We start from the raw sequence: 70,064 nt of genomic DNA, 5'->3' as shown, positions 1-70,064 counted from the left end.
GGTGCCCTAGCCTAAGTGTAGGGGTGCCCTAGCCTGAGCCTAGGGGTGACCTAGCCTTAGGCTAGGGGTGCCCTAGCCTAAGCCTAGGGGTGCCTTAGCCTAAGCCTAGGGGTCCCTTAGCCTTAGTCTAAGCCTAGGGGTCCCTTAGCCTTAGTCTAAGCCTAGGGGTGCCCTAGCCTAAGCCTAGGGGTGCCCTAGCCTAAGCCTAGGGGTGCCAAAGCCTAAGCCTAGGGGTGCCCTAGCCTAAGCCTAGGGGTGCCAAGGCCTTAGGCTAGAGGAGCCCTAGCCTTAGCCTAAGCCTATGGCTGCCCTAGCCGAAGCCTAGGGGTGCCCTAGCCTAACCGTAGGGGTGCGCTAGCCTTAGGCTATGGGAGCCCTAGCCTTAGCCTAAGCCTTGGGGCGCCCTAGCCTAAACCTAGGGGTTCCCTAGCCTTAGGTTAGGGGAGCCCTAGCCTTAGCCTAAGCTTAGGGGTGCCCTAGCCGAAGCCTAGGGATGCCCTAGCGTTAGGCTAGAGGAGCCCTAGCCTTAGCTTAAGCCTAGGGGTGTCCTAGCCTAAGCCTAGAGGTGCCCTAGCCTAAGTCTAGGGGTGTCCTAGCCTAAGCCTAGGGGTACCCTAGCCTTAGGCTAGAGGAGCCATAGCCTTAGCCTAAGCCTAGGGGTGCCCTAGCCTAAGCCTAAGGGTGCCCTGGCCTAAGCCTAGGGGTCCCCTAGCCTACGCCTAGGGATGCCCTAGCCTTAGCCTAAACCTAGGGGGCCCTAGCCTAAACCTATGGGGCCCTAGCGTAAGCTTAGGGGTGCCCTAGCCTAAGCCTAGGGGTCCCTAGCCTAAGCCTAGTGGTGCCCTAGTGATAGGCGAGGGGAGCCCTAGCCTTAGCCTAATCCTAGTGGTGCCCTAGCCTAAGCCTAGGAGTGCCCTAGCCTTAGGATAGGGGAGACCTAGACTTAGCCTAAGCCTACGGCTGCCCTAGCTTAAGCATAGGGGTGCCCTAGCCTAAGCCTAGGGTTCCCCTAGCCTTAGGCTAGGGGTGCCCTAGCCTTAGCCTAAGCCTATGGGTGCCCTAGCCTCAGCCTAGGGGTTCCCTAGCCTCAGCCTAGGGGTGCCCTAGCCTAAGCTTAGGAGTGCCCTAGCCTAAGCCTAGGGGTGCCTTAGACTAAGCCTAGGGGTGACCTAGCCTTAACCTAAGCCTAGGGGTGCCCTAGCCAAAGCCTAAGGGTGCCCTAACCTAAGACTAGGGTGCGCTTGCCTAAGCCTAGGGATGCAGTAGCCTAAGCCTAGGGGTCCCCTAGCCTTAGCCTAAGCCTAGGGGTGCCCTAGCCTAAGCCTAGGGGTGCCCTAGCCTAAGCCTAGGGGTGCCCTAGCCTAAGCCTATGGGTGCTCAGGCCTTAGGCTAGAGTAGCCCTAGCTTTAGCTTAAGCTTAGGGGTGCCTTAGTCTAACCCTAGGGGTGCCCTAGCCTTAGGCTAGGGGAGCACTAGCCTTAGCCTAAGCCTACGGGTGCCCTAGCCTAAGCCTAGGGGTGCCCTAGCCTAAGCCTAGGGGTGCCCTTGCCTAAGCCTAGGTATGCCCTAGCCTTAGGCTAGGGGAGCCCTAGCCTTAGCCTAAGCCTAGGGGTGCCCTAGCCTAAGCCTAGGGGTGCCCTAGCCTAAGCCTAAGCCTAGGGGTGCCCTAGCCTAAGCCTAGGGGTTCCCTAGCCTAAGACTATGGGTGCCCTAGCCTTAGGCTAGGGGAGCCCTAGCCTTAGCCTAGGCCTTGGGGCGCCCTAGCCTAAACCTAGGGGTTCCCTAGCCTTAGGCTAGGGAAGCCCTAGCCTTAGCCTAAGCCTAGGGGTGCCCTAGCATAAGCCTAGGGCTGCCCTAGCCTAAGCCTAGGGGTGCCCTAGCTTAAGCCTAGGGGTGCTCTATCCTAAGCCTAGGGGTGCCCTAGCCTAAGCCTAGGGGTGCCCTAGCCTAAGCCTAGGGGTGCCCTAGCCTTAGGCTAGGGGATCCCTAGCCTTAGCGTAAGCCTATGGGTGCCCTAGTCTAAGTGTAGGGGTGCCTTATCCTAAGCCTAGGGGTCCCTTAGCCTTAGTCTAAGCCTAGGAGTGCCCTAGCCTAAGCCTAGGGGTGCCCTAGCCTAAGCCTCGGGGTGCCTTAGCCTAAGCCTAAGGGTCCCCTAGCATTAGCCTAATCCTTGGGGTGCCCTAGCCTAAACCTAGGGGTCTCCTAGCCATACCTTAAGCCTAGGGGTACCCTAGCCTGAGCCTAGAAGTGCCGTAGCCTTAGCCTAGGGGTGCCCTAGCCTAAGCCTAGGGGTGCACTAGCCTAAACTTAGGGGTGTCCTAGCCTAAGCATAGGGGTGTCTTAGCCTAAGCCTAGGGGTCCCCTAGCCTTAGCCTAAACCTAGGGGTGCCCTAGCCTAAGCCTAGGGGTGCCCAGGCCTTAGGCTAGAGTAGCCCTAGCTTTAGCTTAAGCTTAGGGGTGCCTTAGTCTAACCCTAGTGGTGCCCTAGCCTTAGGCTAGGGGAGCACTAGCCTTAGCCTAAGCCTAGGGGTGCCCTAGCCTAAGCATAGGCGTGCCCTAGCCTAAGTCTAGGGGTGCCCTACCCTAAGCCTAGGGGTGCCCTACCCTAAGCCTAGGGGTGCCCTAGCCTAAGCCTCGGCTTGCCCTAGCCTTAGGCTAGTTGAGCCCTAGCCTAAGAGTAAGCCTAGGGGTGCACTAGCCTAAGCCTAGGGGTGCCCTAGCCTAAGCCTAGGGGTGCCCTAGCCTAAGCCTAGGGTTGCCCTAGCCTAAGCCTAGGGGTGCCCTAGCCTAAGCCTAGGGGTGCCCAGGCCTTAGGCTAGAGTAGCCCTAGCCTTAGCCTAAGCCTATGGCTGCCCTAGCCGAAGCCTAGGGGTGCCCTAGCCTAACCGTAGCGGTGCGCTAGCCTTAGGCTAGGGGAGCCCTAGCCTTAGCCTAAGCTTTGGGGCGCCCTAGCCTAAACCTTGGGGTTCCCTAGCCTTAGGCTAGGGGAGCCCTAGCCTTAGCCTAAGCTTAGGGGTGCCCTAGCCGAAGCCTAGGGATGCCCTAGCCTATGTCTAGGGGTGTCCTAGCCTAAGCCTAGGGGTACCCTAGCCTTAGGCTAGAGGAGCCATAGCCTTAGCCTAAGCTTAGGGGTGCCCTAGCCTAAGCCAAAGGGTGCCCTAGCCTAAGCCTAGGGGTCCCCTAGCCTACGCCTAGTGATGCCCTAGCCTTTGCCTAAACCTAGGGGGCCCTAGCCTAAACCTAGGGGGCCCTAGCCTAAGCCTAGGGTTGCCCTAGCCTAAGCCTAGGGGTGCCCTAGCCTAAGCCTACGGTTGCCCTAGCCTAAGCCTAGGGGTGACCTAGCTTAAGGCTAGGGGTGCCCTAGCCTTAGTACAGTGGAGCCCTAGCCTTAGCCTAAGCCTAGGGGTGCCCTAGACTAAGACATGGGATGCCGTAGCCTAAGCCTAAGGGTGCCCTAGCCTAAGCCTAGGGGTGCCCTAGCCTAAGTCTTGGGGTGCCCTAACCTAAGCCTAGGTGTACCCTAGCCTTAGTTTAGGGGAGTCCTCGCCTTAGCTGAAGCCTTTGGGTGCCCTAGACTAAGCCTTTGGGTGCCCTAGCCTAAGCCTAGGGGTGCCCTAGCCTAAGCCTAGGGGTGCCCTATGCTAAGCCTAGGGGTGCCCTAGCCTAAGCCTAGGGGTGCCCTAGCCTAAGGCTAGGGGTGCCCTAGCCTTAGGCTAGGGGAGCCCTAGCCTTAGTCTAAGCCTAGGGGTGCCCTAGCCTAAGCCTAGGGTTGCCCTAGCCTTAGCCTCGGGGTGCCTTAGCCTAAGCCTAGGGGTCCCGTAGCATTAGCCTAAGCCTTGGTGTGCCTTAGCCCAAGCCTAGCGATGCCCTAGCGTTAGGCTAGAGGAGCCCTAGCTTAGCCTAAGCCTAGGGGTGCCCTAGCCTAAGCCTAGGGGTGCCCTAGCCTAAGTCTAGGGGTGCCCTAGCCTAAGCCTAGGTGTACCCTAGCCTTAGGCTAGGGGAGACCTCGCCTCAGCCGAAGGCTTGGGGTGCCCTAGCCTGAGCCTAGGGGTGCCCTAGCCTAAGCCTAGGGGTGCCCTAGCCCAAGCCTAGGGATGACCTAGCGTTAGGCTAGAGGAGCCCTAGACTTAGCCTAAGCCTAGGGGTGCCCCAGCCAAAGCCTAGGGGTGCCCTAGCCTAAGTCTAGGAGTGCCTAGCCTAAGCATAAGGGTTCCCTAACCTAAGCCTAGAGGTTCCCTACCTAAGCCTAGGGGTGCCCTAGCCTAAGCCTACGGGTGCCCTAGCCTAAGCCTAGGGGTGCCCTAGCCTTAGGCTAAGGAAGCCCTAGCCTTAGCCTAAGCCTAGGGGTGCCCTAGCATAAGCCTAGGGCTGCCCTAGCCTAAGCCTAGGGGTGCCCTAGCCTAAGCCTAGGGGTGCTCTATCCTAAGCCTAGGGGTGCCCTAGCCTAAGCTTAGGGGTGCCGTAGCCTAAGGCTAGGGGTGCCCTAGCCTTAGGCTAGGGGAGTCCTAGCCTTAGCCTAAGCCTAGGGGTCCCCTAGCCTAAGATAGGGGTGCCCTAGCCTAAGCCTAGGGGTGCCCTAGCCTAAGCCTAGGGGTGCCCTAGCCTTAGGCTAGGGGATCCCTAGCCTTAGCCTAAGCCTATGGGTGCCCTAGCCTAAGTGTAGTGGTGCCCTAGCCTGAGCCTAGGGGTGCCCTAGCCTTAGGCTAGGGGTGCCCTAGCCTAAGCCTAGGGGTGCCTTAGCCTAAGCCTAGGGGTCCCTTAGCCTTAGTCTAAGCCTAGGGGTGCCCTAGCCTAAGCCTAGGGGTGCCCTAGCCTTAGCCTCGGGGTGCCTTAGCCTAAGCCTAGGGGTCCCGTAGCATTAGCCTAAGCCTTGGGGTGCCCTCGCCTAAACCTAGGGGTCTCCTAGCCATACCTTAAGCCTAGGGGTACCCTAGCCCGAGCCTAGGGGTGCCGTAGCCTTAGCGTAGGGCTGCCCTAGCCTAAGCCTAGGGGAGCCCTAGCTTTAGCCTAAGCCTAGGGGTGCCCTAGCCTAAACTTAGGGGTGCCCTAGCCTAAGCCTAGGGGTGCCTTAGCCTAAGCCTAGGGGTGCCCTAGCCATAGGCTAGGGGAGCCCTAGCCTTAGCCTAAGCTTATGGGTGCCCGAGCCTAAGCCAAGGGTTGCCCTAGCCTAAGCCTAGGGGTGCCCTAGCCTTGGGATAGGGGAGCCCTAGCCTTAGCCTTCGCCTAGGGGTGCCCTATCCTAAGATTAGGGGTGCCCTAGCCTAAGCCTAGGGGTGCCCTAGCCTGAGCCTAGGGGTGCCCTAGCCTGAGCCTAGCGGTGCCGTAGCCTGAGTCAAGGGGTGCCCTAGTCTGAGGTTAGGGGAGCCGTAGCCTTAGTCCAAGCCTAAGGGTGCCCTAGCCTAAGCCTAGGGGTTCCCTAACCTAAGCCTAGGGGTGCCCTAGCCTCAGCCTACGGGTGCACTCGCCTTAGGCTTGGGGAGCCCTAGCCTTAGCCTAAGCCTAGGGGTGCCGTAGCCTAAGCCTAGGGATGCCCTAGCCTGAGCCTTGGGGTGCCCTAGCCTTAGGCTAGGGGAGCCCTAGCCTTAGCCTAAGCCTAGGGGTGCCCTTGCCTAAGCCTACAGGTGCTCTAGCCTAAGCCTAGGGGTGCCCTAGCCTTAGGCTAGGCGAGCCCTAGCTTTAACCTAAGCCTAGGGCTGCCCTAGCCTAAGCCTAGGGGTGCCCTAGGCTAACCCTAGGGGTGCACTAGCATTAGGCTAGGGGAGCACTATCCTTAGCCTAAGCCTATGGGTGCTCTAGCCTAAGCCTATGGGTCCTCTAGCCTAAGCCTAGGGATGCCCTAGCCTAAGGCTAGGGGTGCCCTATCCTAAGCCTAGGGGTGCCCTAGCCTAAGCTTAGGGGTGCCCTAGTCTAAGCCTAAGGGTGCCCTAGCCTAAGCCTAGTGGTGCCCTAGCCTTAGGCTAGGGGAGCGCTACCCTTAGCCTAAGCCTAGGAGTGCCCTAGCCTAAGACTAGGGGTGCCCTAGCCTAAGCTTAGGGGTGCCCTAGCCTAAGCCTAGGGGTCCCTAGCCTAAGCCTAGGGGTGCCCTAGTGTTAGGCGAGGGGAGCCCTAGCCTTAGCCTAATCCTAGGGGTGCCCTAGACTAAGCCTAGGAGTGCCCTAGCCAAAGCTTAGGGGTGCCCTAGCCTTAGGATAGGGGAGACCGAGCCTTAGCCTAATCCTAAGGGTGCCCTAGCCTAAGCCTAGGAGTGCCCTAGCCAAAGCCTAGGGCTGCCCTAGCCTTAGGATAGGGGAGACCTAGCCTTAGCCTAAGCCTACGGCTGCCCTAGCTTAAGCATAGGGGTGCCCTAGCCTAAGCCTAGGGGTGCCCTAGCCTTAGGCTAGGGGAGCCCTAGCCTTAGCCTAAGCCTATGGGTGCCCTAGCCTCAGCCTAGGGGTTCCCTAGCCTCAGCCTAGGGGTGCCCTAACCTAAGCTTAGGAGTGCCCTAGCCTAAGCCTAGGGGTGCCTTACACTAAGCCTAGGGGTGACCTAGCCTTAACCTAAGCCTAGGGGTGCCCTAGTCTAAGCCTAAGGGTGCTCTAACCTAAGACTAGGGTGCCCTTGCCTAAGCCTAGGGATGCCGTAGCCTAAGCCTAGGGGTCCCCTAGCCTTAGCCTAAGCCTAGGGGTGCCCTAGCCTAAGCCTAGGGGTGCCCTAGCCTAAGCCTAGGGGTGCCCAGGCCTTAGGCTAGAGTAGCCCTAGCTTTAGCTTAAGCTTACGGGTGCCTTAGTATAACCCTAGGGGTGCCCTAACCTTAGGCTAGGGGAGCACTAGCCTTAGCCTAAGCCTAGGGGTGCCCTAGCCTAAGCCTAGGCGTGCCCTAGCCTAAGCCTAGGGGTGCCCTACCCTAAGCCTAGGGGTGCCCTAGCCTAAGCCTAGGGGTGCCCTAGCATAAGCCTACGGTTGCCCTAGCCTAAGCATAGGGGTGCCCTAGCGTAAGGCTAGGGGTGCCCTAGCCTTAGTACAGTGGAGCCCTAGCCTTAGCCTAAGCCTAGGGGTGCCGTAGACTAAGACATTGGGTGCCGTAGCCTAAGCCTAGGGGTGCCCTAGCCTAAGCCTAGGGTTGCCCTACCCTAAGCCTAGGGGTGCCCTGGTCTTAGGCTAGGGGAGCCCTAGCCTTAGCCTAAGCCTTGGGGCGCCCTAGCCTAAACCTAGGGGTTCCCTAGCTTTAGGCTAGGGGAGCCCTAGCCTTAGCTTAAGCTTAGGGGTGCCCTAGCCGAAGCCTAGGGATGCCCTAGCGTTAGGCTAGAGGAGCCCTAGCCTTAGCTTAAGCCTAGGGGTGTCCTAGCCTAAGCCTAGAGGTGCCCTAGCCTAAGTCTAGGGGTGTCCTAGCCTAAGCCTATGGGTACTCAAGCCTTAGGCTAGAGGAGCCATAGCCTTAGCCTAAGCCTAGGGGTGCCCTAGCGTAAGCCTAAGGGTGCCCTAGCCTAAGCCTAGGGGTCCCCTAGCCTACGCCTAGGGATGCCCTAGCCTTAGCCTAAACCTAGGGGGCCCTAGCCTAAACCTAGCGGGCCCTAGCCTAAGCCTAGGGGTGCCCTAGCCTAAGCCTAGGGATGCCCTAGCCTAAGCCTACGGTTGCCCTAGCCTAAGCATAGGGGTGCCCTAGCGTAAGGCTAGGGGTACCCTAGCCTTAGTACAGTGGAGCCCTAGCCTTAGCCTAAGCCTAGGGGTGCCCTAGACTAAGACATTGGGTGCCGTAGCCTAAGCCTAGGGGTGCCCTAGCCTAAGCCTAGGGTTGCCCTACCCTAAGCCTCGGGGTGCCCTAGTCTTAGGCTAGGGGAGCCCTAGCCTTAGCCTAAGCCTAGGGATGCCCTAGCCTAAGCCTAGGGGTGCCCTATACTAAGCCTACGGGTTTCCTAGCCTAAGCCTAGGGGTGTCCTACACTAAGCCTAGGGTTCCCCTAGCCTTAGGCTAGGGGAGCCCTAGCCTTAGCCAAAGCCTTGGGCGCCCTAGCCTAAACCTAGGGGTTCCCTAGCCTAATCCTAGGGGTGAGCTAGCCTAAGCCTAGGGGTGCCCTATCCTAAGGCTAGTAGTGCCCTAGCCTTAGGCTAGGGGACACCTAGCCTTAGTCTAATCCTAGGGGTGGCCTAGCCCAAGCCTAGGGATGCCCTAGCGTTAGGCTACAGGAGCCCTAGCCTTAGCCTAAGCCTAGGGGTTCCCTAGCCTAAGCCTAGTGGTGCCCTAGCCTAAGTCTTGGGGTGCCCTAGCCTAAGCCTAGGTGTACCCTAGCATTAGGCTAGGGGAGTCCTCGCCTTAGCCGAAGCCTTGGGGTGCACTAGCCTAAGCCTAGGGGTGCCCTAGCCCAAGCCTAGGGATGCCCTAGCGTTAGGCTAGAGGAGCCATAGCCTTACCTTAAGCCTAGGGGTGCCCTAGCCTAAGCCTAGGGGTGCCCTAGCCTAAGCCTAGGGGTGCCCTAGCCTAAGGCTAGGGGTGCCCTAGCCTTAGGCTAGTGGAACCCTAGCCTTAGTCTAAGCCTAGGGGTGCCCTAGCCTAAGCCTATGGGTACCTTAGCCCAAGTCTAGGGATGCCCTAGCGTTAGGCTAGAGGAGCCCTAGCTTAGCCTAAGCCTAGGGGTGCCCTAGCCTAAGTCTAGGGGTGCCCTAGCCTAAGCCTAGGTGTACACTAGCCTTAGGCTAGGGGAGACTTCGCCTCAGCCGAAGGTTTGGGGTGCCCTAGCCTAAGCCTAGGGGTGCCCTAGCCTAAGCCTAGGGGTGCCCTAGCCCAAGCCTAGGGATGCCCTAGCGTTAGGCTAGAGGAGCCCTAGACTTAGCCTAAGCCTAGGGGTGCCCCAGCCTAAGCCTAGGGGTGCCCTAGCCTAAGTCTAGGAGAACGTAGCCTAAGCATAAGGGTGCCCTAACCTAAGCCTAGGGGTTCCCTACCTAAGCCTAGGGGTGCCCTAGCCTAAGCCTACGGGTGCCCTAGCCTAAGCCTAGGGGTGCCCTAGCCTAAGCCTAGGGGTGCCCTAGCCATAGCCAAGGGGTGCCCTAGCCTAAGCCTAGGGGTGCCCTAGCCTTAGCCTAAACCTAGGGGGCCCTAGCCTAAACCTAGGGGGCCCTAGCCTAAGCCTAGGGGTGCCCTAGCCTAAGCCTAGGGGTGCCCTATCCTAAGCCTACGGTTGCCCTAGCCTAAGCATAGGGGTGCCCTAGCATAAGGCTAGGGGTGCCCTAGCCTTAGTACAGTGGAGCCCTAGCCTTAGCCTAAGCCTAGGGGTGCCCTAGACTAAGACATGGGATGCCGTAGCCAAAGCCTAAGGGTGCCCTAGCCTAAGCCTAGGGGTGCCCTAGCCTAAGTCTTGGGGTGCCCTAACCTAAGCCTAGGTGTACACTAGCCTTAATTTAGGGGAGTCCTCGCCTTAGCTGAAGCCTTTGGGTGCCCTAGACTAAGCCTTCGGGTGCCCTAGCCTAAGCCTAGGGGTGCCCTAGCCCAAGCCTATGGATGCCCTAGCGTTAGGCTAGAGGAGCCCTAGCCTTACCCTAAGCCTAGGGGTGCCCTAGCCTAAGATTAGGGGTGCCCTAGCCTAAGCTTAGGGGTGCCCTAGCGTAAGGCTAGGGGTGCCCTAGCCTAAGCCTAGAGGTGCCCTAGCCTAAGCCTAGGGGTGCCTAGCCTAAGCGTAGGGGTGTCCTAGCCTAAGGCTAGGGGAGCCCTAGCCTTATCCTAAGCCTAGGGGTGCCCTAGTCTAAGCCTACGGGTGCCCTACCCTAAGCCTTGTGGTGCTCTAGCCTAATCCTAGGGGTGACCTAATCTAAGCCTAGGGGTGCCCTAGCCTTAGGCTAGTGGAGCCCTAGCCTTAGCCTAAGCGTAGGGGTGCCCTAGCCTAAGCCTAGGGGTTCCATAGCCTAAGCCGAGAGATGCCCTTGCCTAAGCCTAGGGGTGCCCTAGCCTAAGGCTAGAGGTGCCCTAGCCTTAGTCTAGTGGAGCCCTAGCCTTAACCTAAGCCTAGGGGTGCCCTAGCCTAAGCCTAGGGGTGCCCTAGCCTAAGCCTAGGGGTGCGCTACCCTAAGCCTAGGGTTGCCCTAGCCTTAGCCTAGCTGAGCCCTAGCCTTAACCTAAGCCTAGGGGTGCCCTAGCCTAAGCCTAGGGGTGTCCTAGCCTAAGCCTAGAGGTGCCCTAGCCTAAGTCTAGGGGTGTCCTAGCCTAAGCCTAGGGGTACCCTAGCCTTAGGCTAGAGGAGCCATTGCCTTAGCCTAAGCCTAGGGGTGCCCTAGCGTAAGCCTAAGGGTGCCCTAGCCTAAGCCTAGGGGTCCCCTAGCCTACGCCTAGGGATGCCCTAGCCTTAGCCTAAACCTAGGGGGACCTAGCCTAAACCTAGGGGGCCCTAGCCTAAGCCTAGGGGTGCCCTAGCCTAAGCCTAGGGGTGCCCTAGCCTAAGCCTACGGTTGCCCTAGTCTAAGCATAGGGGTGCCCTAGCGTAAGGCTAGGGGTGCCCTAGCCTTAGTACAGTGGAGCCCTAGCCTTAGCCTAAGCCTAGGGGTGCCCTAGACTAAGACATTGGGTGCCGTAGCCTAAGCCTAGGGGTGCTCTAGCCTAAGCCTAGGGTTGCCCTACCCTAAGCCTAGGGGTGCCCTAGTCTTAGGCTAGGGGAGCCCTAGCCTTAGCCTAATCCTAGGGGTGCCCTAGCCTAAGCCTAGGGGTGCCCTATCCTAAGCCTACGGGTTTCCTAGCCTAAGCCTTCGGGTGCCCTACCCTAAGCCTAGGGTTCCCCTAGCCTTAGGCTAGGGGAGCCCTAGCCTTAGCCAAAGCCTTGGGCGCCCGAGCCTAAACCTAGGGGTTCCCTAGCCTAAGCCTAGGGGTGAGCTAGCCTAAGCCTAGGGGTGCCCTATCCTAAGGCTAGGGGTGCCCTAGCCTTAGGCTAGGGGACACCTAGCCTTAGTCTAATCCTAGGGGTCCCCTAGCCCAAGCCTAGGGATGCCCTAGCGTTAGGCTACAGGAGCCCTAGCCTTAGCCTAAGCCTAGGGGTTCCCTAGCCTAAGCCTAGGGGTTCCCTAGCCTAAGTTTTGGGGTGCCCTAGCCTAACCCTAGGTGTACCCTAGCCTTAGGCTAGGGGAGTCCTCGCCTTAGCCGAAGCCTTGGGGTGCACTAGCCTAAGCCTTGGGGTACCCTAGCCTAAGCCTAGGGGTGCCCTAGCCCAAGCCTAGGGATGCCCTAGCGTTAGGGTAGAGGAGCCATAGCCTTACCTTAAGCCTAGGGGTGCCCTAGCCTAAGCCTAGGGGTGCCCTAGCCTAAGCCTAGGGGTGCCCTAGCCTAAGGCTAGGGGTGCCCTAGCCTAAGGCTAGGGGTGCCCTAGCCTTACGCTACTGGAACCCTAGCCTTAGTCTAAGCCTAGGGGTGCCCTAGCCTAAGCCTATGGGTACCTTAGCCCAAGCCTAGGGATGCCGTAGCGTTAGGCTAGAGGAGCCCTAGCTTAGCCTAAGCCTAGGGGTGCCCTAGCCTAAGCTTAGGGGTGCCCTAGCCTAAGTCTAGGGGCGCCCTAGCCTAAGCCTAGGTGTACCCTAGCCTTAGGCTAGTGGAGACCTCGCCTCAGCCGAAGGCTTGGGGTGCCCTAGCCTAAGCCTAGGGGTGCCCTAGCCCAAGCCTAGGGATGCCCTAGCGTTAGGCTAGAGGAGCCCTAGACTTAGCCTAAGCCTAGGGGTGCCCCAGCCTAAGCCTAGGGGTGCCCTAGCCTAAGCCTAGGTGTGCCCTAGCCTAAGCCTAGGGGTGCGCTACCCTAAGCCTAGGATTGCCCAACCCTTAGCCTAGCTGAGCCTTAGCCTTAACCTAAGCCTAGGGGTGCCCTAGCCTAAGCCTAGGGGTGCCCTAGCCTAAGCCTAGGGGTGCCCTACCCTAAGCCTAGGGGTGCCCTACCCTAAGCCAAGGGTTGCCCTAGCCTAAGCCTAGGGGTGCCCTAGCCTTAGGCTAGGTGAGCCCTAGCCTTACCCTAAGCCTAGGGGTGCCCTAGCCTAAGCCTAGGGGTGCCCTATCCTAAGCCTAGGGGTGCCCTCTCCTAAGCCTAGGGGTGCCCTAGCCTAAGGCTTAGGGTGCCCTAGCCTTAGGCTAGGGGAGCCCTAGCCTTAGTCTAAGCCTAGGGGTGCCCTAGCCTAAGCCTATGGGTGCCTTAGCCCAAGCCTTGGGATGCCCTAGCGTTAGGCTAGAGGAGCCCTTCCTTAGCCTAAGCCTAGGGGTGCCCTAGCCTAAGCCTAGGGGTGCCCTAGCCTAAGTCTAGGGGTGCCCTAGCCTAAGCCTAGGTGTACCCTAGCCTTAGGATAGGGGAGACCTCGCCTCAGCGAAGGCTTGGGGTGCCCTAGCCTAAGCCTAGGGGTGCCCTAGCCTAAGCCTAGGGGTGCCTTAGCCCAAGCCTTGGGAAGCCCTAGCGTTAGGCTAGTGGAGCCCTTCCTTAGCCTAAGCCTAGGGGTGCCCTAGCCTAAGCCTAGGGGTGCCCTAGCCTAAGTTTAGGGGTGCCCTAGCGTAAGCCTAGGTGTACCCTAGCCTTAGGATAGGGGAGACCTCGCCTCAGCGAAGGCTTGGGGTGCCCTAGCCTAAGCCTAGGGGTGCCCTAGCCTAAGCCTAGGGGTGCTCTAGCCCAAGCCTAGGGATGCCCTAGCGTTAGGCTAGAGGAGCCCTAGTCTTAGCTTAAGCCTAGGGGTGCCCCAGCCAAGCCTAGGGGTGCCCTAGCCTAAGCCTAGGGGTGCCCTAGCCCAAGCCTATGGATGCCCTAGCGTTAGGCTAGAGGAGCCCTAGCCTTACCCTAAGCCTAGGGGTGCCCTAGCCTAAGCCTACGGGTGCCCTAGCCTAAGCCTAGGGGTGCCCTAGCCTTAGGCTAGGGGTGCCCTAGCCTTAGGCTGGGGGAGCCCTAGCCTTAGCCTAAGCCTATGGGTGCCCAAGCCTAAGATAGGGGTGCCCTAGCCTAAGCCTAGGGGTGCCCTAGCCTAAGCCTAGGGGTGCCCTAGCCTTAGGCTAGGGGATCCCTAACCTTAGCCTAAGCCTATGGGTGCCCTAGCCTAAGTGTAGGGGTGCCCTAGCCTGAGCCTAGGGGTGCCCTAGCCTTAGGCTAGGGGTGCCCTAGCCTAAGCCTACGGGTGCCTTAGCCTAAGCCTAGGGGTCCCTTAGCCTTAGTCTAAGCCTAGGGGTCCCTTAGCCTTAGTCTAAGCCTAGGGGTGCCCTAGCCTAATCCTAGGGGTGCCCTAGCCTAAACCTAGGGGTGCCAAAGCCTAAGCCTAGAGTTGCCCTAGCCTAAGCCTAGGGGTGCCCTAGCCTAAGCCTAGGGGTGCCAAACCTTAGGCTAGAGGAGCCCTAGCCTTAGCCTAAGCTTATGGCTGCCCTAGCCGAAGCCTAGGGGTGCCCTAGCCTAACCGTAGGGGTGCGCTAGCCTTAGGCTATGGGTGCCCTAGCCTTAGCCTAAGCCTTGGGACGCCCTAGCCTAAACCTAGGGGTTCCCTAGCCTTAGGCTAGGGGAGCCCTAGCCTTAGCCTAAGCTTAGGGGTGCCCTAGCCGAAGCCTAGGGATGCCCTAGCGTTAGGCTAGAGGAGCCCTAGCCTTAGCTTAAGCCTAGGGTTGTCCTAGCCTAAGCCTAGAGGTGCCCTAGCCTAAGTCTAGGGGTGTCCTAGCCTAAGCCTAGGGGTACCCTAGCCTTAGGCTAGAGGAGCCATAGCCTTAGCCTAAGCCTAGGGGTGCCCTAGCCTAAGCCTAAGGGTGCCCTAGCCTAAGCCTAGGTGTCCCCTAGCCTACGCCTAGGGATGCCCTAGCCTTAGCCTAAACCTAGGGGGCCCTAGCCTAAACCTATGGGGCCCTAGCGTAAGCCTAGGGGTGCCCTAGCCTAAGCCTAGGGGTGCCCTAGCCTAAGCATACGGTTGCCCTAGCCTAAGCCTAGGGGTGCTCTAGCCTAAGCCTAGGGGTGCCCTAGCCTTAGTACAGTGGAGCCCTAGCCTTAGCCTAAGCCTAGGGGTGCCCTAGACTAAGACATGGGGTGCCCTCGCCTAAGCTTAGGGGTGCCCTAGCCTAAGCCTAGGGGTCCCTAGCCTAAGCCTAGTGGTGCCCTAGTGTTAGGCGAGGGGAGCCCTAGCCTTAGCCTAATCCTAGTGGTGCCCTAGCCTAAGCCTAGGGGTGCCCTAGCTTAAGCATAGGGGTGCCCTAGCCTAAGCCTAGGGTTGCCCTAGCCTTAGGCTAGGGGAGCCCTAGCCTTAGCCTAAGCCTATGGGTGCCCTAGCCTCAGCCTAGGGGTTCCCTAGCCTCAGCCTAGGGGTGCCCTAGCCTAAGCTTAGGAGTGCCCTAGCCTAAGCCTAGGGGTGCCTTAGACTAAGCCTAGGGGTGACCTAGCCTTAACCTAAGCCTAGGGGTGCCCTAGCCTAAGCCTAAGGGTGCCCTAACCTAAGACTAGGGTGCCCTTGCCTAAGCCTAGGGATGCCGTAGCCTGAGCCTAGGGGTCCCCTAGCCTTAGCCTAAGCCTAGGGGTGCCCTAGGCTAAGCCTAGGGGTGCCCTAGCCTAAGCCTAGGGGTGCCCTAGCCTAAGCCTAGGGGTGCCCAGGCCTTAGGCTAGAGTAGCCCTAGCTTTAGCTTAAGCTTAGGGGTGCCTTAGACTAACCCTAGGGGTGCCCTAGCCTTAGGCTAGGGGAGCACTAGCCTTAGCCTAAGCCTAGGGGTGCCCTATCCTAAGCCTAGGGGTGCCCTAGCCTAAGCCTAGGGGTGCCCTTGCCTAAGCCTAGGTGTGCCCTAGCCTTAGGCTAGGGGAGCCCTAGCCTTAGCCTAAGCCTAGGGGTGCCCTAGCCTAAGCCTAGGTGTGCCCTAGCCTTAGGCTAGGGGAGCCCTAGCCTTAGCCTAAGCCTAGGGGTGCCCTAGCCTAAGCCTAGGGGTTCCCTAGCCTAAGACTAGGGGTGCCCTAGCCTTAGGCTAGGGGAGCCCTAGCCTTAGCCTAGGCCTTGGGGCGCCCTAGTCTAAAACTAGGGGTTCCCTAGCCTTAGGCTAGGGGAGCCCTAGCCTTAGCCTAAGCCTAGGGGTGCCCTAGCCCAAGCCTATGGATGCCCTAGCGTTAGGCTAGAGGAGCCCTAGCCTTATCCTAAGCCCAGGGGTTCCCTAGCCTAAGCCTAGGGGTGCCCTATCCTTAGCCTAGGGGTGCCCTATCCTAGCCTAGGGGTGCCCTAGCCTAAGGCTAGGGGTGCCCGAGCCTTAGGCTAGGGGAGCCCTAGCCTTAGTCTAAGCCTAGGGGTGCCCTAGTCTAAGCCTAGGGGTGCCTTAGCCCAAGCCTTGGGATGCCCTAGCGTTAGGCTAGAGGAGCCCTAGCTTAGCCTAAGCCTAGGGGTGCCCTAGCCTAAGCCTAGGGATGCCCTAGCCTAACTCTAGGGGTGCCTTAGCCTAAGCCTAGGTGTGCCCTAGCCTTAGGCTAGGGGAGACCTCGCCTCAGCGAAGGCTTGGGGTGCCCTAGCCTAAGCCTAGGGGTGCCGTAGCCTAAGCCTAGGGGTGCCCTAGCCCAAGCCTAGGGATGCCCTAGCGATAGGCTAGAGGAGCCCTAGACTTAGCCTAAGCCTAGGGGTGCCCCAGCAAAAGCCTAGTGGTGCCCTAGCCTAAGTCTAGGAGTGCCTAGCCTAAGCATAAGGGTGCCCTTACCTAAGCCTAGGGGTTCCCTACCTAAGCCTAGGGGTGCCCTAGCCTAAGCCTACGGGTACCCTAGCCTAAGCCTAGGGGTGCCCTAGCCTTAGGCTAGGGAAGCCGTAGCCTTAGCCTAAGCCTAGGGGTGCCCTAGCATAAGCCTAGGGCTGCCCTAGCCTAAGCCTAGGGGTGCCCTAGCCTAAGCCTAGGGGTGCTCTATCCTAAGCCTAGTGGTGCCCTAGCCTAAGCTTAGGGGTGCCCTAGCCTAAGGCTAGGGGTGCCCTAGCCTAAGATAGGGGTGCCCTAGCCTAAGCCTAGGGGTGCCATAGCCTAAGCCTAGGGGTGCCCTAGCCTTAGGCTAGGGGATCCCTAGCCTTAGCCTAAGCCTATGGGTGCCCTAGCCTAAGTGTAGGGGTGCCTTATCCTAAGCCTAGGGGTCCCTTAGCCTTAGTCTAAGCCTAGGAGTGCCCTAGCCTAAGCCTAGGGGTGCCCTAGACTAAGCCTCGGGGTGCCTTAGCCTAAGCCTAAGGGTCCCCTAGCATTAGCCTAAGCCTTGGGGTGCCCTAGCCTAAACCTAGGGGTCTCCTAGCCATACCTTAAGCCTAGGGGTACCCTAGCCTGAGCCTAGAAGTGCCGTAGCCTTATCCTAGGGGTGCCCTAGCCTAAGCCTAGGGGTGCCCTAGCCTAAACTTAGGGGTGTCCTAGCCTAAGCCTAGGGGTGTCTTAGCCTAAGCCTAGGGGTCCCCTAGCCTTAGCCTAAACCTAGGGGTGCCCTAGCCTAAGCCTAGGGGTGCCCAGGCCTTAGGCTAGAGTAGCCCTAGCTTTAGCTTAAGCTTAGGGGTGCCTTAGTCTAACCCTAGTGGTGCCCTAGCCTTAGGCTAGGGGAGCACTAGCCTTAGCCTAAGCCTAGGGGTGCCCTACCCTAAGCCTAGGGGTGCCCTACACTAAGCCTAGGGGTGCCCTAGCCTAAGCCTAAGCTTGCTATAGCCTTAGGCTAGTTGAGCCCTAGCCTAAGACTAAGCCTAGGGGTGCACTAGCCTAAGCCTAGGGGTGCCCTAACCTAAGCCTAGGGGTGCCCTAGCCTAAGCCTAGGGGTGCCCTAGCCTAAGCCTAGGGTTGCCCTAGCCTAAGCCTAGGGGTGCCCTAGCCTAAGCCTAGGGGTGCCCAGGCCTTAGGCTAGAGTAGCCCTAGCCTTAGCCTAAGCCTATGGCTGCCCTAGCCGAAGCCTAGGGGTGCCCTAGCCTAACCGTAGCGGTGCGCTAGCCTTAGGCTAGGGGAGCCCTAGCCTTAGCCTAAGCTTTGGGGCGCCCTAGCCTAAACCTTGGGGTTCCCTAGCCTTAGGCTAGGGGAGCCCTAGCCTTAGCCTAAGCTTAGGGGTGCCCTAGCCGAAGCCTAGGGATGCCCTAGCGTTAGGCTAGAGGAGCCCTAGCCTTAGCTTAAGCCTAGGGGTGTCCTAGCCTAAGCCTAGGGGTACCCTAGCCTTAGGCTGGAGGAACCATAGCCTTAGCCTAAGCCTAGGGGTGCCCTAGCCTAAGCCTAAGGGTGCCCTAGCCTAAGCCTAGGGGTCCCCTAGCCTACGCCTAGTGATGCCCTAGCCTTTGCCTAAACCTAGGGGGCCCTAGCCTAAACCTAGGGGGCCCTAGTCTAAGCCTAGGGTTGCCCAAGCCTAAGCCTAGGGGTGCCCTAGCCTAAGTCTACGGTTGCCCTAGCCTAAGCCTAGTGGTGACCTAGCGTAAGGCTAGGGGTGCCCTAGCCTTAGTACAGTGGAGCCCTAGCCTTAGCCTAAGCCTAGGGGTGCCATAGACTAAGACATGGGATGCCGTAGCCTAAGCCTAAGGGTGCCCTAGCCTAAGCCTAGGGGTGCCCTAGCCTAAGTCATGGGGTGCCCTAACCTAAGCCTAGGAGTACCCTAGCCTTAGTTTAGGGGAGTCCTCGCCTTAGCTGAAGCCTTTGTGTGCCCTAGACTAAGCCTTCGGGTGCCCTAGCCTAAGCCTAGGGGTGCCCTAGCCCAAGCCTTTGGATGCCCTAGTGTTAGGCTAGAGGAGCACTAGCCTTACCCTAAGCCTAGGGGTGCCCTAGCCTAAGCCTAGGGGTGCCCTATGCTAAGCCTAGGGGTGCCCTAGCCTAAGCCTAGGGGTGCCCTAGCCTAAGGCTAGGGGTGCCCTAGCCTTAGGCTAGGGGAGCCCTAGCCTTAGTCTAAGCCTAGGGGTGCCCTAGCCTAAGCCTAGGGGTGCCTTAGCCCAAGTCTAGGGATGCCTTAGCGTTAGGCTAGAGGAGCCCTAGCTTAGCCTAAGCCTAGGGGTGCCCTAGCCTAAGCCTAGGGGTGCCCTAGCCTAAGTCTAGGGGTGCCCTAGCCTAAGCCTAGGTGTACCCTAGCCTTAGGCTAGGGGAGACCTCGCCTCAGCCGAAGGCTTGGGGTGCCCTAGCCTAAGCCTAGGGGTGCCCTAGCCTAAGCCTAGGAGTGCCCTAGCCCAAGCCTAGGGATGACCTAGCGTTAGGCTAGAGGAGCCCTAGACTTAGCCTAAGCCTAGGGGTGCCCCAGCCAAAGCCTAGGGGTGCCCTAGCCTAAGTCTAGGAGTGCCTAGCCTAAGCATAAGGGTTCCCTAACCTAAGCCTAGGGGTTCCCTACCTAAGCCTAGGGGTGCCCTAGCCTAAGCCTACGGGTGCCCTAACCTAAGCCTAGGGGTGCCCTAGCCTTAGGCTTGGGAAGCCCTAGCCTTAGCCTTAGGCTAGGGAAGCCCTAGCCTTAGCCTAAGCCTAGGGGTGCCCTAGCATAAGCCTAGGGCTGCCATAGCCTAAGCCTAGGGGTGCCCTAGCCTAAGCCTAGGGGTGCTCTATCCTAAACCTAGGGGTGCCCTAGCCTAAGCTTAGGGGTGCCCTAGCCTAAGGCTAGGGGTGCCCTAGCCTTAGTGTAGGGGAGTCCTAGCCTTAGCCTAAGCCTAGGGGTGCCCTAGCCTAAGATAGGGGTGCCCTAGCCTAAGCCTAGGGGTGCCCTAGCCTAAGCCTAGGGGTGCCCTAGCCTTAGGCTAGGGGATCCCTAGCCTTAGCCTAAGCCTATGGGTGCCCTAGCCTAAGTGTAGGGGTGCCCTAGCCTAAGCCTAGGGGTGCCTTAGCCTAAGCCTAGGGGTCCCTTAGCCTTAGTCTAAGCCTAGGGGTGCCCTAGCCTAAGCCTAGTGGTGCCCTAGCCTAAGCCTCGGGGTACCTTAGCCTAAGCCTCGGGGTCCCGTAGCATTAGCCTAAGCCTTGGGGTGCCCTCGCCTAAACCTAGGGGTCTCCTAGCCATACCTTAAGCCTAGGGGTACCCTAGCCTGAGCCTAGGGGTGCCGTAGCCTTAGCCTAGGGGTTCCCTAGCCTAAGCCTAGGGGAGCCCTAGCTTTAGCCTAAGCCTAGGGGTGCCCTAGCCTAAACTTAGGGGTGCCCTAGCCTAAGCCTAGGGGTGCCTTAGCCTAAGCCTAGGGGTGCCCTAGCCATAGGCTAGGGGAGCCCTAGCCTTAGCCTAAGCTTATGGGTGCCCGAGCCTAAGCCAAGGGTTGCCCTAGCCTAAGCCTATGGGTGCCCTAGCCTTGGGATAGGGGAGCCCTAGCCTTAGCCTTCGCCTAGGGGTGCCCTAGCCTAAGATTAGGGGTGCCCTAGCTTAAGCCTAGGGGTGCCCTAGCCTGAGCCTAGGGGTGCCCCAGCCTGAGCCTAGCGGTGCCCTAGCCTGAGCCTACGGGTGCCCTAGCCTGAGGCTATGGGAGCCCTAGCTTTAGTCTAGCCTAGGATTGCCCTAGCCTAAGCCTAGGGTTGCCATAGCCTGAGTCAAGGGGTGCCCTAGTGTGAGGTTAGGGGAGCCGTAGCCTTAGTCCAAGCCTAAGGGTGCCCTAGCCTAAGCCTAGGGGTTCCCTAACCTAAGCCTAGGGGTGCCCTAGCCTCAGCCTACGGGTGCACTCGCCTTAGGCTTGGGGAGCCCTAGCCTTAGCCTAAGCCCAGGGGTGCCGTAGCCTAAGCCTAGGGATGCCCTAGCATGAGCCTAGGGGTGCCCTAGCCTTAGGCTAGGGGAGCCCTAGCCTTAGCCTAAGCCTAGGGGTGCCCTAGCCCAAGCCTATGGATGCCCTAGCGTTAGGCTAGAGGAGCCCTAGCCTTACCCTAAGCCTAGGGGTGCCCTAGCCTAAGCCTAGGGGTGCCCTATGCTAAGCCTAGGGGTGCCCTATGCTAAGCCTAGGGGTGCCCTAGCCTAAGGCTAGGGGTGCCCTAGCCTTAGGCTAGGGTAGCCCTAGCCTTAGTCTAAGACTAGGGGTGCCCTAGCCTAAGCCTAGGGGTGCCTTAGCCCAAGCCAAGGGATGCCCTAGCGTTAGGCTAGAGGAGCCCTAGCTTAGCCTAAGCCTAGGGGTGCCCTAGCCTAAGCCTAGGGGTGCCCTAGCCTAAGTCTAGGGGTGCCCTAGCCTAAGCCTATGTGTACCCTAGCCTTAGGCTAGGGGAGACCTCGCCTCAGCCTAAGGCTTGGGGTGCCCTAGCCTAAGCCTAGGGGTGCCCTAGCCTAAGCCTAGGGGTGCCCTAGCCCAAGCCTAGGGATGACCTAGCGTTAGGCTAGAGGAGCCCTAGACTTAGCCTAAGCCTAGGGGTGCCCCAGCCAAAGCCTAAGGGTGCCCTAGCCTAAGTCTAGGAGTGCCTAGCCTAAGCATAAGGGTTCCCTAACCTAAGCCTAGGGGTTCCCTACCTAAGCCTAGGGGTGCCCTAGCCTAAGCCTACGGGTGCCCTAGCCTAAGCCTAGGGGTGCCCTAGCCTTAGGCTAGGGAAGCCCTAGCCTTAGCCTAAGCCTAGGGGTGCCCTAACATAAGCCTAGGGCTGCCCTAGCCTAAGCCTAGGGGTGTCCTAGCCTAAGCCTAGGGGTGCTCTATCCTAAGCCTAGGGGTGCCCTAGCCTAAGCTTAGGGGTGCCCTAGCCTAAGATAGGGGTGCCCTAGCCTAAGCCTAGGGGTGCCCTAGCCTAAGCCTAGGGGTGCCCTAGCCTTAGGCTAGGGGATCCCTAGCCTTAGTCTAAGCCTATGGGTGCCCTAGCCTAAGTGTAGGGGTGCCGTAGCCTGAGCCTAGGGGTGCCCTAGCTTTAGGCTAGGGGTGCCCTAGCCTAAGCCTAGGGGTGCCTTAGCCTAAGCCTAGGGGTCCCTTAGCCTTAGTCTAAGCCTAGGGGTGCCCTAGCCTAAGCCTAGGGGTGCCCTAGCCTAAGCCTCGGGGTGCCTTAGCCTAAGCCTCGGGGTCCCGTAGCATTAGCCTAAGCCTTGGGGTGCCCTCGCCTAAACCTAGGGGTCTCCTAGCCATACCTTAAGCCTAGGGGTACCCTAGCCTGAGCCTAGGGGTGCCGTAGCCTTAGCCTAGGGGTGCCCTAGCCTAAGCCTAGGGGAGCCCTAGCTTTAGCCTAAGCCTAGGGGTGCCCTAGCCTAAACTTAGGGGTGCCCTAGCCTAAGCCTAGGGGTGCCTTAGCCTAAGCCTAGGGGTGCCCTAGCCATAGGCTAGGGGAGCCCTAGCCTTAGCCTAAGCTTATGGGTGCCCGAGCCTAAGCCAAGGGTTGCCCTAGCCTAAGCCTAGGGGTGCCCTAGCCTTGGGATAGGGGAGCCCTAGCCTTAGCCTTCGCCTAGGGGTGCCCTAGCCTAACCGTAGGGGTGTGCTAGCCTTAGGCTAGGGGAGCCCTAGCCTTAGCCTAAGCCTTGGGGCGCCCTAGCCTAAACCTAGGGGTTCCCTAGCTTTAGGCTAGGGGAGCCCTAGCCTTAGCCTAAGCTTAGGGGTGCCCTAGCCGAAGCCTAGGGATGCCCTAGCGTTAGGCTAGAGGAGCCCTAGCCTTAGCTTAAGCCTAGGGGTGTCCTAGCCTAAGCCTAGAGGTGCCCTAGCCTAAGTCTAGGGGTGTCCTAGCCTAAGCCTAGGGGTACCCTAGCGTAAGCCTAAGGGTGCCCTAGCCTAAGCCTAGGGGTCCCCTAGCCTACGCCTAGGGATGCCCTAGCCTTAGCCTAAACCTAGGGGGCCCTAGCCCAAACCTAGGGGGCCCTAGCGTAAGCCTAGGGGTGCCCTAGCCTAAGCCTAGGGGTGCCCTAGCCTAAGCCTACGGTTGCCCTAGCCTAAGCATAGGGGTGCCCTAGCGTAAGGCTAGGGGTGCCCTAGCCTTAGTACAGTGGAGCCCTAGCCTTAGGCTAAGCCTAGGGGTGCCCTAGACTAAGACATTGGGTGCCGTAGCCTAAGCCTAGGGGTGCCCTAGCGTAAGCCTAAGGGTGCCCTAGCCTAAGCCTAGGGGTCCCCTAGCCTACGCCTAGGGATGCCCTAGCCTTAGCCTAAACCTAGGGGGCCCTAGCCCAAACCTAGGGGGCCCTAGCGTAAGCCTAGGGGTGCCCTAGCCTAAGCCTAGGGGTGCCCTAGCCTAAGCCTACGGTTGCCCTAGCCTAAGCATAGGGGTGCCCTAGCGTAAGGCTAGGGGTGCCCTAGCCTTAGTACAGTGGAGCCCTAGCCTTAGGCTAAGCCTAGGGGTGCCCTAGACTAAGACATTGGGTGCCGTAGCCTAAGCCTAGGGGTGCTCTAGCCTAAGCCTAGGGTTGCCCTACCCTAAGCCTAGGGGTGCCCTAGTCTTAGGCTAGGGGAGCCCTAGCCTTAGCCTAAGCCTAGGGGTGCCCTAGCCTAAGCCTAGGGGTGCCCTATCCTAAGCCTACGGGTTTCCTAGCCTAAGCCTAGCGGTGCCCTACCCTAAGCCTAGGGTTCCCCTAGCCTTAGGCTAGGGGAGCCCTAGCCTTAGCCAAAGCCTTGGGCGCCCTAGCCTAAACCTAGGGGTTCCCTAGCCTAAGCCTAGGGGTGAGCTAGCCTAAGCCTAGGGGTGCCCTATCCTAAGGCTAGGGGTGCCCTAGCTTAAGGCTAGGGGACTCCTAGCCTTAATCTAATCCTAGGGGTGCCCTAGCCCAAGCCTAGGGATGCCCTAGCGTTAGGCTACAGGAGCCCTAGCATTAGCCTAAGCCTAGGGGTGCCCTAGCCCAAGCCTAGGGATGCCCTAGCGTTAGGCTAGAGGAGCATAGCCTTACCTTAAGCCTAGGGGTGCCCTAGCCTAAGCCTAGGGGTGCCCTAGCCTAAGCCTAGGGGTGCCCTAGCCTTACGCTAGTGGAACCCTAGCCTTAGTCTAAGCCTAGGGGTGCCCTAGCCTAAGCCTATGGGTACCTTAGCCCAAGCCTAGGGATGCGGTAGCGTTAGGCTAGAGGAGCCCTAGCTTAGCCTAAGCCTAGGGGTACCTTAGCTTAAGCTTAGGGGTGCCCTAGCCTAAGTCTAGGGGTGCCCTAGCCTAAGCCTAGGTGTACCCTAGCCTTAGGCTAGGGGAGACCTCGCCTCAGCCGAAGGCTTGGGGTGCCCTAGCCTAAGCCTAGGGGTGCCCTAGCCTAAGCCTAGGCGTGCGCTACCCTAAGCCTAGGGTTGCCCAAGCCTTAGCCTAGCTGAGCCCTAGCCTTAACCTAAGCCTAGGGGTGCCCTAGCCTAAGCCTAGGGGTGCCCTAGCCTAAGCCTAGGGGTGCCCTACCCTAAGCCTAGGGGTGCCCTACCCTAAGCCGAGGGTTGCCCTAGCCTAAGCCTAGGGGTGCCCTAGCCTTAGGCTAGGTGAGCCCTAGCCTTAGCCTAAGCCTAGGGGTACCCTAGCCTAAGGCTACGGGTGCCCTCACCTTAGGCTAGGGGAGCCCTAGCCTTAGCCTAAGCCTAGGGATGCCGTAGCCTAAGCCTAGGGATGCCCTAGCCTGAGCCTAGGGGAGACCCAGCCTTAGGCTAGGGGAGCCCTAGCCTTGGCCTAAGCGTAGGGGTGCCCTAGCCTAAGCCTAGGGGTGCCCTAGCCTAAGGCTAAGGGTGCCCTTGCCTAAGCCTACGGGTGCTCTAGCCTAAGCCTAGGGGTGCCCTAGCCTTAGGCTAGTGGAGACCTAGCCTTAGCCTAAGCCTACTGGTGCCCTAGCTTTAGCCGAGGGGTGCCCTAGCCTAAGCCTAGGGGTGCCCTAGCCTTAGGCTAGGGAGCCCTAGCCTTAGCCTAAGCCTATGGGTGCCCTAGTCTCAGCCTCGGGGTGCCCTAGCATCAGCCTAGGTGTGCCCTAGCCTAAGCCTATGAGTGCCCTAGCCTAACCCTAGGGGTGACCTAGTCTTAGGCTAGGGGAGCACTAGCCTTAGCCTAAGCCTAGGGGTGTCCTAGCCCAAGCCTAGGGGTGCCCTATCCTAAGCCTAGGGGTGCCCTAGCCTAAGCTTAGGGGTGCCCTAGCCTAAGCCTAAGGGTGCCCTAGCCTAGGCCTGTGGTGCCCTAGCCTAAGCTTAGGTGTGCCCTAGGGTTAGGCTAGGGGAGCCCTAGCCTTAGCCTAATCCTAGGGGTGCCCTAGCCTAAGCCTCGGAGTGCCCTAGCCAAAGCCTAGGGGTGCCCTAGCCTTAGGATAGGGGAGACCTAGCCTTAGCCTAAGCCTACTGGTGCCCTAGCTTAAGCCAAGGGGTGCCCTAGCCTAAGCCTAGGGGTGCCCTAGCCTTAGGCTAGGGAGCCCTAGCCTTAGCCTAAGCCTATGGGTGCCCTAGCCTCAGCCTCGGGGTGCCCTAGCCTCAGCCTAGGTGTGCCCTAGCCTAAGCCTAGGAGTGCCCTAGCCTAAGCCTACGGGCGCCCTAGCCTAAGCCTTGTGGTGCCTTAGCCTAAGCCTAGGGGTGACCTAGCCTTAGCCTAAGCCTAGAGGTGCCTTAGCCTAAGCCTAGTTGTGCCATAGCCTAAGCCTAGGGGTGCCCTAGCCAAAGCCTAGGGGTGCCCTAGCCTAAGCCTAAGGGTGCCCTAGCCTAAGCCTAGGGGTGCCCAGGCCTTAGGATAGAGGAGCCCTAGCCTTAGCCTAAGCCTAGGGGTGCCCTAGCCTAAGCCTAGGCGTGCCCTAGCCTAAGCCTAGGGGTGCCCTACCCTAAGCCTAGGGGTGCCCTAGCCTAAACCTAGGGGTGCCCTAGCCTAAGCCTAAGGGTGCCCTAGCCTAAGCCTAGGGGTGCCCTAGCCTAAGCCTAGGGGTGCCCTAGCCTAAGCCTAGGGGTGCCCTAGCCTCAGCATAGGGGTGCCCTACCCTAAGGCTAGGGGTGCCCAGGCCTTATGATAGAGGAGCCCTAGCCTTAGCCTAAGCCTATGGCTGCCTTAGCCTAAGCCTAGGGTTGCCCTACCCTAACCCTATTGGTGCCCTAGCCTAACCCTAGGTGTGCCCTAGCCTTAGGCTAGGGGAGCACTAGCCTTAGCCTAAGACTAGGGGTGCCCTAGCCTAAGCCTAGGGGTGCCCTAGCCAAAGCCAAGTGGTGCCCTAGCCTTAGACTAAGCCTAGGGTTGCCCTAGCCTAAGCCTAGGGGTGCCCTAGCCTAAGCCAAGGGGTGCCCAGGCCTTAGGCTAGAGGAGCCCTAGCCTTAGCCTAAGCCTATGACTGCCGTAGCCTAAGCCTAGGGGTGCCCTAGCCTAAGCCTAGGGATGCCCTAGCCTAACCCTAGTGGTTCCCTAGCCTTAGGCTAGGGGAACACGAGCCTTAGCCTAAGCCTAGGGGTGCCCTAGCCTAAGCCTAGGCGTGCCCTAGCGTAAGCCGAGGGGTGCCCTACCCTAAGCCTAGGGGTGCCCTACCCTAAGCCCAGGGGTGCCCTAGCCTAAGCCTAGGCTTGCCCTAGCTTTAGGCTAGCTGAGCCCTAGCCTAAGCCTAAGCCCAGGGGTGCCCTTGCCTAAGCCTAGGGGTGCCCTAGCCTAAGCCTAGGGGTGCCACAGCCTTAGGCTGGAGGAGCCCTAGCCTTAGCCTAAGCTTAGGGGTGCCCTAGCCTAAGCCTAGGGGTGCCCTAGCCTAAGCCTAGGGGTGTCCAAGCCTTAGGCTAGGGGAGCCCTAGACTTAGCCTAAGCCTAGGGGTGCCCTAGTCTAAGTCTAGTGGTGCCCTATCCTAAGCCTAGGGGTGCCCTAGCCTAAGCCTAGGTGTGCCGTAACCTTAGGCTAGGGGAGCCCTAACCTTAGCCTAAACCTAGGGGTGCCCTAGCCCAAGCCTAGTGGTGCCGTAGCCTAAGCCTAGGGGTGCCCTAGCCTAAGCCTAGGGGTGCCCTAGCCTAAGATTACGGGTGCCCTAGCCTAAGGCTAGGGGTGCCCTAGCCTTAGTCTAGTGGAGCCCTTGCCTTAGCCTAAGCATAGGGGTGCCCGACCCTAAGCCTAGATGTGACCTAGCCTAACCTAGGGGTGACCTACCGTAAGCCTAAGGGTGCCCTAGCCTAAGCCTAGGGGTGCCCTAGCCTAAGCCTAGGGGTGCCCTAGCCTTACGCTAGCTGAGCCCTAGCCTTAGCCTAGGCCTAGGGGTGCCCTATCCTAAGACTAGGGGTGCCCTAGCCTAAGCCTTGGGGTGCCCTAGCCTAAGCCTAGGGGTGCCCTAGGGTTAGGCTAGGGGAGCCCTAGCCTTAGCCTAAGCCTACGGGTGCCCTAGCCTAAGCCTATGGGTGCCCTAACCTAAGCCAAGGGGAGCCCTAGCCTTAGCCTAGTGGTGCCCTGTCCTAAGCCAAGGGGTGCCCTAGCCTAAGCCTAGGGGTGCTCTAGCCTTAGGCTAGGGGAGCCCTAACCTTAGCCTAAGCCTTGGGGTGCCCTAGCCCAAGCCAAGGGGTGTTGTAGCCTAAGGCCAGGGGTGCCCTAACCTAAGCCTAGGGGTGCCCTAGCCTATGCCAAGGGTTGCCCTACCTTTGCCTAAGCCTTGGGGTGCCCTAGCCTAAGACTAGGGGTGCCCTAGACTAAGCTTATTGGTGCCCTAGCATAAGCCTAGGGGTGCCCTAGCCTAAGCCTAGGGGTGCCCAGGCCTTAGGCTAGAGGAGCCCTAGCCTTAGCCTAAGCCTATGGCTGCCGTAGGCTAAGCCTAGGGGTGCCCTATCCTAAGCCTAGGGGTGCCCTAGCCTAACACTATGGGTGCCCTAGCCTTTGGCTAGGGGAGCACTAGCCTTAGCCTAAGCCTAAGGGTGCCCTAGCCTAAACTTAGGGGTGCCCTAGCCTAAGCCTAGGGGTGCCTTAGCCTAAGCCTTGGGGTCCCCTAGCCTTAGCCTAAGCCTAGGGGTGCCCTAGCCTAAGCCTATTGGGGCCCTAGCCTAAGCCTAGGGGTGCCCTAGCCATAGCCTAGGGGAGCCCTAGCCTTAGCCTAAGCTTAGGGGTGCCCGAGCCTAAGCCTAGGGTTGCCCAAGCCTAAGCCTAGGGGTGCCCTAGCCTTAGGCTAGGGGTGCCCTACCCTTAAGCTAGGGAAGCCCTAGCCTTAACCTATGCCTAGGGGTGACCTAGCCTAAGATTAGGGGTGCCCTAGCCTCAGCCTAGGGGTGCCCTAGCCTAAGCCTAGGGGTGCCCTAGCCTAAGCCTAGGGGTGCCCTAGCCTAAGCCTAGAGCTACCCTAGCCTTAGGTTAGCTGAGCCCTAGCCTTAGCCTAAGCCTAGGGGTGCCCTAGCCTAAGACTAGGGGTGCCCTAGCCTAAGCCTTGGGGTGCCCTAGCCTAAGCCTAGGGGTGCTCAAGGGTTAGACTAGGGGAGCCCTAGCCTTAGCCTAAGCCTAGGGGTGCCCTAGCCTAAGCCTATGTGTGCCCTAGCCTAAGCCTAGGGGTGCCCTAGCCTAAGCCTAGTGGTGCCCTAGCCTAAGCCTAGGGTTGCCCTAGCCTTAGGCTAGGGGAGCCCTAGCCTTAGCCTAGTGGTGCCCTATGTTAAGCCTAGGGGTGCCCTAGCCTAAGCCTAGGGGTGCCCTAGCCTTAGGTTAGGGGAGCCCTAACCTTAGCCTAAGCCTTGGGGTGCCCTAGCCCAAGCCTAGGGGTGTTGTAGCCTAAGCCTAGGGGTGCCCTAGCCTAAGCCTAGGGGTGCCCTAGCCTAAGCCTAGGGGTGCCCTAGTCTAAGCCAAGGGGTGCCCTAGCCTTAGCCTAAGCCTAGGGGTGCCCTAGCCTAAGACAAGGTGTGCCCTAGCCTAAGCTTATTGGTGCCCTAGCGTAAGCCTAGGGGTGCCCTAGCCTAAGCCTAGGGGTGCCCAAGCCTTAGGCTAAAGGATCCCTAGCCTTAGCCTAAGCCTATGGCTGCCCTAGCCTAAGCCTAGGGCTGCCCTAGCCTAAGCCTAGGGGTGCCCTAGCCTAACACTATGGGTGCCCTAGCCTTAGGCTAGGGGAGCACTAGCCTTAGCCTAAGCCTAAGGGTGCCCTAGCCTAAACTTAGGGGTGCCCTAGCCTAAGCCTAGGGGTGCCTTAGCCTAAGCCTAGGGGTCCCCTAGCCTTACCCTAAGCCTAGGGGTGCCCTAGCCTAAGCCTATTGGTGCCCTAGCCTAAGCCTAGGGGTGCCCTAGCCTTAGGCTAGCTGAGCCCTAGCCTAAGCCTAAGTCTAGGGGTGCCCTTGCCTAAGCCTAGGGGTGCCCTAGCCTAAGCCTAGGGGTGCCATAGCCTTAGGCTGGAGGAGCCCTAGCCTTACCCTAAGCCTAGGGGTGCCCTAGCCTAAGCCTAGGGGTGCCCTAGCCTAAGCCTAGGGGTGCCCAAGCCTTAGGCTAGGGGAGCCCTAGACTTAGCCTAAGCCTAGGGGTGCCCTTGTCTAAGCCTAGTGGTGCCCTATCCTAAGCCTAGGGGTGCCCTAGCCTAAGCCTAGGGGTGCCGTAACCTTAGGCTAGGGGAGCCCTAACCTTAGCCTAAACCTAGGGGTGCCCTAGCCCAAGCCTAGGGGTGCCCTTGCCTAAGCCTAGGGTTGCCCTAGCCTAAGGCTAGGGGTGCCCTAGCGTTAGTCTAGTGGAGCCCTTGCCTTAGCCTAAGCATAGGGGTGCCCGACCCTAAGCCTAGATGTGACCTAGCCTAAGCCTAGGGGTGCCCTACCGTAAGCCTAGGGGTGCCCTAGCCTAAGCCTAGGGGTGCCCTAGCCTAAGCCTAGGGGTGCCCTAGCCTTACGCTAGCTGAGCCCTAGCCTTAGCCTAAGCCTAGGGGTGCCCTAGCCTAAGCCTAGGGGTGCCCTAGCCTAAGCCTCGGGGTGCCTTAGCCTAAGCCTAGGGGTCCCCTAGCATTAGCCTAAGCCTTGGGGTGCCCTAGCCTAAACCTAGGGGTCTCCTAGCCATACCTTAAGCCTAGTGAGGAAGGGGCTACGGCCAAGGAAGGTGCCCTGGAGCCGAATGAAGACGGGTGGTGGAGGGTGGGCTGCCCTGCCCAGTCACTCACTGAGGTGTCTCACAGCCCACCAGCCAGGGCCCCCTGAGACCCCTTCTCAGCTCCTCTTAACAAAGTTTGCAATGTTTCTGCACCAAGTGAAGATGGGTGGCCACCAGGGGGCAGCCTGCCCCACTAGCGGAGAGCCTGCTGGAGTGGCGGCCCAGCACTGCCCCCAGGGCCCAGCAGTGGTGACAGGACCTACAGTGAGTACCAGCAGCCTGGAGCAGGGGTGAGTTTGGGGGAGGTTCTGGGCATGGGGTGGAGGGGCTTTCAGGGAGACCCTTGCTGTGCTGCGGCTCTGCCAAACCCCTGAGAGGTGAACTGGCTTTCTGTGTGCCCACATTTGGGGCCCAGGCCACGTGTTTCAGGGAGCAACTTGTGCAGCCTGTAGCTTGGGACCCCTTACTTAAGCTGAGAGGCCATGTCGGACGACCTTCAGCAAAGCTCAGCCTAAGAAGAAAAAGAGCCTTTGTGTCCTAGTGGCTACAAGTTGGGCTGCTAATTGCTATATCAGCAGTTTGAAACTACCAGCTGCTTTGTGGGAGAAAGGTAAGGCATTCTGCTGCCATAAAGACTTCGAGTCTCAGACACTCAAAGAGCAGTTGCACGCTGCCCTATAAGTTGGCTGTGAGTCAGCATGGATTCGATGGCAGTGAGTTTTCTAAGAGTAAGAAGTATCTAGGGGTGTAAACAGTTAATGAGCTCTGCTATTAAGGGAAAAGTTGTCATTCCCAACCCACTTAGAGGAGCTGTGAAAGAGAAGCCTGGCAATCTTCTTCAGAATCCTCGGCCATTGAAAAGTTTATAGAATGTATTGACCTTGGTTGTTAAATAGATCCAGGTATATGGTGGAGCATACAGGGACCAATATCATAAAACGGGGTGGGGGTGGAAAAAATCTCTGAGACAGATGCAAAAACTGTGAGGGAATGAGTTGTTGAGCCTGGGGGATCAGGACCATCGTCTCTGGGATTTTCAAAGTTCCTGAGCAATCAGGAAAGGGGCAACAGTTGGTCTCTCTCCATCCAGAGGACAGCAGAAGAGGAGAACTGATTGGGCACAATGAATCAATGACTAGTGACTCAAGCAACGATCACCCTCCACCACTGGAGACCAGAAGAACTAGATGGTGCCTAGCTCCCACTATTGACTGCTATGAAAGAGATCACATTAGAGGGGCTTGATTAGAGTAGAAGGGAAATGTGGGGCAAAACTCAAAATCATGATAAAACACCAAGCTTACTGTTTGGATAAAGGCTGGTGAAATTGCAAGACTATGGTGCTTAGTTACCCTGCAGGTCTGGAACTGAACTCATCATGGCTCGATGTTCAACCAAACAATAGACAGTTCTACAATGGGAACAATGACATTAGAGACATACAAATACCGTAGAATAATCGATCACATGAGATCAAAAGACAGCATTCCCCCAAGAATGAAGTTCAAAAAAGTTGAGAATGAAGGAAGCTTGGAGACAAGAAACAAGAAGATGTGGGGGAAGTGATGGTACATTGTGGGAATTGCTGTCAATGACATGAAACAAAATGTGTATGCATTGCTCAATGGACAGCTGAGCTGCTCTTTAACCTTCACCCAAATCACAATAAAAATGTTTTTAATCAAAGAAAACTTCATGGTTCACTTCTACTCTGACACACACATGGTGATGAGGAAATAGTTTCAACTGGGATTGCTGTGGTCCAACCACCAGACATGTGCTTATGGGAGAAAGAGCATGATGACGCTGGCAATACCGAGCAAGACCAAGATGGTTTTATTTGCCTGCATCATAAAGATGGTAGCCTGGTGGTGAGATGATTCAGAGCTCAAGTGCTAACCAAGAAGCCACCCAGTTTAAACTCACCCAGCCCTACTGAAGGAGATTTCTCTCCTCAAAGGTGTTGTTGGTTGTTATGTGCCATTGAGGCGATTCTGACTCCCTGTGACGGGAAGGAAAGGCACACTGTGCTATAGTGTTAGGGTTTTCAGCGGCTACTTCCTCTGAAGTGGGCAGTGGAACCCTTCTTTGTATTGTGTTCTTAGCCTGGAAGTTTCCCTGACACCTCTTCACTTGGGGTAACCCTGCTAGCATTTGAAATACCAGTCACATGGCTTCAAGCATCACAGTAACACACAACTCACCACAGCACCACAAATGGACAGACAACAACAGGCTAGGAGTCTTCATGGGGGCAATCAGTCACGTCTTCACTCTCTCGATGGGGATCAGTGAGTTCAAACTGCCAGTCTCTCTGTTACAGCCGCACATGCAACCACTGTGCTGCTAGGTACATTTCCTTAAAATTCTGCCTAGAAAAATCTGTGGAACAGTTCTTCTCTGTCACAGAGGGTCACTGTGAGCCAGGATGGGCTCTGAGACACACAAATGCAACACCATGAAGCCACCTTACTCTGTCCTGCTCTTATTTAACTCTATTCTTTTCTGAGCTATCTTTTCTGTATATTCAGAAGAGACTGGCACTGAGCAGTGTTAATTCCAACAAGGCCAGGAATGAGGTCAAAGAGTCGCAAAGGACTATCTCTTTGCTCTCATGCCACTGCACTACGGAGGCTTGGGTGGCAGCTGGAAGCTGCACATTTCACTCCTTGTCCCTACACTCCTGGCTGTGTCTCCTCTGAGTGAGACTGCCCCTTTACCCAGCTCACTGCATTGGCTGTCTTGCTCTGAAAAGAGAATTCTCACATGTGAGTCTGACTGGGTGGCAGATGGGAATCTTATTGCTGCTCTTTGGAATATGAAAGGCCTCGGATCAGAGTGCTGCAGGGGAGTGATGTCTGCAGAAGACCTGCTGGTCTCCCAGTTAGAAAGAAGCCTTCCCCTTTGCCTCAGAGGTGCGTTCACTGTGGGTGGCAAGTCAGATCCTTGGGCTGGCACTCTCAGTAAACAGATCATATGGGCACCTTGAGAAGCGCTTGCTCACTGACCCAGCTCCCCAAGGATGTAAATATACTAACCAGGATGACTAAGGACACCAGTGCCAAGAATGATCACATTCTTTACATGTGTACAAATGAGGTGGGCAGCCACCTTCGCTGATGGTGGCTGCACAGTGAGTGTCTGGAATCACACCTGGCTAGGTGGACCATTGAAAGAGTTGGTGACATGATAATAGGGAGTACACCCCGTTGTCAGTAAAGCTGAGGAAATGGCATTTGAGGAAGCAGGGGCAGCCGGGTCACCAGCATGAAGTCAGCGAGAACCTTGCTTGTGCCTCCTTTGTTCACTCGTGGCTGCTGGCATCTGGGTAGTGAGGACACCATGGCTACTGCCAGAATTCTCAGCGGTCCCTGGTTCCACTCTCAAGTCGCTGGCTTCCTCACTACCACTGCCATCGAGTCGATTCTGATTCACAGCAACCCGAAAGGACAGAGTAGAATTGCGGCTGGTGGGTCTGGGGGGCTGTGGATCATTATGAGAGCATTTCTATCTCGCAGTAGCTAAAGGGTCCAAAATGCTGACCTTACGGTTAGCAGCCCAACATAACCCACTTGGTCATGAACCCTTGCCGGCTGATCCAGGGAGTCCATTCCCAAGTGCATATCTAAAAGAATGAAAGAAGAGTACCCAGATGGATGCTGCACTAATCACTATGGGCAAAAGGTAAACAATAAGCCAACAATACCCATCAGTAGAAGAATAGAGAAAATATGATCTACACAGAGTGGGGTATACATATAGTCTGCCACAAGAAAACTAAGGCCTTTGATTCGGACAGACTCTGTAACACAGGTGAACGCAAGACATGAAGTGAAAGACGCCAAACACCAAATGCCATGTATTGTGAGTCCATTTAGAGGGAAAATGCTGGACAGGTAAATCCCGTAGAGCCATAGAGTAGATTGGTGGTTTCCCAGGGTGGGGTGGGAGGGGCAATGGGGAATGACTGCTTAATGGCTGCAGGGTCAATGAAAATGTTCTGGAACTGGATGGTGGGAAGCTTCCACAATGTCCTTAAAACTACTCTTAAAAAGGGGAGAGAAAGAATCTGCAGAAAGCACTGTTCTGATTGACTCACATGAATGCGATCACCAAGAATTGGAATCCACTAGAATTGGAATGGCAGCTAGACTATTGTTTCCTTGGGAGGTGCCTCCAGGAAGGACCAGTAGAGAAGGGTAATACTGATAGAGCAAAGGGAAGGGGCCGATAAAGAAATGTCATTGAGTAGGTTCCCAGAGACAGTATAAATCCTCTTGTAGTTGTCCCAGCCAAAGGCTGAGGGAACTGGAGTGTGGCTCCACATATCCACATGTGTCATTGGTTAAAGTGGCATTAGGTCCTGGAGGATGTCAACTCCCCTGTCTGCTCAATGACTGTTCCCTGTGTGGGGAGTTACATGTGCTTCCTGTGAGACCATTGGCATTTTTGGGAGTGGTGGGTGCCAAGTGCTAATACATGGGCACATTAGCAGCTGCTACAGCAAGTGCTATACATTTTTAGCTGCTTGAGTGACAGGTGGGCCCTACCTCCTGCCTATATTCAGTGGTAGGGTGTTCAGATGGGGGGCATCCGAAAAATAATAAGGCCCTATTCTTTGCAAATAGACATTATTATTATTTTAATCTGTCCCAACCCCCTTTCTTATCTGTCCCTGTGAACTACCTCACTGGCTGAAATATCAGTTCCCTGGGGAAGACACCACATTTCAATACAGTCACAAGGCTGTTTTCATTGGCCCAGTGGAGACACTGACATAAGATGGGTCAACTAGACGCTTTTTCTGGAACATTTCCAACCAAAAAACGAAAAGGAAAGTCCCGCTCTTGCAAGTGGCCTGGCATCTAAGAAGCATAATTCAGAAGCACATGTCCCGCCACGTGGAGGAGGCGCTCTATGTTGCGAGATTACAGCATGTGCCCTGAGAGACAGACACAAAGAACACAGGAACATGCCAGTGGTGGTCAGGAACGGTCGACAGAGCCAGCTGTCCTCTTGTTCTCCCCACCTTTCCATTTTCCTAGGATTCTCTCTTCCAAGTACTGGTCTCTTTGCCTGTTTACAACCAAATGAGCCCCAAATAAGATCCGGAGCATAGAAATAGAAGGAGGAAGTTGGATGGAGACTGTAGTTCATACTCCCCAGAAGCCATTCAGACTCCCTGGAAGAAGGAGACACTGTGATGGAATTAGTTCTGGATTCCTGACATTTATTGAGGAATGCTCAGGGAATAAGCACCTGTGGGGGGAATCAAGGAAGGGCACAAGAGGGAAATCTCAACAGAGGTCTCATCCCTGCCTATGGAGAGTGTCATAGTCAGTGTTCCCTAGAGAAACTAAACCAGTTATATAGCTGTAACTGGAGATATTTGATATATCCACCAGGGCTCCTATGGTTAACCACTGCACCGGCCACTCATTGCCATCAAGGTGGACTCAAAGTGACTGTGTAAAACAGTATAGAACTGACCTTTTGGGCGTTGGAGACTGTAACTCTTCAGGAGATTACGAAGCTTCATCTTTCCCTCAAGGAGCCGTTGGTGTTTTCAAACTGATGTCCTTGCTGTTGGATGCCCAATGGGCCACCCACTACGACACCAGAGCCCCATAGAGTGAGGCTTATTTCTAGGAATTGGCTCACATAGGGGAATGGCAAGTTCCAAATTCATAGGTCAGGCAACAGCCTAAAGAGCTCTGTAGATGTTCATCCTAAAATCCATAGGTTAGGTGATGGGAAAAGACAAGAATAAGAATGGTCAGAACACACCCTAGGGAAACTCCCTTTCTGCACTGAAGGCCTTTGGCAGATAGGTTTACCCCTTCCCACATTATGGAAGGTATTCTATTTTGCTTGAGTCCAACTCCTTCATAAGAGCAAATAGATGAGGTGAACAAGCGGCCATCTAGCTCAGAAGCAATAAAGCCCACCTGGAAGAAGCACACCAGCCGGTGCGATCATGAGGTGCCAAAGGGACCAGGTATAAGGCATCATGCAAAAAAAAAAGAATATATATATATATGTATATATATATATCTGTGTGTATATGGGGGTATATATATATATATATATATATATATATACCATAGAGAATGAAGGGGGAAGTACAGAGTGGAGACCAGAGGCCCAAATGTCGACCACTGGAGATCCCCTCATAGAGGGCTTTAGGAGAGAAGATGGGTCAGTCAGGGTGTGATGTAGTACCGATGAAGAACAAAGCTTTCCCCTAGATCCTGGATGCTTCCTCTCCCCAACTACCAGGATCCAAATTCTACCTTGCAGGACTGGATAGGGCAGAAGCTGTACACTGGTGCATATGGGAGCTGGAGGCACAGGGAATCCAGGGTGGATGATACCTTCAGGACCAGGGGTGTGAGGGGTGATACTGGGAGAGTGGAGGCTGAGTGGGATGGAAAGAGGGAACTGATTACAAGGATCCACATGTGACCTCCTCCCTGGGAGATGGACGGCCGAGAAGGGGGGAAGGGAGACTCTGGAAAGGGCAAGAGATGACAAAATAACAATCTGTGGATTGTCAAGAGCTCCTGAGGGAGGGGGGAGGGGGGAGGGAGGGGACAAAAAAAGAGGAACTGATGCGGAGGGCTTAAGTGGAGAGCGAATGCTTTGAGAGTGATTAGGGCAAAGAGTGTGCAGATGTGCTTTATAAAATTGATGTATGTATATGTATGGATTGTGATAAGAGTTGTATGAGCCCCTAATAAAATGTTTAAAAAACAAGAGCAAATAGATGAATGCTTGTTTGACCAAAAAACTGGGCACCATAGCCTCGCCACATTGATATGCAAAAGGAGCCATCACAGGGAGCTCTGTAACTGGGACCTGGCCAAGTGGTGACCAGTAGCCTGGGACTTTGTAGCCTAACACATTGCAGCGAATTGCTTACTAGTTCTCCTCTAGCTATAGTCTTTGTTACTCCTACCAATGACATGGTGGAACTATGCCACCGAGGGAAGTAGATAGCATGCTAATAATATCAGTAAGGTGCATGGCATTCAAATAAGACCTGTAGACCCCTAATGTAGGAATTGGTCGGTTTGGTCATCCTGGGTGAGTTAACTCAGAAGCAGAAAGTGGAGTTTCAAGAGCACCGAGAAAGACAAGCCAGCAGTGGAGTGTGCTCTTTGGACCCAGGATTATTACTCTGAGCACCACCTCTGTCCAGGAGACAGAGATCCCTGACACTGGATGCATCAGGAGACAATGAAAAACAGTGGCAGATAAATAGCTCATGGAAGCAGAGGCAGCAGCACCAAGACCCCAGAACAGGGAGCTCGCCAGCACACAGAATGAGAAAGCTGAGTGTCTTTGGGCCAAGGTTTCCAGACAAAGCGGGCTGCCTCAACGCACTTATCAGCAGAGTTGAAAGAACTTTGTACACGGTCGCAAGCACAGCAGAGGTCAAGGAGCTGCAGGGCAGAGGCCAAGGACCAGAAAAAGTTCTGCCTCTGGGCACCACTGGGAAGAGACTGTCCTGACTGAAGAACTATATCCCCAGTCATTTCTGATCCTGAATTGTCACCTGCTAGGTCCCCAATTAACCCCAGAAACATAAGTATTGTTTGCGAGTTCTGTGTGGCCATTGCCACTTAAGGATTATCAAACCCAGCAGAAAAGAAGAGAGTGTCATGGTAGGGATGGTTGGTGTCAGAAACTGTGAAAAGAAAGGAGGGTGGAGGCATTTTGATCTCTGTCTCATAGGAATCAGCCTTGGGCTGTTTATCTTGATCTTCCTCCATTGCCTTTTGTGAAGTTACAGGGGGGTCAAATGCCTCCACTATGCCATTTATACCCCTACATTGACAAGTCGTTGGATGAAGGTTAGTTTGGGGAAGGAGCAGACCTTGGATGAGCTCTCATCAGCTGAGGCAATCCTGATAGGGGCCAGATAGCTGGGACCTTTTCTATCAGTGGCTCTCTCAGCAGCTGGGGAAATCAGTCTTTTGGCCCGGGGAGGAATCTGGGTGACACACTCATCTATGACAATACCCTGAAGAACAAGCTCCCACAAAAACCTGGCTGAGGACTCTCGCCTAGAAAACAGGAGTGCATGCCTACCTAATAATAGCCATTTACTGAAGGCCCTATGATTGGAACTGTGCCTCATTTACAGATGGAAAACTAAAGGAAGGGATTTAAGGTGGCTAAGTTAATAAGTGACAGAGACAAGATTCAAACACAAGTTTGAAGCTGGTACTGTTAGCCTTTTTTCCAGGGCTGGGTTTTAGATGAGGCAAATGAGACACTTGTCAGGCACACAAGGCAAAGAGGCCTTCCCTCTCCAGTGTGACTTTCCCCATAAGTCTGAATCATGGGCCTGGTGTGTCTTATTTGCCTTCCCTGAGTCTCAGAACCTGGTGTAGTCTGATTTGCTATTTGGAGGAATAAGCCAGAATGCTCAAGTACTCTGAGTCAAGTCCCAATCTCCCCTGGAATTGTTCAGTGGGACTTACCAGCCTCTTCTTTTGTGTTTCACTTTTCTAGAAACCTCCATGGAGGACTAGCTCTCATGAAGAGAACTTCAAAAAGCTCATGGCAAAATTCCATTATTTTTTCGTATCATTTTTCCACACGCTTTTGGAAGCTCCCTCCTCATCCCTTTCCACAGTCTTTCTCAAGGAAAGAGACTGTTGCTGGTTGACGTCAGATGCCCCTGAGTCTGTTTTCTACTCAGAATGCTCTGCACAAGCTCTATCAACAAGTGACGTACAGTCAAACGTGCTTTGTGTCTTTAAGTTGATGTCAGCTCATAGTGACCCTACAGGACAGAGTAGAACTGCCCCCAAAGGTGTCCTAGGCTGAGATCGTTATGGGACCAGCTCGTCAGGTCTTTTCCCCTTTAGAGCCCATGGGTAGGTTCAAACTACCAGCCTTTTGTTTAGCCACCCACTCCTTAGCCATTGTACCACCAGGGCTCTTTAAAACAGGGATTAGGTTGATTATTTTTATAATCTCCAGCCACATTTGAAAGCTGCTTCCCAGAACACCCTTCCCCAGATTGTTGATTAAGACGGGCATTTGGGGACTCGTTTCTTTCTCATTTGTGTAAGTGCACTCTATGAGAGGGTTTTCCCTTCATAGATAGGTGATCACATACTATTTTTCCAAATTGAACCACTCTTGGTGGTATATTGAGTTAAGAGTGGGGCTGCTGCTAATGGCAAAGTTAATGGTTCAAACCCACCAGCTACTCCTTGGGAGAAGGATGAGGGTTTTCTGCTCCAGTAAAGATGTGCAGTTCTGAAAATCAGCAGAGCCAGTCTATTGTGCCATATATGAGGTCAACCCCATGGCAGTGGATTTGGTTTTGGTTTGGGTCTGTGGGGGAAGTCCTTAAGTCATTCTTTAGTCACATGGAGGAGTCCCTGGGTGGTGCAGTTGGTTAACATACTTGCCTACTAACTCATAGGTTGGAGCTTCAAGCCCAGCCAGAAATGTCTCTGAAGAAAGGCCTGGTGCTGCATTTCAAACAACAACAACAAAATCAGTTATAGAAAAAAACAACAGAATGTCGTTCTACTCTGGCCCAAAGGAGTCCCTATGAATCAGAGTTAACTTCATGGCAACTGGCATGGGTTTGGTCCATGGGAAAAAAGAACCCTTCATAATTGCCTCCATGCCCAATAGTTCCTTTCCTGTATCCCTAGACCACCCCAGCACCCTCAGCATCTTGCCTTATAATTGCCTTGGTCCGTCTCTCTTCCCAATGGGCCAGGCCGTGATGCAGCCGCTGCCGACACAGAGGGATTGTGCAGTCCCTGCATGATCTACAGTCCTCATGACATATATCTTGAATGAAGATTAAGTGATCCTCTCTAGAGCTTAGCTCAGGTGAATCCACTACCTCAGCTGGAACCGAAGTGGTGCCAGACCAATGTCTGTTTTTAAAAGATAGAAGGGCATTCCTAATCTTTGTGGAGAAACAGAGAGGATTTAGTGAAATGTTTCTGCAGTTGAGGCTACAGATGATCTGTTGACATGGTCTAAAAGGTTGTAGGTGGTTTACTGTCTCTCGGTACCATCAATTTTGCATTTTGTCCTGACTTAGCAAATTGGTTGGGATTTCGGCTTACTGACAAGGACCTTCAGAAAGAATGTGGTTGCAGGAGCAAGTTTAAGAAAGGAAAGAGCTTTGAAGCAGCCCTCACTGAGTGCCAATCCAAAACTCTGTAACCCAGCACCTCAGAGGGCTTGACCTGGGATGCACTATGGCAGCAGCACCATGAGCCACTTCCTCCAGTGGCCCTGACTGAAGGCTCAGAACCTGCCTCTGATTGGCAGCTGAGAGATACTAGGACCGTCACCTGCCACATCGCCTGTATTTCTCCTGGCAGTAAGAAATCCCCAAAGTACACTATGTTCAGGCAATCTTTCCAGCCTACAAGCAGTTGTTGCTTATCTGTTAGCTTTGTGCAGGGGAACAATCAGGCTTTCAAATTGAAAGACTTGCATGTGACTCATGAGGTTAAGAGACCAACGCATAACCACTGTATTACCAGGGTTCCTTCCTCTTGAAGGATAGGTAAGCAACAAAAGAACCATTTCTCTTAAAACCTCTGATCAAGAGTGGCACACAACTCCTTCCACTTTTATTCTATTGGCCAAGCCCTTCGCTGGCAGGGCAGGGAAGTTTACTCTTTCCTTGGATGACTAGGCAGTGAGTGAAATTTTGTCATCTCATACAAAGGGAAAGGGAAACATGCTCTATGATCAAATAAGTTTAAAAAAAAAGTCAAAATATTCATAGAATCTGCCCAGTGTGGCAAAAGCATGAGCACTCCCATTGTAGAAGAAACACTGCTCTCGGAAACCACACTGTGCCTGGCAAGGGAGGCTGGGAGGATTTATGCTTGATCACTTTGGCCAAGTCATTAAGCAAGGCTGATCAGTAGAAAAGGAACTCGGATTTGGTGTGGGGATGTGTCATTGGATATGCAGGCGATTCTCCTTGAGATGTATTGGCTCACAACTTTGGACTCACATACAGCAGTGACCATGAAGATGGCATTGGACCTGGCGACATCTCATTTTCGTATATAGAAAGTTGACACAAGCATCTCCTGGTGGTGTAGTGGGTTACACATTTTTTCCCTAACCTTAAACTCAGCAGTTCGAAAACAGCAGCACTCAGTGAGGGAAAGATGAGGCTTTCTACTCCTGTTAAGAGTTACAGGCTCAGAAACTCATGGGGGCAATTCTCCCCTGTCCTACAAGGTCGCTATGCATCAGCAGTGACTTGATGGCAGGGAGATTAAGTTGATATTACCTATTTTAGAAAACGGTTCTGGTTATTCAATTAAGTAAGGCAGGTGCAGCCCTGTCACACAGGGTTTGTTTAGATAGAACAGTAGTGTCCACTCACTCATTAGCTCAGTGTGTCTGGAACCCCAATGTGTATTTCCACATGGGACAAGTCAGGTTGAAGACACTGCGGATTCGTGCTTTGTTGAACAAGCCCTGGAATTGCAAGAGTTCTAAAAAGGAGTCAAAGTTCCTGTTTTTATAACTCTCTCTCACACACACAGACACACAGACACACACACACACACACACACACACACACACACACACACGGAGAAAGTGGTGAACTTCACAGAACGTAGTGGGGACTTCACAGAAAGGGGGTTTGATAGCCGTGAACAGGGTTGGGCTGGGTCTTGTTCTATCCATTTGAAAGTCTCTAGGCTAAACAGAAATGTCCTGGTTGTATAGTAGGTTCGGTGCTGGCCTGCTAACCACCAGGTCAGCAGTTCTGAATCCACCAGTTCCTCCATGGAAAAAAGATGAGGCTTTCTATTTGAGTAAAGAATTATAGTCTCAGAGACTCATTGGGGCATGTTTATTCTTCCCTATAGGGGCGCTGCGAGTCAGAATGAACTCAGTACAGTATGCAAATAACAAGCTGTGCTAATACCATTCCAGAGAGACAGTGGTGTTCCAGGGACATTGGCTTCGCCTGGCCCCTGACCCTGAGGAAACATGAGGTCTTCAGGTCCTCTCCTGCTGCTTTTCTTTACCATCCTCCCATATCCTCCTCTGCACTCCCAAGTGGTGGGCATGATTTATAAACACAGAAATCCACTTACTCCTTTGGAAAAGTGGTTTACTTCACCCAAAAATTCGGAGAACTGTGTCGTCTCCCTTTCAAAGTAAATTATACCATGAACATACAATATTGATTGCAGGCATGTGGATTCTTAATCCTCAAGTTCCCATGAAACCCTGCTTTCCATGGCAAATCAGCCGGCCATTTCAGCACGCCAGTATTGCCAGGAGAAAGGAGCCTCAGCAGCCACCACTGCTCCGCAGCCTGCTTTTCACGGTCACACGGGGATGTCAGAGTGCCCCACACCTCGTGCACTTGACTCAGTGCTTGCTTGCAGGGGTTGCATTTCGTTAGAGCCCAACAACTTCTGAGCATTGGCAAATTCCCTCAACCAAAGGTGGGCAGCGGCCTCAAAATGTCACCAGTCATTAACCACCAGCAGGGTTGTGTTATGCTCGTCAGTGCCGTCATGTGCAAGGGGAAAGACTATTCCTACAGGCTGCAAGCTGTGTTTGGGGAGGGAATGCCAAGTGGGGAAGCTGGGGGTCCTCACCCCAGCAGCCACAGTTCCTGGCTCCAGGTCCTGCCCCAGGCTGTGCCAGGATGAAGAGCCTGGACTCTCAGAGACTCCATACCTCGATTTCCACTCAGGTTGTGTTGTGTTGATCATTCCTTCCCTAGGATACCTCCCATCTGTCAGTTTGTCATCATGTTGTCATTTGTCTCTAGCTGTGATTGCTGTAAGCGGTGTCACCAGCTACGATTATAACCAGAGCAAGCCACTCTGGACACGCTTCACCAGAGCATCCAAGCTAGGACACACTGGGAAGAAAGACCTGATGATGTACTACTGAAAATGAGTCCATGGAACCCTATGGATCAAAAGAGAATACCGTCCAAACAAGCACTGGAAGAGGAGCACGCTAGGTGGGAATACACTCACACTATTCAGTGGGAGGACTCCCTGGGTAGTGTTTGACTAGCACTCAGGAGGTCCCCAGTTAAATCCCACCCAGAATCCAAGAGGTGCCTAAGGAAGGTAGGCCTGAAAATCTGCTTCCAAAAGGTCACAGCCTTAAAAACCCTATGGAACAGTTCTACTCTGAAATGCATGGGGGTCGCTATGAGTCAAAATGGACCGAAAAGCAGCTAATAACAACAACACTGTATAAAGAACAACACTGCAAGTCCTTAGGACAAAATACACAGCAGGCACAATAGCCTCGACCCCACAGGATAGGGCAACTTATTTTCCTTTGTACCAGAGACCGGAACTGTACAACGGAATGAAACCCTGCCTGCTCTTGTGTCATCACCACAGTCGTTGGTCCATGTTGAGCCCAGTGCTGTAGCCACTGTGGACATCCATCTTATCAAGGGTCTTCTTCCCTCTTGCTGCCCCTGTACTTTAACAAGCATTATGTCCTTTCTTAAGAATCAGTCTCTCCTGATAGCATGTCCAATGGATGTGAGATGAAGACTTGCCATCCTCACTTCTAAGGGGCATTCTGGCCATGCTTCCTCCAAGAGGGATTTGCTTGTTCTTCTGACAGCCCAGATGACTTTCGGTATTGTTTGCACATCATTCACATGCATTGATTCTTCTTCAGTTTTCCTTACTCACTGTCCAGCTCTCACATGCATATTGACCATTGAAACTACTTACCTTGAATTCAGAGCTTAGGGTACACTACTCAAAGCCACATAGCTTGTGAGTGGCTGAAACATGTCTGCTGCCAGGATCTGTCCAATTCATTTTATTGAAACATCATACTCAAAAGGTGCTTTAGGCAAACATATTTTGTCTTTTGACTACATGTCCCAATAATATAACCAGACTCAGACCCTCACATTGTAATGATTCAGCTATATGTCTGAGAGGTAAAAAGACCGCCAACCATATAACTGATGGGAGAATAGGTACTGACTGTCACCTGCAATGCCATTCCTTCAACAAATATTTATTGAGTGTTATTCAAATGACAACATTTTGCAAAGCTTTAAGAAGACCCAGATGTAGAGAACACAGTCCCTGCTCACAGGAGACTCACAGATACTGCATCAGGGCATTCAGATCAGGGACACCACAGAAAGATGCTGAAAGAAAAATCATAAAAAAATAGCAACACGCACGGATTCCAGGACAGATAAAATCCTCAGGAACAGTAATGGGAGTAGCGATACTGTGGTAGCTTTTTAATCTCCCATCATCTTGCATAGGGGTGGAGTCCAGACTGTCACTCAGGCCATAGCCAGTGAGGTCTCAATGTGGGCATGGCCTTCTCTTGAGGATTGTGGCAACTCCTGTGTTCTTTCCTGGGGGTGAGAGACACCCATGACTTGATATTTCTGCTGACAAGAACATGGATCTACATTGACGGCAGCCAGAGCCTTGAACGGTGAGGAGTCATGTGGAGAACCATGCCACTTTCCACCTCCACTGGGTCCATAAGACATTCCACCGACTGCCCTGTGATCTTCCAGCACTTGGTGTCATTGCATGTGTTGCATAAGGCTGAAATAAATTTACACACTGTTATTGGATATATGGGTTAATTTCGTACTTATGGATGTGGTCTGGACTGGGCTGGGATGTTTTCTTAATATACAATTATTCTTCTATATAAAGCTTTTTTAAGACATATGAGTGTTTATGAATGTGCTTCTCTAATCAACTCGAACTGACTCAGATACCATGAGGGCACAGGGTGGCTGTGTAGGGAAGGGGAGGAAAAGGGAACTGATAACAATGATGGATTTAGAATGCACACACACAGCCTAGGGGCCGAATAACAGAAATATGGGTAGAGGGACACAGAGGATGGTGTGTATAAAGATATTAATTTATATATAATTTAGTAAGGGTGTGAGGGTTGAGGAAAGAGGGAAAAACAGGAGCTGATATCAAAGGGGTCAAGTAGAATGATAGTGTTTAGAAAAGGATGATGGCAGCATATGTACAAACTCGCTTGATCTAATTGATTTATGGATTGTTATATTATCTGTCAGAGCCCCCATTAAAATGTGTTCTTTTTTCGATAACAACATAAACTCACTGCCATGGAGTCAATTTTGACTCAGTATAGAACACCCCCTGTGGTTTCCTCGCTTGCTATTCTTTAAGGAAACAGAAAGCCTTTTCTTTCCCCTGCAGAGTGGCTGGTGGTTTCAACTATTGACTTTGAGGTTAGCAGGCACCATAGCACCATGATTCCTAAGGATGCTGATAGAAAGGGAGAACCTTGTGGAACATAATTTAAAATTCTTTAATTATCTAGACTTACTTAACTGGAAGAGTCCCAGAGACTATGACCCTGAGTTACTCTTCAAACCTTGAATTGAAACTGTCCCCTGAAGTCATCTTTAAACTAAATAACAATTTAGCTCTTAAAGGATTGCATCCTTGAGTATTGCAGTCTTTAAAAAATCAGCACAAAACTAAATGGGCTACAGGTAATTCAAAATATATGAGAGAAGGTTGTGGCAGAGAGATTAAGTAAAAAGAAAGGAAACACCTAGAATAGAAAGAACAAGAATGTTAATTCAATATGAAGAGTGTGACCAATGACACTGAACATTGTGTCCAGAAAGGGTTGAAATGGAACAGATTTTTCTTTGTATGTTTTCACATATCAAAATTAAATATTAGTAGAAAAAGAGAGAGACTCGCATCTGTTTGAGGCAGACTACCAAATACTGGGTTATATATAATGCTAAGTATTGAATAGTATCCCATTTTCATATGGCAAATATGGAAAGCCAAGGATGGAGTGAGGCATTCACAGGGGAGATGGCATTTGAATGATCCAGGAATATGGCTAAAGAAGATGCTCATTCCTGAGTGTTTCCACTGGGTTCGCAAACACATCAGCAAATGAATGTCAAATAACCCGTCTCACCCTCTAACTCAGAGCTGTGCAACCGAACTCTCTTCTATGATGAAAATGTTCCCGAGCAGTGATTCTCAACCTGTGGGTCGCGACCCCCATGGGGAGGGGGTGGGGTCGAACAATGCTTTCACAGGGGTCATCCGATTCATCACAGTAGCAATATTATAGTTATGAAGTAGCAACAAAAATAATTTATAGTTGGGGGGAGCACCACACATGAGGAACTATATGAAAGTTCACAACATTAGGATGGTTGAGAACCACTGTTCTAAAGGCATGACATCCAAACCTGTAGCTACTACATTTTATCAGGAAAGACCAGTCCATGGAAAGGGACATCATGCTCGGTAAAACTGAAGGTCCACAAGAAAAGAGACTGACCATCAAGGAGATGGGCTGACACCATGGCTGCAACAATGGACTCCAACCTAACAACCATGGCGAGATTTGGCACAAGATCAGGCAGTGTCCTCAAAGTAACATCCTTGATCTTCAGTCTTTTTAAAAGATCTGTTGTAGCACATTTAGCCAATGCAACGTGTCATTTGATGTCTTGACTGATGCTTCCTTGAGCATTGATCTGGCTTAGGGTTTAAAAATTCCCCTTGGCTTCTCAATCATACAGGAGGCCCACACAGTGATCATCTTTCCTCACTACACAGAGTGTCATGCCCCACTCACATTGGTCTCCTTGCTGTTCCAGGAAGAAGCTTGGAGAAGCCAATCACAAGGCCTTTTGCACTGACTGTCTCCTACCTGGAACACTTTCCCCACCGCCAGATGGCCACTCCTGTGTCTTCCTGCCTTATTCAAGTACTGCACTGTCAATGAGATCTTCCTTGGCTGCGATGCACTACTTGCCCCAAGTTTCCCATCCAGCGCAGTTTAGTGAGAAAAATCTCACTGCTACCTGCAGGGGGTGAACCTCGGCACTGGCATCTCAGAAATTGGAGCATAATCAGAACAGAAATGTGACCCTACCTCTCATGCTAAAAGGCTGCTAACTGCAAGATCTAAACCACCACACAACCAGCCACTTCTCAGGAGAAAGGCTGAAAGTTAGTCTCAGAAACCTGCAGGGGAAGTTCTACCCTGTCTTATAGGGTCCTTCTGAATCAGTATCAACTCTATGGCAGTAAGTTTGCATTTGGGGTGGGGGGGGCGCGTTCTAAGGAGCTCTGGGTCACATACCCTGATCAATCCAACTGGCAGCTGCATCAGCTGGCTAAGGCTTCAAAAGACTGAGTAGGTAACCCAGAGCTCAGTGCTGTTGGCAGAAACTTGTGGGGGGTCAGAAGGACTTGAGGTGATGGTGTCCTTCTCAGTGGCCTCCGATAATCTTCTCCCCGGTCTGGGCATCAGCATCTTCTTTGCAAAATGGGATGATTGCATTAGAGAACCACTAAACTCCTACATACCTGAGCAACCAGGAAGCAATTGTGAATCCTGGAGAGGAGCAAAGACTATGCTGGTGGCTCTTCAAATCTTGGGAAGCCTGGATCCGATGCAGCTGGAACTGTCCACTTCGAGGCACCAAGAATCCCGAGAGCTGTGGTTCAGGTCTCCCCCTTGCCTGTGTACCATGGAAGATTTAATAAATGTTCTCCTCATGCTACCTTTAGGATCCTTGGTGGCAAAGTGGCAAAATCCCTTCACATTGGCCTATTAACTGCAGGGTTGGCAGTTCAAACGCACCTGCTGCATTCCTGTAGAAAGGGCAGCTTTCAACTCCCACAAAGAATTGTTGTTTCAGAAATCCACAAGGACAGTTGTATCCTGTAACTATGAGTCAGAACTGGCACAATAGCAGTGCGTGAGTGAGCTTTAAACTACATTTGAGACTGGGGTCTATTTTGAATTCCCCTACCTGTCCATTGGGTGTCATGGGAAGAAAGTAGATAGGAGAAAAAAGGGTAGGAGGCAGTGAGGGAGGAGGGTAGAATGTATTCGAGTAACACATTCTGGCAGAAAATTGTGTGTATGTGTGTGTGTGCGTGTTCTATTGTAATTCACACAGATTATGGGTGGGGGAGGGAACTGAAAAAGTAAATATCCATGAAAAAGAAAAATGTTTTTCTTTGGTGATTTTCCTTTTGTTGAGCTAAGGGATGGAGACTGTACTGCATGGGCGTGACCAGCCACTGGACCGGTGTGCTGTTAACACACCCTCCTGCCTTTGCATGCTGGGGGCCTCTCTGTAAACAGAAGTGACTTGTGACTTCTGATTTCCTGGGGCTCTAAAGAGAACCCGAGAATAGAAGTTCTAAATCGTGAACAAAGGAGAGACAAAGGGTTAATGAGAGGACAGAAGTTTGAAGTTTCATTGGATGAACACAGCGCCAGCATCCAACAAACATGCCAACGGCTGAACTCTGCCCGGAAGTAATGAATGAGCACTGCCTTTATCCCGTGTCCTCACTCTCCCCGTTCCTGCACTCCAAGCCAGCCTCACTAAGAGTAGTCAAAGGTGACATGGTGGTCCTTTCATCTCTCTCTGACCCCTCACGCTGCCTTCACCTCTATCCAAGTTGCTTCATCCTTCCCCCTTCTCCCTGATCTTCCTCGTGAAAGATCTAATTCATACTAACTGGTAAAAGTCAGTTAGCACACAAGAAAGAAGACATCTCCTTCCTCAGCCTATGCTGCAGAAAAGGAAACTCGGGCTTGAGCTCATTTGCCCAACTGTCAAAGGTCCTATCACGGGCAGGGCCATGATGTGAAAATTCAAGCAAGCAGCCCCAGAGCCAGAGCTCCCAACCCTCATCTACTGCAATTCAAGTTCATGGGGTGAAGTGGTGAAAAGCTAACCAGAAACTGAGAGTCAATATAGATACCCAAGGCTTACTTGCCAGGGCACTCACTCACTGCCATTGAGTCAATGCTGACTCATAACAACCCTATAGGACAGGGTAGAATTCCCCTGTGAGTTACTGAGGATGTATCTCTTTATAGGAATAGAAAGCCCCATCTTTCCCTTGTGGAGTGGCTAGTGGTTTTAAACTGTTGCACAAAGCATAACCATGACACCATCAGGACTCCAAAACATGCCAGGGCAATCAATGGTTCTGTGAGATCTCTCAGGATAGAGATATACCTTGCTCCTTGGCTACACACGAGAAAGCATTCACCTCCAAGCCTAGTTTGTGATCCAAGTGAGTTTTATGAGAATTAGAAGAAGTTTCAGGTTTATAAAGGCACCTGCAGGGCTCTTCAGAAATGTGCATCTCCTTAGAAGCTTACCTGAAAGTCACGAGGTCTGCTCTCTGCTCCTGCCTTTTAAATTACTCCAAGAGGTGGGGCGTGCTGGTGACCCTGGTTGAACTCATTGGCTGAACTGAATTCACCTGGCCTTGTTGGGCCAATTCAGGTGCAGAACACACCCAGGTGTACCTCCCCTTCCTGGCTGGGAACCTGAGCCTCTGAGCATGCGCAGTGTACCACTCGTTCATGGGACAAAGGCTCAGACTGCTGACCATGCGTAATGGATGCCTCAGTCCCTAAGCTAAACTACCTAGCAGTTCCAAAACCCCACTGCTGTGTAGTGTTCATGAACTTTGGCAGGAACACATCCTTACTACGAAGAATCCTGGTGGCCCAATGGCTAAGCACTTGGGCTTTAGACTGCGGTCAGTAGCAATACATGAGAAAAAGGTCTTGCCATTGTAAACATTCCACCCCACTGCCATCAAACGCAAAGGACCTCTGGTGACATGGCGGGCTACGCACAGAGCTACTACATGCAAAGTCAACAGTTCTAACCCACCAGCTTCACTGTGGGATAAAGATGAAGCTATCTATTCCTGTAGAGACATAATATCTCAGAAACCTATAGGGAAAATTCCACCCTGCCATGGACTACTAAACGAACAACATAATCTGTCTTGGAAGAAGTCAGTCCAGAGTTTTTTGGACAGCATATATGGCAAGATTTTGCCTCCCAAATATGTTGGACATATTGCCTGGAGAAGGACATCCTGCTTGGTAAAGTGGAGGGGCAGCACAAAAGAGGAAGGCCCTCAACGAGCTGGATTGACACCGTGGCTGCATCAATGGACTCAGGCAGAGAACAAATGTGATGATGGTGCAGGACCTGGAAGTGTTTGGTTCTGTTATGCATAGGGTCACTTTGGGTCAGAAACCACTCAATGGCACCCGACAGCAACAACAAGTATATAAGATCACCATGAGTTGGAATCAACTCGATAGAAAGTGGGCTTTGGGTCTGTCATGGAACCAACCCTGGCTCATAGCGACCCAATCATGGGATTCTGAGGCTGTAAATCTTCATGGGAGCAGAGGGCCTAATCTGTCTCCTGTGGAGCAGCTGGTAGGTGTGAACCCCTGACTTTGCAGTTGACAGTCCAACACTTCCCTTAAAGTACCCCCGGGGCTCCTTTGGTAACAATGACAGACTAGGAAACCCAATGGGGACATTGCTACTCTGTCACATGAAGGCATCCTACGCAGAATGGGCTCAACGGGAGCTAACACCAACCCCACCACTTTTAACACCATCCCAACCTTACAGACTGTGCTAGGCTCTTGAAGGAATTGACTTTTTGCACTCCCACTGAGCGAGCTATGAGCATGCATGCCAACACGTAACTTCCCGTCCTGAACTAGGGATCAGCTGCACATGTAGGGATGTGCTTCCAATGTGGAAGGAAGTAAAGAGAGGGGATCTGGAAGCAGGAAAAGCCAGGAAGCAGGAGTCACTTAGGCAGACCCCTTTCCTAAACCAACTTAATTAGCATACCACAGATCCTGGCTCAGAGGTGATGTTCAAAGAAGAATTGTTGACTGAATACACAAGGGAAGGAACAGAATAAGTGAACACAGAAATGTGCTAATGACCAAATTCACTCACAGTTCCGACCCTGCTCTTCTCCTTCCATGTTCTTCTCTAGTTGCTAATGGTATTTGCTCGACCTCTCACAAGCACAAAAGGAGCCCTGGCGGCCTAGCGGTTAGGCAGTGGGCTGCTAACCACCAAACTAGCAGTTCTAAATTAGCAGGAATTCTGAAGGAGAACAACAAGCTGTCTGCTCCTTTAAAGAATTACAGTCTTGGGAATGCACAGTGGTAGCTCTACCCTGGCCCATAGGGCTGCTCTGAGTCTGACTCGACTGGACAGCAGTGAGTATGGGTTTGGTTTGGTTTTCACAGGTACCCCAATCCATTGGTGGTCTTGGTAAATTGCACACGCTGGTTCAGTGGACCTTGTGTAGGGCTTGAGAATTTGCACTTCTAACAAGCTCTTGATGTTGCTAGTCTGTGACCATATTTGGGGTGGCAAGGCTCTGGACTACCCAGGTCTTCCTGGTAGCTGCTGTCACAGCGCAAGTTCCCAAGAGTGCACCGCTACTCATTTCTTTGGAATGATTTGGACTGAGTTTTCCCAGCCATTTCATCAAGGTTTTTGGCTATTTGTTCCATGACACTGAAAAGTTTGAACCTGACATACGCAGCTCAGGCTGTATTATCTATCTTCTCTGCCCTCTTGGATTGGAGATGGATCACCTATGAAGCGATGAGGGTAAGAAGGGTTGGGTGTCTCCGGGTAATGTGAACAGTTAGCACGCTCAACCACTGCTGATTAAAAGGTTTGCGGTTCAAATCCAAGGCCCCTCAGAAGAAAGGCCTGCTGATTGACTTCTGAACGACCAGCCTTTGAAAGCTCTGTGGGGTCCCGTGGTTCTGACCCACACGGCGTCACCGTGAGTTGGAATGGACTCCTCAGAAACGGGTTTAGTAAGCAGCACAAAGAGGAAACTCCTTGGTGAACTGGAGGACACGGTAGCTGAAACCATGGGCTCCAACATACTACCCCTGAGGCTGGCAAAGGACCGGGCAGTGCTGCCTTGTGTTGCAAACAAGGTCCCTGTGATGTCAGAATGACTGGACAGCACTAACAACAACAAAGGATGTCAGGGCCCTTCACTTCCCCAGACCACTGACCAGGTTCAAAGACCCGCATGCGAGTATAGTTTCACAGTTAGACGTGTTTAGAAAAAATAATGTTTGCAAAAGTAAAGTCTTGGTTTACATTTTACAGAGCATGCACAATTAGTAGAACTCTTAAGGTCCACCGAAACCTGTTTAGGGTCCCCTGCACTTGCTCACCACCAATAAGTCGATTCTGACTCATATTGATCCTACAGGAGAGGTTAAAATTTCCCCTGTGGGTATTTCTGAAACTGTAGCTCCTTATGGGAATAGAAAGCCTCCTCTTTCTCTGCAGCTGGTGGGTTCAAACTGCCAACCTTGTCTTTAGCATCTCAGGACTGACTTGTTTCTCTATGAAACCAAAATCTACCTCACTGCCAGGGATGTGATGCTGACTCATAGTGACCCTATGAGGCAGAGTAGATCTGTCCCTGTGAGTTTCTGAGACTGTAACTCTTTATAGGAGTAGACAGACTCTTCTTCCCACGGAGTGGCTGGTGGTTTCAAAGTGCTGACTTTGGTGTTAGCAGCCCAACATGCAAACACTGTGCCAACAAAGCTCCTTTTGTACCCCTATAAGTAGATAAATATTTATCTTATATCTGTGTTTCAACCAAAGGCATGGCTATAAAGGAAAAAAGGTCATGAGTGTCAAGAATGATTTGAAAATGTGGAGTTCTTTTGGGAAAGGATATATATATATATATATATATATATATATATATATATATATATATATATATATATATATATATATATATATATATATATATATATATATATATATATATATATATATATATATATATATATTTGTGTATATAAATAAAATTCTGATGGCAAGAGTGGTCAGGAGCTGGACTGTTAATCTCAAGGTCAGCAGTTTGAATGACCAACCGCTCCTCTGGAGAAAGAGGAGATTTTCTACTCCTCTAAAGAATCACAGTCTCAGAAACCCACGGGGACCATTTTACTCAGTCCCATGGGCCTGTGAGTTGGAATGGACTTGATGGCAGTGAGGGCATGTAAATATGCAAACACCCACCTCGGACTTAGGATTTGACCTGCTCCCTCAGCCCCGTGAGCATCTGCATCTGCAGCCATGGACTTGGCCTTCTGTGAAGAACCCATTAGTGCACCGCCACAAAGAGAATGAGTTTCCTCTGTGTCAGTCCATTACCCTGCCAACGCTCAGGATGGAGCCAACACCCTTGGTTTCCCAGAGAAATTGGCTCAACATCCCCCTGATGTGGTTGCATGACATAGGCCACTCATGCAATGCACTGCATGTGCTCTATTTAATGCACTATCACCAACAAGTCTACATGGGTGGTAACTCTGAAAACCTTGCCCAAACAGCTGGCTTCACCAAAGTATATGGAGTCATGTGGAGTCGTCGACCAGTTCGACTCTGCACTGGCTGTACGTTGGCATTGCCAAGGGGGCTTTCTCACTGATCGTGACCTGAATCCTGCTTCCACTAAGCCTTGCTTCATTGGCCTGTGATGGCGCCAGGCCAAAGGGAGGCTTGAAAACTCCTAAGGGATTCCAAAGTATGACCAAGGGTGAACACTACTGCTTTTGGCCATCACATCCGGGAAGGCACTTGGGACTTTGCCACTCAAAGTATCATAGGTCAAGGAACCAGCAACATCAGCATTAGCTTCTCCCATGCTAATGACATCGAGTTGATGCTGACTCATAGTGACCCTACAGGACAGGGTAGAACTGCCCTTGTGGGTTTCCCAGACTGTCACTCTTGCCCGGAGTCTACAGACTCATATTTCTCCCAAGGACTGGCTGGTGGTTTAGGACTACTGTCCAGGGCCTCTAGAACTGCTGGATCCTAGACCCCACCCTGAACCCACAAAATCAGAATCTGCCCCCCAGCCCGATTTCCAGGAACCTGGGTAAGTGCATGCATGTGAAAGTTTAAGAAATACTTCCTTAGAAACCATTACTTTCCAGAACAAACTCCTCCTGCCAGAGGTGCAGAAATGGAAGCCCATTAGGCCATGCTCGCCTAGAAGCAATTTGAGGTCTCAGTGCTCCTATATCCTGGCTGTCATCCAGATTTCCTTATTCTCACCTGGACTGTTGTCACTGCAGCAGGTATTGGTGAGTCCTCAGCACGAACAGCCCCAAATTAGGTCTAGAGACACAGCTCCCATTTCAGAGTAGTACAATCCACAGTTTACTTTAGAGTTTCTGGCTTTCACTGGCTTGGGGTAGGGTCTAGTGGGAAACGCATCTTAGCAAGAGCCATTATGTGTTCTGGATGTGCACAATGAGTTTGTCTTGAGGCATACTTATGTCTGATGTTGTTTTGTATTCTCTTTCTATCCCATGCAACGTTATTTTTTTGAAAATTTATATTTGCTTTTAATTACCCAGACATATAAGTGATTTATAGCTAGGTCTGATCAATTGGAATCAGATGACCACGCCTGGATTAACCATGGGTCCTGGTGACCATTAGGCACTTCTTTCCATGAATGATATTTTCACCTGAGTGAATGCATTCACGACTTTTCTTCTCTTAAGATAAATAAGCAGTTGGGTATCATTTTGCTATGCTGGCACTTCCTTGTGCTGTTTTAAGTTCACCCAGCAATTTTTAAAAAGAGAAACATATTACAACTGTCACACACTTGATAATTCATGTGGAAAAATTTGGGGGAGAGCTAAATAGAGGTGACCCGTGGTGCAGTCTTACTTACTGCTTGTTAGAAGGTACTGAAATCTTATATACATAAACACTAGAAACCAGGAGAGAGGAAATGGTGGTTCCATGGCAGAATTCTCACTAGCCATGCAGGAAATTTGGGTTTGATTCTTGGCCAGTGCGCCTCCTGTTACAGCGACCACCTAACTGCTAGTGGAGGCTGGCATATTGCTATGATGCTGAGCAGATTTTAGCGATGCTTTCTGCCTACAGACAGACTAGGAGGAAAGGCCTGGTGAACTCCTTCAAGCCATCAGCCACTGAAAACCCCCCAACTGACAAGGGGTCAAATCTACAACCCATTGAAGGAATGGGGCAGGACCAGTGGGCATTGTGTTCTGCAGTGCATGGAGTCCGCATGAGTCAGGAGCTGGCTGACTTGAAGGCAATTGTCCACAGCACTCTCTAGGAAGGCAGTGGTTGGAGCACATAGGCGTCCTTCATGTGGCCCCATGATCATCAAGCCTTAAGTCATGCAACCAACTCTGGGAAATGAAAGATGCCCGGCATACCAGGAATATTTGAAGGACCTGGTGTAAATTGGTTCAGCCCAGGGGAGGTCTGGAAACCACCGAGGTAAGCTTCCTGCTGAAACCACTAACTTAGCTCCAGTGCGAGTGGATGGGTGTCTGCGCATGTACCCAGCCACCATTAGTAAGTTTTGTTGTTGTTGTTGTTGTTGTTGTTGCCGTTCACGTCCGTAGAGTCAATGCCGATTCACAGTGACCCTATATGACAGGGTAGAATTCCCCCTGTGAGTTTCTCACACTGTGACTCTTTACAGGAGTAAAAAAGCCTCATCTTTCTCTTGAGGAGTGGCTGGTGGTTTTGAATGGTTGATCTTGCCATTAGTACATTGCGTAACCAGGTGCTGTCAATTTGGTTCCAACTCATAGCCACTCTATGTACAGCAGAACAAAACAACACACTGCCCTGCGCATTTCTCACAGCCATTCCTACATTTGAGCCACTGTGTCAACCCATCTTGTGGAGGTTTGTCCTCCTTTTGGCTTGACCAAGCATGCTGCCCAACTCCAGGGACTGGTCCCTCCTGATAACACCCAAAGTACATGAAGCCAAATGTCACCATCCTCGCTTCTAAGAATCAATCTCGCTGTATTCTTTCAACATAGATTTGTTTGTTCTCCTAGAAGTTCCTTGGTGTATTCAATATTCCTCACCAGGACCATATTTCAAATGCATCAATTCTTCTCGTGGGACTTCCTTATGCATTTTCCAGCTTCCATATGAAAATAATCATGCCTTGGGATAGGATACTCCTGAGTTTTTAAGGTGACAAAGTCACCTTGGTTAAAAAAAATATTTAAAAGGCCTTTTGCAGCAAATTCACTGAAAGCAATTTATCCAGTGATTTCTTTACAGATATTTCTATGAGCGTTGGTTGTGGATGGGTCCAAGTAAGATGAAATGCTTCATCATTTAAATCTTTTCTCTGTTCATCATGTTGCTTATTGGTTCAGTGGTGAGGATTCTTGTTCTTTTAACCTCGAGTTGTAATCCACACTGAAGACTATCATCTTTGAATTTCATCAGTAAGTGCTTCAACTCCTCTTCCCTTGTAGCAAGCAAGGCTGGTCGCCTGCATATCTCAGGCTGTTCTCAAATCTTCCTGCAATCCTGAAGTCTCCAATTCAGCCATTCAAAACTCAAAACAGCTCAATGCCATGGAAGGCAAGTCAATTCTGACTCGAGCAACCCTGTAGGCCAGGGAAGAAACTCCCGGAAGGTTTCCAAGGCTGTAATCTTTGTGGCAGCACATGGTCACATCTTTCTCACTCGGGATAGCTGGTGAATTCCAAGTGTTGCTCTTTCGGTTAACAGTGAAGTGCGTAAACATTGCCCTACCTGGATTCCAAGTGTGAGCTAGCAGCCACAATTTTCTTCTGAGACCAAAGGGGTTGTTAGGTGTGAATTCTCGACCAAGGGTGGTCCAGCAGACCTGCTCAGTATTCGCCCAGGTGCAAAATCCATCAAGAGGATGCATTGTCATTATTTTTAATCACATAACACACCCAGGTGTAGCAGCAACCCAGCTTTGTAATATCACCCTGGTTTTGATAAATATGTCCCATTCCTTGATAACGCTTCCAAATCCTCTAATATCCTGCAGCTCAGTCCCTGATGTCTGGCTGTAACAAAATGTGTGAAGGGAGACCGTATGTCAATAAACTCTCCCCGTCTGCCTCAACTCAGCGCATAATCAGCTCCAAGGTAAAATGCATGGTAAGTCAGTCATGCGCTGGCGGGGAGGGCAAGGGGCCCCTTTCAGGTTTGTCTTCTGATGAAGCTGACCAAAAGGACTTCTTATTTCAGCCTATTAGGAGAGTGAGAGTTGCCCCCCCTCCCTCGCCATTTTTCGTTTCTTTTCCCTTTTTGTCCCTTTCCCCTGCTATTCTGAAAGGGTTGTCTGTTTTATGCTGCGCTCTCCACTCCATTAAATCACCTTTCCTCACATTAAATACAGGTCTTCAGGGTGGTCAGAGAGCTTTGCTCTGCAGAATAATGATATAAAGAGGATGACGTGCATGAAAAAACATTTTTCAGCTCAATCCCAGGCAGACCACGGGGAAGCATGAAATGGGAAGGGGGAGAGGTATACCTCAATTTAGACAAGAGCCAGGCTTCTGAGAGGGGCAGTCACGACCTGGAAGGCTGCAGAAGGCTTCTTTACCTCACTCACTCATTCACTCATTCATTCAACCAGCTTGCTACTTACTTATTAAATGCCAGAGCTTGGGGCTCTCTCCCTGAACAAAAGAGACAAAAATCCCCCTTCTGTCATGAAGCTTCCATAAACAGAGGTATTCAAACACTTCCTAGAGAATGTGTTTAAAGTCCAATTTACACAAAAGCAGAAGAAGAGACTGATGCGAGGGGTTTCACACACACACACATGTTCATATATGACTCCCATTGCAGCAACAAAGTGTAGTACTCTTCCAGGAGACACTATTCATTGGAGTTAAATTGCTCCCCCAAACCCCTGAGCTCTCTCTCTTTTTTTTTTCTTTCTTTCTGAGAGCAATTGCCCTTGGAAGGGATTAGCTGTTATCACTCTCTAGCACCTTAGTGTGAACTTATTTATTGGCTCCTTCTCCTGCCTAGATAGGAGGGGCCTCCAGGGCTGCTAAAAGCCAGAAAAATCCCAAAAAAAGGCAGCAACAAGAGAGGCAGAGGACAATTGGGGCCAGTGTTTCTCATTTGTTAAAGATGCAGATTACACACACATACAGCACACACACACTTCCCTGCCGCCCCACCCAATATGTCCCTACTAAATAAGGATCCTACCCCACCATCTGTCCGGGAGCCCGAACTGACCCTTCCCATGAAACAAGCCAGGGTCATTGAAAGTGACTCTTTAGGCCAAAGACCAGTGACTTAGGTTTTCCAAACCAGGATAAAGCCCATTGGTTAAGCACTTGCATATTAACCAAAAGGTTGATGTTTCAATCCCACCCACAGGTTCCTAGGAAAGCAGGCCTGGTGATCTGTTTCTGAAAGGGCACAGTCTTGAAAAGGATCCCTGGTAACATATTGTCCTGCTAACCATAAGGTCAGCAGTTCAATACTACCAGCTGCTCTGAGAGAGAAAGCTGAGGCTTTCTACTGTACAGATGTATAGTCTCAGAAACCTACCAGGGCAAGTATACTCCGCTGCCATGAGTCAGAATTGACTCAATGGCAGCAAGTGAGTGGATGGGCAGGGATTGATTGGGCACCAACTAACACTAAGAACAACTATTTTGGGTGGCAGTGACATTCTTCTGCTTTATCTAGAATCTGAACTCTCAGCGTCATTGACAATGGAGGCAACAGACAAATAATTATAAACTACAGAAGGGTGAAGAAAAGCTAAAGAAGTTACTTCTGTTTGGGGTTTTGTTGTGTGTTTTTTTTAGCAGAAAATATGAACTATGAAGGAGCAGGGACATGCTGGACTTAAATATAAACTGTAAGATCTCTCTCCGGGCTAGAGTTACATCTCAGTTCTTGGCTTTGCATGAGAAAGAATTCACGCCAAAGCCTGGCTCGTGATCCAAGTGAGTTTAATGAAAGTTAAAAGAAGTTTCAGGTTTTACGCGGCACCCCTAGGATTCCTCCCCACCATGCAGCCTGGCAGAGACTGCTCGAGGTCACGCAAAGATCTCTCTCCTAAGTTTTACTCCAAAAAAAATTCCTGCCTCAAGTTCTTTCTCAAGTTCTCTCCCCAGTTCCTGTCCCCAGTTTTTCCTTTCTCCCCCTCGCTCCTGCCTTTTCAAGGATTCCCGGGGGGAGGTATGGTGAATGACCCCAAGTCGATCCCATTGGCTGAATTGCAATCACCTGGCCCAGGTGGGCTGATCCAGGTTTAACGCCCATCCGTACCCACCAGCGGGAAAACCTAGGCTTTTGTTCTATGCTTGGTTCTCCTGAGCATGCGTCAATGGACATCTCATTCCTGCCTATCTGCCTAACAAAACCTATTTTTCAACCCCAAGTCTTTCTTGCCAAAAAATAATGTCCCATAATAGGAATGGCATGAGCATGGCTTCTGCGTTGGATCAGATCAAAAAGATAGCTTTCATGCCCTGTACTAAGATCACAAAAGAATGTAATCCAGTGCCTTGTAGACAGTCTCGTGTACACAAAAGGTTTTCTAAGAGTCTCCAGAAGGCTGTGCTACAGCCTAAATAGGCTGAATTGCAGCCTAAAACAGAGAGGGACCCATTTCAAAGAGACGTGGGGACATGGCTTTCATAAAATGGAATGCATCATGTAATCCAGTGCAAGGGAAACCCAGTAACTTTGGGAAGGAACTGCATTGGCTTGGACTAAACAGCCAGAGATAGTGCTACATAAAAAGAAAGAAGATGATTGATCAAGCAACCCAGACATTATTGTGGAAAAGCAAAAGGGACTTAGATGACAATCAAAAGCTACAAGGAACCTCTCTTTGGGAGAAGTCTTGTGGTTTCAACTTGTGTGCTCTGGGGGATATTTGGCAGTCATGCATTAAATTGTGCATTCAATTTAATCCCTTTAAGGGATTTTGTCAATGGGCCTACAGCCCAACTATCCTGACAGAAAAATCTATCTTGAAAATCACCCTGATGTGAGGAAGCTAAAGGCAAGCACATGATACGATCACATGGAGGGAAATTGGGGAGCCAATGCAACAGCAAGAACCCAGGCCCTAGACCTATGAACCAAAGCAAACCCATCTTGCCAGGTCTCGCTGCTTGAGCTGGTTTGGCCAATGCCACGTGGAGTGGAGATGTGCTGCCCCAGCCAAACCTTCCTCAAATTACAAAATTATGAGCAAATAATACACCGAGTGGGATTGAAAGTCACTAAGTAGCAATAGGTAAGTAAAACATATGGGCCTACCATTACCTATCTGTAAAGAGTCTTTGGCAACTGTTTTATGGAAGACGCAGGCCCTGATTACCTCCCATAACACATATTCTTTATCATAGCCACGGACACTCATGGAAACATTAAAGTTGTGCTTGAGAGAGGAAAAGGTGAGTTAAGAACTGAGAAAGATGGTCATGCAGCCTGGATATTGCTCAAACACTCCATTCTCCTTGGTCTCTTGGAAGAAGTAGAGGGATGAGAACCCAAAGTTGTAAACATCGTGTGGATTAGAAACGTGTTAAGTTTGGTGTGAGGGCTGAAGGCCCAGGTTGGTAAAATTATTTCTGTGGGATTTTCTAGAACAAGAGCTGCTCTGAGGCCCACACTGGAGAGAATGCCATGGTCATTACCCTTGTATGCTTTATTTTGGCTTATTCCCTCCCCCATCATGTATCAGGGCTTACCCAGTGACACTTCTCAACCCTGATACACGGTGTTGCCAAAATGGCTCAGTGATGTTAAGCAATCTCATCAAGGTCACGTGGCTTAAGGTCAGTTACAGAACCAGACACTGAAATGCAAGAAGACTGACTCCTATGCCCAGACCTGGGACAAATCTCTCTGACAGAGCTGGGTAGATGCCCCTAAACATCCGTCTTGTGTGTGTGTGTGTATGTATGTATCCACATATATATGTTTGGTTTATTTGTCATCAACATAATTAGAGTACTTTCTATCCAAATAAAAAATGAATTAAGCCAAGGTTGGTGGTTAACAATTTGCACAAGTGCCTTTATGAACTATCATGGTTTACTTTCTTTCATTGGGAGGCAGCTCCAAGCTTCAGACCTCTTCACTCCCCAGGTGAGGTGCTACATTCAGACCACAGTCAGAGGAAAGGATTGACCAGAAAGAGTCAGTTCACTAAATGAGGGTCCTTTGAAAAGGAAGCCAAAATGGCCCTTAAACTCATGGCCATCAAGTAAATATTAGCTCATAGTGAGGGACCCTGTTGAACAGGATCCTACGGTACAGGGTAGCTCTGTCCCTGTGACTCTCCAAGACTAACTCCATGGAAGCAGAAAGCTCCATCTTTCTGCCACAGGGCTGATGGTGGTATCAAATTACTGGCCTTTGGGATGTGAGCTCAACTTGTAACCACTATGCCACAAGGGCCCTTAGTCAATCTAACAGGTCTGGCAAAATGTAGAGCCAGACATTATATACTAATAAATGGCTCACCACCACCACCACAGGCTGGCTTACTGGTGGGGTCTTCTGCTATCGGGGTAAGGGTAAGGGTAAGGGTAAGGGTTAGGGTTAGGGTTAGGATTAGGGTTAGGGTTAGGGTTAGGGTTAGGGTTAGGGTTAGGGTTAGATAAAATTGATGTGTGACTTTACAGGGCCACTAGTAAGCCAGCATACATAAAAGACTTACTCCCTCCCCCAACAGAATGGGTTCTTTTCCCCAAGATTTCAGGAAATATGGCATGACCAGGAAAGACAACCAGTCCAAGTTCCTAAAGCCACCAAAGTGGAGGACATCCCTCCCCTTCCCTCCCCATCCCCGTCATCTTTATCCCACTTTGCAGGACGACTCAGGAGCGGGAGAGCTGGCTTAAGACCCTTTGTGACCGCTGCTTGCCTATCAGTTCATGGGTGGCCAAAGAGAGAGAAATACCACCCCTGTAATTTTGCTGCTGCCATGAATCGGGTGACTCGTGTTAAAAGGTCGTTGGACCCCAAAAGGGGTCACAACCCACAGATTGAGAACCACTGCTCTAGCCTAAGGCAGACTAGGAAGAAAGACCTGGTGATCTACTTCCAAATATTAACAAATGAAAGCCTTATGGGTCACAACAAAATATGGTCCTATAGAGTGCTGGAAGATGAGCCACTGACCTGCACACAACAGCTACAAAAATAGACTCAAACACACCAACAAAGGCCTGCTGAACTCCAAAGCCCTAACAAACCCACTGCCCTCAAGTCCATGCCAACTCATAGCGGCCCTATAGGACAGGGGCGAACTGTGTATTAGTCTGGGTATGCTAGAGGAAAATTGAGGGAGACTCATGTGTATGAGAGAGAGTTGGTGGTTTTTAAAAATCATTTCCCTATTATTTAATCATTATATTAGGGATTCATACAACTCTTATCACAATCCATCCATCCATCCATTATAAAGCACATTTATACATTCATTGCCCTCATCATTGTCAAAACATTTGCTCTCCACATAAGCCCCTGGCACCTGCTCCTCATTTTTCTCCTCCCTCCCCACTCCCCACTCCTTATGAACCCTTGATAATTTTATTGGGGGCTCATACAACTCTTATCACAGTCATTCCATCCATCCATCCATCCATCCATCCATCCATCCATCCATCCATCCATCCACCCATTGTATGTCAAGTACATTTGTACATGTGTTGCCCTCATCCTTCTCAAAACATTTGCTTTCTACTTGATCCCTTAGTATCAGCTCCTCATTTCCCCACTTCCATCCTCCACCCCTTCCCTCATAAATCCTTGATAATATATAAATTATTTTGTCATATCTTACACATCAAACATCTCACTTCCACCACTTTCCTGTTGTCCATCCCCCAGGGCAGAGGTTTTATGTAATCCTTGTAATCAGTTCACTCTTTCTACCCCACCTTCCCTCCACCCTCCTGGTATTGCCACTCTCACCACTGGTCCTGAAGGGATCATCTGTCGTGGATTCCCTGTGTTTCCAGCTCCTGTCTGTACCAGAGTACATGTTCTGGTCTAATTCTACCTTATAAATCCAGAGAGAGAGTTTTATATCAAACAGTAATTGTACATTAAGCAAACATCCCAGCCCAGTGCAGATCAAATCTATAAGTCTGATATTAGCCCATATGTCTGATACCAATCTATAAATTCCATTTCAGACCCATAAAACATGTGCAGTGATGCTGAATGCAGGATAATCACAGGCCAATGGGTGGAAAGTCTTGTGGATCCAGTGGCATTGTAAGAATCTCAATGCTGGCAGCGATCTCTCTGAGGCTTCTTTGGCTTCAGAGGTCTGGTCACATCCATTTGGCTTGCCTTCTGCAATGTCTCCCAAGGAGTAGCAGAGAGAGAGAGAGAGAGAGAGAGAGAGAGAGAGAGAGAGAGAGAGAGAGAGAGAGAGAGAGAGAGAGAGAGGTGTCTTCCACCGCCAAGGAGGAAGTACCAGATTTCTCAGAGTTCTCAGGAGAAGGCTATGCCCACATAAAAATCTCAGTGACTATCTCCAGATTGGCAGCCTAGACTCCACGCCTACACTCCTAATCCTTAACTTGACACAAGATTAGGTGACTACCACAGGCTCCTAATCCATAACAAGCCCATTTATTTTTTCCCTGCATACCGACACCAATCCAATACCCAAAGCTTTACCCAATGGGTGGAGATCTACTTCTAAAACATGAATATAGAAAAATCGCTTTTGCTTGAAGGCTCTCAAGGAAATGCTCACTGAAACCTCCATTCCTATTATCTCACCTCCCCCAAATTAGTCTTCTTCTGGGCTTTCAGTCACACCAAGATCTCTCCTGCCCCAAGGCCTTTACATGCACTGTCACCTCTTCCAAGCCCTGAAGTGCCAAGTTCAAAGTTAATCTCCCTGATCCTGAATTTTAAGAACTGTGTGTGTGGGAGGGAAGGGGTTGGGCTGTTTGTTGAACTGCTGGGTTTTGGAGCCATTTGTTATGCAACCTCATTTTGTCAATGACTGGTTAATTAATGCAGCATTCATTTGCCCTTCTTCCACTCACAGCACATGGCTTGTATCTTTGGGATCACTCTTCCACCATGCTCCATCTCCATGCTTCTGCTGGCATTGACCCAATCTGCCAGCTCCAGGCCTGGCTAGTCAGGGCATGACTTTCCTCTGTCCAAAGGGACTGGGTCAGACTCAGTATGTGACTCATGCAAGGTTAATGATATCTAACCCTAAAAAATGCCCCAGAAACAATTACCCCATTGCCAATGAGTCCATTTTGAATCATAGAAGGCCCCTATGGGGTTTCTCAGACTGTAAATATTTATGTGAGCAGAAAGTTCCATCTTTTTCCCTATGAGGTAGCTGGTAGGGTAGCACTGCCAACCTTGCAGTTAGCAATCCAATGCTTACCTGATAGTACCACCAATGATTAGAAAGGAAAGAGCCTCTCTCTAATAGAATTCCTGAGCTTCTAGATAAAACTACAGCTGTCATCAGGAAACCTGCGTGAAACTCAAAAGGAAACAGCACTGAAAGGAAAAGGTTCAAACTCTGATGGTATCAACTGAGTGCCAGAACCCAGCTATTCCTGATGCTCTGGCCCCAGACTTACAAATTCCATAAACCTACCCATTAATTCCTTCTCCTGCTCCTTCCCTTCTCACGCCCCAAGGTACTTTGACTTAGCCTTGAAGGCACTCACAACTTCACGGGTTCTGCCTTGCACAGGTGTCTGCTTGCTTCCAGTTCAGTCCTGACATTGTCCCTATCTTTAGCCATGTTAGGCTTGCGTCCTAGAGCTTTCCTTTGCTTGTCTCCCTATTGCTCTTGTCCTATGAAGTCTGTGGCTTTATCTTTAAGTCTAAGTCCTGCCCTTTCGCTTTCGTAGAAATCTGTCTCTGTATCTTGGCTCGTGGCAGGTTGTGTCCTTCAAAGATGACTGTCCTAATGTTGCACATCGCACATTCTCTTGTTACAAGATGAGTTTGTGTTCATTTTTCCAGAAACAGGGCCTGCTTTCCCTCTTCCTTGCATCTTGGCAGGCCTTTGACTATGGCAGAAGTGTTGCTCTGTGACTTCAACCTGGTCGTATTGGGTTGTTCACCATTGGGACCCTGTCAGGATATTGCAAGGAAGACCAAGCCAAATGAAAATGTCACATATAGGGTTCTTCTTGAGCTCCAACCAAAAGAAGTATCAGTCGTGTGAGGGAGTGAGTCTTAAGAGAGCTGCAGCCTCTGTCCTTTGAGCTACCCCAGCTAATGCTTGATGAAGCCAAAACTAGTGTCCTCACTGAGCTCTGCCCAGATTGCAGATTTGTGAACAAAATTGATATTATCATTACTTTAAGATGTTATTTGTGGGGATACTTTCTGTTAGCAGCAGATCATCAGAATACTGCCTAATCAGACTGCATTGCCAGTTTTACTCTCTCTCTCTCTCTCTCTCTCTATATATATATATATATATGTAGATAGGTAGATAGGTAGATAGATAGATAGATAGATAGATAGATAGATAGATAGATAGATAGATATCCTCCACTCATCTGTCAGTTGGTTGTACTATAATGGTTTGTGTATTGTTATGATGCTGGAAGCTCTGTTCCAAGAATTTCAAATACCAGCAGGACTGCCCATGGTGGACAGGTTTCAGTGAAGCTTCTAGACTAAGACAGACAAGGAAGAGGGGCCTGCCAGTCCACTTCCAAAAATTACTGAAAGAAAACCTTATGGATCACAAGAGAACACTGACTGACTAATGTGTTTTGGACACAGTATCAGTGGACAATTCCTAGAGGAAGACATCATATTTGATGAAATAGAGGGACAGGGAAGATCCTTGTTGAGGCAGATTGACCTAATCGCTGCAACAATGGACTTCAACATTCAGGAATGTGTGACAATGGTGCAAGATCAGACAGCACTCCATTCCATTTCATATAAGGTCTCCATGGATCACAGTAGACTTGATGGCACTCTCTATATGTTTGTCTTCAGTGACTTCCCATAGGGCTGCTCTGCCTGGCAGCCTCTATTCTTCATGCTTCCAAATGGGGAGCACAACAGGTCCATAGTCACTGATATTCCCCTCAATCCCCAGGTAAAGTAAGGAGGCATGAAGCTAACTAGGTTGTTCTCTTTGCCTTGTCTCTCTTCCTTTTCCCCTCCTCCAACAGGGCTAGAGGGGGTAAATACTTACCTTGCAGTCTAGAAGAGAATTTCTTCCACACCAAAATCTTCTCCTTCCTCAAAAGGCACATACATGCTTTCTCCTTGTTTTGAATTAAAATGGCAGATGGGATGGTAGGAAAGAAAATGAACTAGTCTAACAGAATGGCCAAACAGATTTACCTTCCACATAAGGATGCAAATAACTCCTCAATCTTGTTATAGAGCCATGATATGATGAGCTCCATCAAAGCAGAGTAGAACACCACGGAGGTCAGACCAGAAAGACCATATTGAGTTGATTTTGTATGAGAGATTCTAGTTGCTAATTATACTTTTCATAACAGACAGATGGCAGGTATAGAAGCCAAGACTTAAAATGTCTTTATCTAATTGCCTGCCTAAATATATATTTGCAATATGGTCTTCAAAGGGAATACTTTCTTTACCTTAAATTCCATTTCTTTTTCTGCTCTTTTATGTAGTTTTATTTAAGTATCATTGATGTACAATAAACCATAGTGTGTTTTGCTCTTTGAGGTTTTTAAAAAGAATCATTTTATTGGGGGCTCCTACAACTCTTATCACAATCTATACATACATCCACTGTGTACATTTGTTGCCATCATCATTCTCAAAACATTTGCTTTCTACTTGAGCCCTTGGTATTAGCTCCTCATTTCCCCTCCTACACCCTCCCCCTCCCTCATGGACCCTTGATAATTTATAAATTATTATTCTGTCCTATCTTACACTGTCCGACATCTACCTTCACCCACTTTTTTGTTGTCCCTCCCTCATGGAGGAGGTTATATGTAGATCCTTGTAATCAGATCCCTTTTTCTACCCCACCTTTCCTCCACCCTCCTGTTATTGCTACTCTCAGCACTGGTCCTGAAGGGGTCATCTGTCCTGGTTTCCTTGTGTTTCCAGTTCCTATATGGACCAGTGTATATTCTCTGGTCTAGCCAGGTTTGTAAGGTAGAATTGGGATCATGATAGTGGGCGCGGTAGCATTTAGGAACGAGAGGAAAGTTATATGTTTCATCGTTGCTACACTCCATCCTGACTGGCTCATCTCCTCCCAGCGACCCTTCTGTAAGGGGTTGTCCAGTTGCCTACAGATAGATCTTGGATCTCCTAACTGTACCCGCCCTCATTCACAATGATATGATTTTTTTGTTCTTTGATGCCTGATACCTGATCCCTTCTACATCTTGTGATCACACAGGCTGGTGTGCTTCTTTCATGTGCGCTTTATTGCTTCTGAGTTAGATGGCCACATGTGAAGCTTCTAGTCTTTAAAACCCTAGACTCTTTATCTTTTGATAGCTAGGCTCCATAAGCTTTCTTCACCTCATTTGTTTATACACCCACTTTTTGTCTTGAGTGATTGTGTCTGGAAGGTGACCATCATGGAATACCAGTTCCTTAAATTCCATATCTATAGGCTTAAGTCTTACCCACAGGAAGCCTATTTTTATTTTATCCCTGGAACAAAATCTTGCAATAATTTTCTCTTTTTGGGTAAGTCCATCCTGAATCACTTATCCTTTAACATTTAAAAGAATTTATCTGTAACCAACCCCATTTATATAGTCTGATTCATGCTATTTCCACAATAATTGCTAATAACCCTATTTTTTAGAATTGGCAGAAAGCATCAGCATCAATATCCCATTGCCACTGAGTTGATTTCAACTCATGGGTACCCTATAGGACAGAATAGTATTGCCTCATAGGTTTCCAAGGCTGAAAAAAAATCTCTTTATTGTGAGTTGGGTGAAGGTTTACAGAATACATCCGTTTTCCATTTGACAGTTCACACATATTTTGCTTCATGATATTGACTGCAGTCTGCTCAACGTAATATCACTTATCGCACTTCCTCCTTGTATTTCCTGTTTCCATTCCCCCTTCTTTCCTGACCCTTCTGAACTTGATCTTTGAATAAATTATATCCTTTTGATTCAAATAGTTGATTAGTGTTACTTTTTACCTTATAGATCTACCTATTGTTTGGCTGAAGATTGAGCCAAGGGAGTGAGTTCAGTTCCAGATCTGAAGGTGCCTAAGGACAACAGTCTTGTGGGTTCCAAGAATCTCTCTCTGAGCAATACCCCTGAACTTTTAAAATAAGTTTAAACTTTGTTGCACATATTTCTCCTATTCTATCCCAAAATTCCAAAGCAAACTCATTATCATTGTGTTGAAGCTGACTCATAGAGACCCTACAAGATAGAATCGAACTTCACCCTTTCATTTTCCAAGGCTTAAATCTTTACCAGAGCAGACAAACTCATATTTCTCACATGGACCGACTGATAGGATAGAACCACTTACTTTGTGGTTAGGAGCTCAATGAGGAGTCCACTCTTCCATTAGAGCTCGTTAAGAATGCTATCCAGGATTCCCTAATGCTATCCCTCTCAGATCAGTTGGTAGTGGTAACAAATGTAAATCTTAAGGGGGTCAGACTGCCACATCGTAACTCTTCCTTGGGGAAGATGGTGGGTTTGAACTGCTGATTGATTAGCCCTTAAGTGCTTAATTACTGCCTCACCAGGGTTCTCCTTAACATCAGAACAGTGGACATTTATTGGTTTCTCTTGCTGGTCTCTGTTCCCTAAAAATTGCACTTCATCCACAGGGTTTTCTTCCACAACACACAGCTGCTAGTGTTTTTGTTTTTTTTTTCCCACATGACTTCACCTTCCTGGTCAAAGCTGATTTGTCCAGTGCTAAACACACAATGAAAACATAGCCATATTTGCCCACTTCAAAATTTGAAGTGAGACAGCAAGCTAGTTGTTGAGTTTTTTGAATGACAGAAGTCTAAAAGGAAGTGTTATGATACAGGAAACAGTGAGTTTTGATGTCCAGGATCTATGCTGGGGACCCAGTTGGCACTCTGAATGACTATTCAAAGTGATGGTATGAATTGTTCTCTTCCATGACCTACACATATAATAGATATAACCACTAAGTCCATGATTTGACAAATGTCTTGTATGATTGAGTTTGGGTTCCCCATAGGATTAGATTCTGAGACAAAGGTTTTAATTAAGCCATTTTTGGGGGAGATATCAATAAGGAAATGAGAAATAGACAAGGGAAAGAAGGCAGCCAATGAAAAGTACATTATCAAACAATTTAAAATTGTGGTCAACTGGAGGTTAATCTTACTGGAGACACTGTAGAAAATCCACTAGTTATTCTGCCCAGAATGTGAGGGAGTGTAGCTATTTGTCCAACAACTCCTATCGGTCATTGGTTAAGGGTTACTCCAAGAAGCAAGAATTAACTCCACAACCTCCTAAGCCATGTATGCTCAGGTACAGTGGTCTACAGAAACTAGAGAAAGCAAGAAGAGAGATGTGTTGGCCATTCTGAATTAGGCTAGCATGCCAAGTTGTCAGACTGTCAGGTTCTTGCACTATCATAACTTGAAAGTCACCATGATCCTGTGAGATATACCACTGGTATTTCAAACACAAGCATAGTTACCCGTGGTGGAAAATTTTCAGAAAAGCTTACAAGCTAAATAGACTAGAAAGAATAACCTGCCAATCTACATCTGAAAAAAAAATAGTGGTGTTTGTGGAGCACATTGATAGCAGTGGAATATTTTTTCATATAGTGCAGGATGATGAACCCCTCAAGTTGGAAGACACTCAAAATATAATTGGGGAAGAGCTGTCTCCTCAAAGTAGAGTTGACCTTAGTGATATAAAGTTTTCAGGACCTATATTTGTTGATGTGGCAATGACGCAAAATGAGAAGAAACAGCAGTACTGCAATAACCACTAACAAGAAGATGGGATGCATGAAATATGGATCTAGAAAAATTGGAAGCCATGAAAAAATGGAACACATAAAGATCAAACACTCTAGGTGTTATTGAACTGAAATAGACTGGTATTGGCCATTTTGAATGTCATAATAATATGGTTTACATACCAGAGTAACAAATTTGAAAGGAATGGATGACTTTCATGTTAAAAAAGAGAATGTTTCAACATCGATTCCAATGTTCACCATTGTTAGGTGTAGGATATATTATACCTACAAGGATGAATAATTAATAAAGTTATTATTCAAATTGACACACCAACCACTAATGCTAACAATAAAGCCATTGAGGATTTTTACCAACCTTTTCAGTCTGAAATTGATGAAACATGCAATCAAGATTACTGATGACTTGAATGCAAAAACTGGAAACTAAGGAGGAGGATCACTAGTTAGAAAATATGGCCATGGGGATGGAAGCCACATGGGAGATCTCATGATAGAATTTTCCAATAAGGATGGCTTATTGATTGAAGATATATTTTTCAGGGATGTAAACAGTAACCATAGACATGGATCATGTATATTGGATAGAAATACACAGGAATTAAATCAACTACATCTGTTGAAATAAACTACTATATATACTCGAGTATAACCCAAGGCAACTAATTTTACCCCCCAAATCTGGGGTGCTTTTTCAGCATAAAAAATGTGCTGAAAAAAACTCGGCTTATACTCAAGTATTTACGGTATAAAGAAGTTCAATATCATCAGTCAAGAGACTGGAGACCAACTGTGGAACAAGCCATCAATGGCAAATTGAACTCGAATTCAAATAAAATTAAAACAAGTCCCCAAGAGTCAAAGTATGAATTTGAGTATATTTCATCTAAATTAGAGGATACTTCAAGAAGAAAGTTGACACATTGAACACAAATCACCTGAGATGATACGAGTTCTGCAATAATATCAAGAACATCATAAATAAAGAAATTCAAAGATAATTAAAAAGATAGAAACTAAAGAAAAGACAAAATGGATGTCACCTTGAATGTGGAGTAGCTGAAGCCAATGAAAGAAATGATGAAGTACGAAAAAGAGAGAGATATATAGAAATAATTGATGAAGTAAAGACGCTGAATAAAGAAGCTGAACACAAAATTTCAAAGGGGAATTAAAAGAGATGGAATAAAGAATTATATTAAAAGTTGCAAAGACCTGGAATGAGGACAGCAAAAATGAAAAGCATGTGCATTTCACTAGCTGAAAAAATTGAAGAGAAATTCAAAATACAGAATTACACAGATAGCATCAAAAGAAGATGAAAGGGATTCACTGACCACATGAAGCCCAGGCTCCACAGCGCTGAGTCCAGAAGACCAAGATACCATAGGGTTCTCACTGCAGATTGCTCTGAAAGTGCTCACAGTAGTAGGCCCTGGATCAACTGGGGGAAATGTAGAACTCAAAATAAGAAGACTAACCTTAGGATATGATAGGCACTAGTGGAATTCCCATTTGACACCTGACCTCACCTCCATGGCTCAACTTTCAGCCCCCAAATAGGAGACCTATACTGTCAACGATGTACAATTCAGAGCCCAGCATTTGTCAGGGAGTTACTCAGAAGGCAGGAAGGAATGGGAACGAAAGACCAATGGAAACGGCAAACAAAGTGAGGGAATAGGAAAAGTAGTA

The sequence above is a fragment of the Tenrec ecaudatus genome, chromosome 13 (assembly GCF_050624435.1).
Source record: "Tenrec ecaudatus isolate mTenEca1 chromosome 13, mTenEca1.hap1, whole genome shotgun sequence".
In the NCBI taxonomy this organism is placed as follows: domain Eukaryota; kingdom Metazoa; phylum Chordata; class Mammalia; order Afrosoricida; family Tenrecidae; genus Tenrec; species Tenrec ecaudatus.
This window is presented reverse-complemented; position numbering follows the sequence as displayed.